We start from the raw sequence: 70770 nt of genomic DNA, 5'->3' as shown, positions 1-70770 counted from the left end.
AGTGTGATTTCTTTGATGTAAATGAAAGTTACAGATGTGACTGAAGCTCTTCCCACATTCCATGTCTTTATGTGGGCTCTCCCCTGTGTGATTTGTTTTATATGAACTAAGCTGACTGCTATGACTGAGGCATTTTCTACAATCTGTTTATATGATTTCATCCTACGCGAGTTATTTGATAACCAATATTAAGGGTATTAGTTAGGCTAATGCTCTGTCCACATTCTCTGCATTTATAGTTTTTCTCCATGTGAGTTCTTTCACACAATAGCTTGGGCTCAGTTCCCTCGAAGATGCATGCAAGACTCCGGAGCCCCCCTCCACAGTGTTCTGCCTCCGCTGTGCATCTACAGCAATAATTTCCAGCCCCTTTTTGTTCTGGTTGTGATGGAACCCCACACATGAAGGTGCAATTGTGCACACCAGGGAGGAGTGGAGTTGTGTGTACGAGGGGTAGATTCCTGCCCAGTCTGGCTGAAAATCAGAGGGAACATTGTTTTAACTGAATTTCTCTCCACACTGCAGGCTTTTAAAAATGTTCTCCCCTCTAAGAGGTTTTCCACATAAAACAAAATTAATATTCATAGCTACGCTCTTTGCATCTTCCATGCATTGAATAAGTTTTATCTGTGAGTAGGCTCTGCTAATCTTTGTTCAAATCAGTTACATATGTCTACTGATGGGAGTTGTTCACCTTCCTTTTTTTTGTCTTTTTCTTAACAGTCCAGAGTTCAAAAACACATGTTAAGCTGCAGATGTATTTCTCTTCTCTTTTGGCTGGCTTCCCTTCTTCCTTTTTCCTGCTTTGCATGTGGTTCTTTTGAGTGACGGAAGAAGTGGATCTGCAAAATTCTGATTCCTGTTTCTTACCTGATGGAGGGAACAAAAAAAAAAAAGAAAGGAAGGAATCCAAGGGTCTACGACTGAGAAAGGGACAGGGCTTTTTCTGTTGCTGGATGTGCTTGCATAATGGCTTCCTCTTGTGTTTCCCTGCATCAGGACCTAGAAGAAGGTGGGCAATGACGAGTGCATGGGAGGAGCAGCAGATTTGCAAAGATTAACCCACCCCTCCCCAGGGGTCTTTCCATGCAATCCGAATTTGAAATCCCCCCTCCCAATTTGTGTTTATACGAGCACCTTGCAAGGCTGGCCCCATCTTTTCTGGGTCTCCTCCTTGGGGATCACCAGGGGTAGACATGGTGGGTGTAAAAAAAAAAGAACAAGTACCTTGACTTACCTCACTACCATTTCCCCTCCTTCTCCAGCTGAAGTCTGAAGGAGTCCTAAGAAACCCCCCAACTTCAAAACCCTCCCCTTTGGGCAAAGCTTTATTAGATTTCTACCCCGCCCATCTAGACCAAAGGTCTACGAGTTCACAATACATTCTTTCAGCTGAGCAGCCAATATAGCAATTAGCAATTTTGTACATTCCACATCCCGGCTGGGCTTTGGTACAAGCACCACTTAAGCGGCGTATCGTGATGTTTATTTGCTTATTTGTTTTACTTGCATAGCACTTTTCTCACGATGAAGTGCCCCAAAGGGGTTCACAAGTGATTTAAAAAGTTGGACAAAAACACATTGGTTGAAATACAGCAGTAGGTTGCAACTAGAAGCAGCCCAATGAATCAAGCAAATTTGCATTTGTATGATGGGTTTACTCTAGTTACAACTTATTACTGGGCTCAGCTAAAAAATAGTTAAAAACATGCAAAAGCTTTAAAAAAAACTTAAGGGTACGTACATCACTCACAAGAAACTCATTCTTGCCCAATGAAGTTATTAGGTCTTCTTTTAAAAAGACGAGTCTTTAACTATTGCTGACAGAAAAAAGAAAAATTGGGGAAGCTGTTTTTCTTACGTCGTACTGTGTATTTTGCCACAAGAGAAGTCTCTGAAGCATTTACATGGGAAGCCCTGCACAGCACTTTTAAAATTTGTGATGGTGTCGTAAACTTTCTCCGACAAAATAGGCTCACTTAGTATTTGGCTATGATTCTGAGACAACTAGATTCTGAACTTAACCAGCTGGGCTAAGCCAAATAGAAAATCTGGTATACAGTATCTAGAGCAGAAATTACATAGCATCGACCCATTTTAAGAAAACAGTTTATTCCAAGAAGTGTGGGTTGGTAGCTATGGAAGTACAGGCAACTTGCCCTGGCAGGGATTCATGGTCAAAGTATGACCCTCAAGCAATGTCCTCAGAGGACTTATAAGATTTACACCAATCCTTGGTAGTTTGAGCCTCTGGGGATCCCTTACAGCTGACATATATTTCTTAATAAATAAACGTGGAGTAGAATAGTTAAGGTGTTTCTCTTCTACATGCATGGAGCTTCGAAGCAGCTTGCCATTATCAAAAACCCCACTTACATATTTAATGGCTGCCTTCCTCAACATCTCATCAGCGGAGGAACAAAAATCCCTTCTTCAGTGCAAATGAAGTAAATCATGTTCAAAATCAGAAGCTGGAATATTCAGACACGGGAGATTTGTATTCACCTTTAATACGGTCAAAGACCAACATTCAGATATACAAATAAAACAAACTACAAAATACTACATTGTCCTGGAAGAAATTCTGAAAAACAGGCTACTGGAGAAGCTGTGAAGTTTCTTCCTTCCCCCTCCGATTTTGTGTATTTCATGGGTTTTCCAAGAGGGTCCCAACCGTGCTGTTTATTTTCCAAATGGTCCAACTAAAGACAGTCTTTGCTCATCATTGACCAGAAAGCTCCAGAGCTTCGCTTCCTGTCCGCAGGCCTATTGATTTCCTGAGGTTTCCAAAGGGTTAAGCCTTGCGTTCGTTCGTTTAGTCGTGTCCGACTCTTCGTGACCCCATGGACCAGAGTACGCCAGGCCCTCCTATCTTGTACTGCCTCCCGGAGTTGTGTCAAATTCATGTTGGTTGCTTCGCAGACACTGTCCAGCCATCTCATCCTCGGTTGTCCCCTTCTCCTCTTGCCATAACACTTTCCCAACATCAGGGTCTTTTCCAGGGAGTCTTTTCTTCTCATTAGATGGCCAAAGTACTGGAGCCTCAGCTTCAGGATCTGTCCTTCCAGTGAGCACTCAGGGTTGATTTCCTTTAGAATTGATAGGTTTGTTCTCCTTGCAGTCCAGGGGATTCTCAAGAGTCTCCTCCAGCACCACAATTCAAAGGCATCAATTCTTCGGTGGTCTGCTTTCTTTATGGTCCAGCTCTCACTTCCATACATCACGACAGGAAAAACCATAGCTTTGACTATTCGGACTTTTGTTGGCAAGGTGATGTCTCTGCTTTTTAAGATGCTGTCAAGATTTGTCATTGCTTTCCTCCCAAGAAGCAGGCGTCTTTTAATTTCGTGGCTGCTGTCTCCAACTGCAGTGATCATGGAGCCCAGGAAAATAAAATCTGTCACTGCCTCCATATCTTCCCCTTCTATTTCCCAGGAGGTGATGGGACCAGTGGCCATGATCTTAGTTTTTTTGATGTTGAGTTTCAGACCGTTTTTTGCACTCTCCTCTTTCACCCTCATTGCAAGGTTCTTTAATTCCTCCTCACTCCCTGCCATCAATCCATACTTGCAATCCATACTTTTTGTAGATCTTGATGATGCTTTGGGGGTTAAGTTGTCCTTCCTCCAAATGCCATTCAATTGCTGAAGTTTCCACCTTTGCTCACCCTGGAGATTTTCTGCATGGTTGGGCAGAGTGCTCCACGTTGACTTTTCTTTTAAGACAAAGATAGCGACCAGATCTTTAACACCACTGGATTGCACTCCCGAGGTGTCCATTTCCTATTTTAAATGATAATATACAGATTTACAGAGGAAAACATCAATGTTTTCAGGGACTGGCCAGAAATTAACAAATTAGGTGCCCATCTTCTGAATACAGTGGTACCTCAACTTACGAACTTAATCCATATTGGAATGGTATTTGTACATTGAAAAGTTCGTAAGTCGAGGCAAAGTTTTCCATAGGAATGCATTGTTTTTCGTTCTTATGCCGAGGCACTGTTTGTAAGTAGAGGCATTAGTTCCCATAGGAACTAATGTAAAACCAGTTAATCTGTAGGGGGAGAGGTTTTTTTTATTTTCTTCTTCTTTTGACCTAAGATGAATTTGGGTTAAAAACAAGATCAGGAAAGGGTGTGTGTTTTTTGGTTTGTAAGTCGAGGCTCCATTCGCAAGTCGAAGCAACGTTTTGCGAATGCAGCCGTTCATAACTCAAAATGTTTGTACGTGGAGACGTTCGCAAGTCGAGGTAATACTGTAACTGGTGGGCATGCATTCTGCCTCTACACACCACTTATCTACGGACATTATGTATACTGCAATATAATTTTTCCTGAGTTCTGACAGATATATGGAAAGGCAGCTGACAGAGAGGTAGACAGAGCTTTATAGTCAAATGCTTAGAATAATTTCATAAATGACGGCTGTCACGTTTGATATTTAAGCAAAGCCCTGCTACTGGTGAAGCATTTTCCATACCTTGTGCATTTAAATCATTTATAATAATAATAATTTATTGTCATTGTAAGTATATACACATACAACGAAATTCACATTTCTCCGTTCTATGACTTATCTGATGTGAATATAGACTTGTCCTCTGACCAAAATCCTTTCCACAGGGGCACAATTTACATGGTTTCTCCCCACTGGGGTTCCTGTAATTCCTATTGAAACACTGTCCACATTTCAAACCTATATAGTTTCTCCCTTGTGTGAGTTCTCTGATGTGAATGAAGATGGCTGCTTTGACCAAAGCTCTTTCCACATTCCAGGCACCCATATGGTTTCTCCCCAGTGTGAGTTCTTTGATGTGAACTAAGACTGCCGCTGTGGCTGAAGCTCTTTCCACATTTCATGCACTTATATGGTTTCTCACCAGTGTGAATTCTTAGATGTAAATTACGGGCACTGCTCTGACTGAAGCTCTTTCCACATTCTAAGCATGCATATGGTTTTTCCCCAGTGTGAGTTCTTTGATGTGACCGGAGCCCACTGTTGCAACTGAAGCTCTTTCCACATTCCATGCATTGATATGGTTTCTCCCCAGTATGAGTTCTTTGATGAGAACTAAGGTGGCTACTTTGGCTGAAGGTCTTTCCACATTGCATGCATTCATATGGTTTCTCCCCAGTGTGAATTCTTTGATGTGAATTAAGGCTGCCATTGCAACTGAAGCTTTTTCCACATTCCACACATTTATATGGTCTCTCCCCGGTATGAGTTCTTTGATGTAAACTAAGGGCACTGCTCTGACTGAAGTTCTTTCCACATTCTAAGCATGTATACGGTTTCTCCCCCGTGTGAATTTTTTGATGAGAACTAAGGCTTCTTTTTTGACTGAAGCACTTTCCACATTCCATGCATCTATATGGCTTCTCCCTGGTGTGGATTGTTTGATGTGAACTCAGGCTGCCACTCTGACTGAAGCTCTTTCCACATTCTAAGCATGTATATGGTTTCTCACCTGTATGGGTTCTTACGTGTTCTGTAAGAGTACAGCTTGCAGTGAACTTCTTTCCACACTCCATGCATTCATATGGTTTCACTCCAAAATGTCTTCTTTCATGTAAAAGGCGATTGCCGCTTCTGCCGAAGCTCCGTCCGCATTCCTTGCACGTATATGGTTTCTCTCCACTGTGGGTTCTTCCATGTGAGGTGAGCTCATACCTGCGACTGAAGCTCTTTCCACATTCCATACATGGATACGGTTTCTCCCCCGTGTGGCTTCTTTGGTGTACAATAAGCGCTGAACTGTTATAGAAGCTCTTCCCACATTCTATGCATTTATAGGGCCTCTCTCCAGTGTGAGTTTTTTGGTGTTCTGTAAGTACACTGCGAAAAGTGAAACTTTTCCCACACTCTGTGCAGTTATAGGGTTTCTCTCCAGTATGTGTTCTTTTATGCGACGTGAGATTACTCTTTCTGCTGAAGCTCTTTCCACATTCCATACACCAATGTGCTGCGTCTCCAGAGTGGGTTCTTGTATCTGTTGCGAGAGTATGGTTTTCACCGAAGCTATTTCCGCATTCCTTATATTTACATGGTTCTTCCCATGCATAGGTTGTTTGATCAGTAGCACAGTCTCCGATTTCAGCAAAGCTGTTTTCACATTTCATGCCTCTACTCTGCTTGTCCCCAGGTGGAGGTGGAGAAAGACCATCACTCGTAACAGAGCTGTGTTCACACTCCATGAATTTTTATGGCTTCACCCTATGTGGGTTCAGAAAGATGTGTTAAAGTCTGATATATGGTTATGTTTTCCTACAGATAGAGGAGTCTATTCCTTTTTTTGTACTTTCTGTCCTTTGTAAAGTTGCTGGCTGGTCACGGCTGCGTGGCCTTCATCGCCCAGGTAAGGAAAAGGCCAAGACCTACAGCTTCAGGAAGGGTTGGGTGGAGGAAGAGAAAGAATATCATCTGTACAATTCTTTCCATTTTGCATGGTCAGTCCCAGTGGCAATGAGTTCCCAAGACCTTCTCAGAAGCAGCTCCACAGGCGTTTCCTGCCTGGCCTCATCCTCTGAGCGGGTGCCTGCAGGAGGAGGCCGGGCAAGGAACCTGGGCCCACCTGTGCAACACTTGTGGGCCTGAATCAGATCCACATCATTCGCTGAGGTTAGGAATAAAGGAAGGGAGGAAGTAAGAGCCTACATCACTAAAGACAAGTCAACTGTTAGGCACTGAATGGGGAAAAAGGTGTGGGAAAGGGAAAGAGAAAAGGAAGAGAGGGTGGTGAGAGAGGTCAGTATTTATTTCTTCTTTTCATTTCACTTTCTGAGGATTCTGCAGCCTCCCCCCCCCCCGCCCCGGAAGGGTTTGGTGGCTCATCAGGTGGTAGTCTGGCTATCTATCTCTCTGTTTACGTGTACTGTACTCTTTGCCAACTGCCTTTGAAGTCCCTGTTAACACCCTCTTCTAGTTTGCTTTTGTTCTCTTTTCCTTGTCTTGCCTTTCCCTTTTTTCCACTGGAAGATGTTCAGCAGGAAAAGCTTTTAGGAAGTATGAGATTTTTGGCTTGATAGCCATTGAATGAGTGATTTAAATCACTGAAGGAGTGGTCGGAAGCAAAACCACTCAGTTTTCTTTCTTAAAATATTTTTTAAAATGTCCCTCAGCCCAGTGGTTATCTCTCTCTCTCTCTCTCTCTCTCTCTCTCGAATTTACAAAAATGAGGATGAGAAACAAAAAACAAAGCACAGAAAGCACTGTGTGTGGTTTTTAAGCCTATGAAAATATTTTTGTAACTAATATTGCACTGTTTCTTAACCAGATATTTACTAAACAAAGATTGTGGGGTTTTTTTGTTACATTCCATAGTCATAAATTGCTTTCAGGGAGAAAAGAATGGTTGGGCTTCCTCCCACCCCAAAGTATAGTACTGGGGAGACATGGACAGTGGCCAATAAGTCAAGAGAGCAATGAGTTGAAAAAGTTTGAAAACTATATATGCTATTAAAACAGACTAAGATCTTTTAAAACCAATTTCAAGACTTTTTTTTAATATAGTAGTCCATTCTCCCATAAAAACCCCTTACTCCTGAGCAGCACTTTACGTATTAAAATCCTCTCTAAAAGGAAGGTCTCTTTCTGCTGGTACAAGAACTGTAGGAAAGGGGTCAGGCAGGTTTCCTGCTGCAGGGAGTTCCGCATGCTTAGGAACAGCTGCAGTAAGGTCCCTCTCACATCTGTACCAATTGCACCTACTTTATTTGGGATTTGGCATTCTTATGTATTCCTGGTTTCAAAGTTAATCTGGGTGGAACCCACCTTTTACTAGAATTCTGAATGTGTAGTTTTTCTGGCCAGTGTTTAAATGTCCTAAAAACTGGGATGGCAAAGCACACATGGCCCTCAAGCTTTTCAAGGTCCTGCAAAGACACATGCTCCAAAATGTGTTGTCTCCTGCTGCTGAAGGCCTTGAGGAGGGGCAGTTTTAAAACAAACCTGCCTCTCCATTTCCAAATTTAAAACGTAACCTCTTCGTGTTTCACTTTCCCCAGGATGTGCTTGCTTGTTTGCAATTTGGGAGAAGAGACACCCTTACTTGCAGAATATGGTCCACAGCGGCCCTAAATACAGCATGATGTGTGTTGCCATTCTCCTGGAACTTTTATTCTTATTTATTTTTTTATCCCCTGCCTTTGTGCCAGCAGGGAGACTCAAGGAAGCTTACAATGGATTTTAAATACAGTGGTGCCTCGCTTAGCGATTGTTTCATTTAACGATGAATTCACATAGCGATGGCTTTTTACGAAAAGTTTACTGCCTCGGTTAGTGATGTTTCCTATGGGGGAATTCCGCTTAGCGATTTCGGGGCCATGATTCGCTTAACGATGCCGTTTAATGGTCCCCGTTTTGCTTAGCGATGTTTGAAAAAGAGTGGGAAAGGTGGCTGTTTGGCAATGCTAATTTGTTGTTTTCCTTCAAAAGCTAACTGCCTGTACCCAGGAGATATAAAACCCCTTGCCCATGTGTCCTGGGTTTACTCTCCCATGTGCAGTTCCAAGGTTGACTTTGTCACTTTGGTCTGTTTTGGGGGTGCATCCTGTGCTGAAGAACCTCTGGAGCTAAAAAAGGTAAGCTTGCATTTCTTATCCTGGGTGGGTGGTGGGTTTTTATTGCTAAAGTTAGATATTTTTTGCAAGGGGGAATTTGGGTCTGGCTGGCTCTGGCTTTGGTTATGGGGGGGTTATTTGGGGGAATTGCAGGGGTTTTTTTGCTGGGGGGTTTTTGTGTTAAAATGTTTTTTCTCTGCCATGTGGGGAATTTGGGTCTGGCTGGCTCTGGCTTTGGTTATGGGGGGTTTTTTAATTGGGGGAATTGCAGGGTTTTTTTTTTGTTGGGGGTTTCTGTGCATTTGTGTGGGATTTTTGTGTTTAAAATGTTTTTTTCTCTGTGCCATGCTGCCTATGGGTGTGGGGGGATGTTTTGGTTTAATGGTGGTAGACTCTCACTAGAATTGCTGTTTCTTGTGGATTTCTCCATGTCTGAACCAGGGATTTGGGTGCCCAACTGAAATCCCATGTTTAAAAGTTTTTTTCTCTGTGCCATGCTGCCTATGGGTGTGGGGGGTGTGGGGGTGTTTTGGTTTAATGGTGGTAGACTCTCACTAGAATTGCTGTTTCTTGTGGATTTCTCCATGTCTGAACCAGGGATGCCAATTTTGAATTTTTTTTTTTCTGTAGGTGGTGTGGTGTGGTGTGCTGTGCTGTGGCCTTTGGTGGCTGTTTGATCGTGAAGTAGGTAAAATTTCTTTTCTTGTGGTTTTTTTCACCTTTGGTTGTGGTGGGGGGTGTAGTTATAGTAAGTCTAATTTTTCTGAATTTTTCTTTGATTAGGCATCCTCTGTGGGTGTGCTGTGGCCTTTGGTGGCTTTTCCAAATGATCTGTTAGATCGAGAGGTAGGTCTGATTTTAGTTTTTTCCCCCTAGGTTGCGGTGTGTGTGTGTGACAAAACTGCCACTTGCTTGTCCAGGACAGTTTTGGCCAGGTGTGGGAAGGTGAGGCAGATTTAAATCACTGTTGTTTTTTTCCTTTAACATAGCTACATTGGACATGGGTCCAAAGAAGACTGCATCTGCCCAAGTTGGCAAATCAACCAGGGAGAAGGTTACCCTGGAGATGAAAAAAGACATCATCCGGAAATACGATGGAGGGAGACGCATTGCGGACATCGCCAGGGAGTACGGCCGCAATGCGTCAACCATTGGCACCATTGTGGCCAACTGTGAAAAGATCCTTGCCACGGATGCCGCGAAGGGTGTCACAAGGATCGCCAGGAACCGTCCAGCTGTCCTGGAGGAGGTGGAGAAGCTCCTGGTCATCTGGATGGAGGAGAAGCAGCGTGGAGGGGACACGGTTACTGAGGCTGTGATCTGTGAGAAGGCCAGGGCCTTGTATGCCAACCTCATGGCACAGCAGCCTGGAACATCAGCTGAGCCTGAGGAGTTCAAGGCCAGCAGAGGCTGGTTTGAACGCTTCAAGGCAAGATCCAGCATCCACAGTGTGGTGAGACACGGAGAGGCAGCGAGCTCAGACACCACTACAGCAGAGGACTTTGCTGTGGAGTTCCTCGAGGTCATAACAATAGAGGGCTACCTTCCAGAGCAGGTCTTCAACTGCGATGAGACTGGCCTGTTTTGGAAGCGGACGCCCAAAAGGACATTGTGGACTTTGGAAGGAACATGGGCCTCGATGTCAATGAGGAGGACATTGCAGAGCTGGTAGAGGGCCATGACCAGGAGCTGACCACACAGGAGCTGGTGGATCTTCAGGCAGAGGCGAGGGAGGAGCAAGAAGAAGAAGAGTCAGAGAAGGAACAGCTGTCCACCAGTGACCTAAAAAAGTTCTTGGGCTGCTGGCAGTTTGTGCAGACTATAGCGCAGCAGTACCACGAGAACACAAATCTGGCACATAACTTATTGAATTCCTATGACGAAAGGATTGTGTCCCCTTTCAGAGGAATTCTGAAAAGGCAGCAGAGGCAGCTGACTATGGACAGGTTCCTCAAAAAGAGACCAAGGCAGGAAGAGGAACCTGCTTCTTCCACCAGTGCTGCTCAGGTGCCTTCTACCTGGAGCATCTCTTCTTCTTCCTCCCCCTCATCATCCCCCTAGGAGACTGCTGCATTGATTTGGGGAACACTGGTCCGGGTGGTTTAGAGGCTTCCACCTCACTTGTTCACGTTAAAGTTGAAATGTTAAAAGTTTACTGTACAGTTATGTTTTTTGCTTCTTCACTTCATGAAGAGTTTCTGTACATGATGCACTTTCAAAAAAGTTTTGTGTAAAATGTTATGCTTCTTCACTGCATGAAGAGTTTCTGTACTGTACATGATGAACTATCAAAATGTTTTGTGTAAAATGTTATGCTTCTTCACTGCATGAAGAGTTTCTGTACATGATGCACTTTCCCAAGTGTGGTGTAAAATGTTATGCGTCTTCACTTCATGAAGAGTTTCTGTACTGAAAGAGTTTTGCAAATGTTCATTCACCTTGATTGCTGAGTCTAAAAATTTGTCCTATGCTGTAAAGTTTATGATGTTAGTGTGCACTTAATAAACCCTTTGTTATCCTAATTTGACTTTCTTCTGACTCTTTTTAATTTGTTGTTGAATTTTAAAGTTGTAAAGTTTTAAATGCTTGGGATCGTTAGTGCAAGTTGTAAAACGTGTGCAGACTTAATTTGGCTTCGTTCTGACTCTTTATTAATTTTTGGTTAATTTCCCCCCCCCCCATTGAAATGCATTGAGCTGTCAAACTCAGGCTCAGTGGATCTCAATGGGGGGTAAAAAAGTTCACCCAAAATTAACGAAGAGTCAGAAACAGTTTTAAATGCTTGGGATCGTTAGTGCAAGTTGTAAAACGTGTGCAGACTAAATTTGGCTTCGTTCTGACTTTGTTAATTTTTGGTTAATTCCCCCCCCCCCATTGAAATGCATTGAAAAGGCTTCAATACATTCCAATGGGAGATACATTGTATCACTTAGCGATGTTTCCTATGGGGATTTTTGCTTAAGGACAGCAATCCGTTCCCATCGGAATGGATTAACCGGTTTTCAATGCATTCCTATGGGAAATGGTGTTTCGCTTAGCGATGGTTTCCCATAGCGATGGGTTTTTTTGGAACGAATTAACATCGCTAAGCGAGGCACCACTGTACACAGGTATTAATATAATGAAAAATACAATGCAATGTTTTTTTAAAAAAACTTTTAGTTATTAGAAAGCAGTAAATTAAACCTCATTGAAACAAATTAAAACCTTATTTTAAAATTGTTAAAAATATCACTTCCCCTTTGGAAAGCCTTACCAGCAACTTCCTTTTTAAAAAATGGATTATTATGTATTACTGCTTTGAATGGATTTTCAGTATTACTTGTGTTTTCTATGTTTGTGTTTTCCATTTATCAGAGTGGCATTTGGTGTTTTTTAATATATCTGTATACTGTACTTATTTTTCTTAGCTTTAATACTGCCCTTTAATGATGCAAGATACCTTTTTCTACCCATTGCTGTATACTCGTTGTTTTCAACTTTAAATACTGTCTTCCAATGTTGTAAGCCACCTTGGGTCCTTTTCAAGGAGAAAAAAACAGGGTAAAATATTTGAAAGAAAGAAAAAGACTGATGAAAAAAAGAAGGTGGGGTGTTGTTGTGGTTTTTTGCCTTCCACAAGGAGGGGGTCAGCCTGGCCTCCTGTGGGAGGGAGTTCCACAGTCTGAGAACAGAGAGTGAACAAGAAATGTTCCTGTGAGGAGGGTGGGACCAAGAAAAAGCCCTCCCCTCCTGAGGGATTAAAGAGTCCCTCATATAGCCGGAACCTAGGTTTTTATGGCTTTTAGGTTAAAAAAGAGCATTTCATTGTGCCCAGGAACAGATGAGCAGCTAGTTCTGGTCAGAAACCCAGATGCAGCATCTTAGACTCAAAGGCAGCCCCATGTAGAGTGCACTGCAGTAATCTGGATGAGATATAATGAAGACATGTGTCGCCGTGGCCAGATCAGCCCTTTTCAAGAATGAGCACAGTTGGTGAACTACTTTTAGCCATGCAAATGGCACCTCCTTCTGGGCATCCTCGCTGAGGGATGACCCCTGGGGATGGCCTAAGGTGTGAACTGGAGACTTCAGTGGGAGCGTAACCCCATCTAGCACAGGCCGAATCCTTGTTCCTTGATTTACCTTTCAACTGAGCAGGAGTTCTTCTGTCTTCGCAGGTTTCAGCTTCTATTGTGTTGACCCTCACACATTCTGTTAGTGACATTAGACCTGGAGTCGGGAAGAAAGAGAAATAGATTTGGGTGTTATCTGCATGCTGGTGACACCCAGAACTGGCCAGTTTCTCCCAGTAGTTCTGCTTATGTTGCCACTGGCAATGGTGCGGCTAAAAAATATTGTAAATAAATAAATAAATAAAATATCCTGGAGGACAGAACAGGGCACAGAGGGACCTCACAGGCCAAATGCCAAGATGTTGTCCTCTAGGACTCCCTTCGGAGTTTATCTCTCGGAAACAAATCAGAGCCTCAAAGTCCTGTTCTATGTAGACAGTCCACAAAGATGCCACGGTGTCTTGAAAGTGTCCGAGACATCCCTGGAGAACCATGAGGAACACATTCACCCTGTCCCATTTTCAGCATAAATCATCCACCCATGGGACCAAAGCCATCTTTGCCCCATAGCCAAGCCGGAGGTCAGCTTGAAAGGGGCTCTAGGTAATCTGCCTCACCTTGGAGCCCCTGAAGCTGAGAAACCACCACATACATCCCAGAATATGGCCCAAGCATAGCACATTGAAGACTGACTGCCTCTTCCCTTGGAAACTAGAGAACCAGTTTGGCTCCACGCCATGGGAAGGGTGGTAGAACAGAAGGGAGGCTCTTTTGCCGTGAAAGAGTTCCAGTCAACTGATCTTTCCTGCTTACCTTGTGGCCACCAGCCTCCATATAAACTGGGGTGGTGTGAGAGGGTGTCGTTTGGCCCTAGTCTGTGGGAAATGACACTCAGGAGCCGCCACGTCCACTGGCCTGGTCATTTCCCCATTGCAGAGGTTAATCAAGGTTTCAGCAGAATCTCCTGCCAAGAGGAGAGGAAAAATCCTTCAGAGCCGTTAAGAAATCATTCAGATCCCTTGTCCTCATAGAGTGGAGCATCTTACTGTAATTCCCCCCCACACACACACACACACTTGCAGAGGTTCTGAGTTTCTGAAACCCACCAGGACATGGTCTGTCTGGGACAACAGAGCTACAGAGATCCACGGTCATTATGGAGGATAATGAGCCCTTCCTGAGGAGGTCATCTCAGCATGAATGATGAAGCACATGCACGGGTCTGTGTGTGTAAATGTAAACATACAAACACCAAGCTACATGGATGGTGAAGTGCATACACCTCTGTGTGTGTGTGTAAATATAAACACACACACACACCAAGCTGTCAGTCCTGAGATTAGCCTAGCTACCTTTAGGAAGGTTGGCTGTTGTGTCTCAGGGGCCCCATCTTCAGATACACACACTCACACATGGCAAACGGCAGGATGCAGCCCCTTGATGAAGGGGACGGAATTGCAACAAACTGTGACTCCCCCCTCCTCAAAAGCTGCTTTTGTGAAACTTGCCCAGCTGGAGAAGCCATAAACACAACCTTGTCAGGGAGCCCCACCTGATCCACGAGAGACCACTTGACAACTATATGACTGATTTGGAGGCAAAAGGGGGCCTGGACAGCATTATTTACTACGTCCCCCATAAGCCATTTGGCCTTCCGTGCTTCTTTTTGTTATTCCAACCCCTTCCCTCATTTTTATCCTCATTCCTAGCCTGAGCTGAAGAATTCTGGAGAACTCAAAAGCTCACACATTCTGGTGGAATTTTATCTGATCTTACGCAAAGCCTTGCTCTCTTTTGAATTTTGAGCGTTGGTTTGTTTCTGTGAGTCAACGTGGCATTTCTCCCCCTACCATCTATTATTTGACTCCTTAAAAACATTTTTACCCCGCCCTTTCCCCCTCAAGTCATGAAAACCACAATATCAAAAGCTAGAAACAGATTCAAATACAGTATTAAAGAAGAATTATTAACATTGTATTCAAAAGGTTAGGTTTTAAAAGCATCAGGACAGAAGGGCCATCAAAATTTGGGCAAGTTCAAACTCCACCCCCACCTGCAAAATAAAAATAATTTCATAAAAGAAAACTAAGGAAAGGAAATTTAATTTAATTACCATTTGGGAGCAAGAAGAACATGGGACATTCAAACTACATAACAAGGCCCAGGAGGGCTCCCAAACGTGCCCGGGTGTGTGTAAAACACACAGATCTGTGTTAAGGACACACTGGCAGGTGGTGCTTCTCTCTCCCACTAAATCTCCTCCCCAAAACACATTTTGCTGCTTTCTCCCATCTTTGCAAACAAACCAAACAATGGGGGGGGGGGGAAGGCTGCAATCCAAGAGCGCGGGGCTCTTTGCCTCTTGCAAGAGCCCTGGGCTCAAGAACGGCACGGCTGTGCCCACTACGCAACACTCTCCACCACCACCACCAGCAAGTTCCCCCCTCCCCAGAGGATTGAAATCTTGGGGTGGGGGGGTTCTGTTGGGGAGAGGAAATGGAAGGGGAGGCATATTTGCATCTGGAGAAGCCCGGATTTCTGGGAGAGAGGATACAATTTCGGGGGGGGGGAGGGACTTCGCCGTTCCTGCTGCCTCTCCCTCAACGTTACCCCTGATTCCCCCATCCTTTATTCCCAGGGAGGTGGGATCAGCCTCCGCCCGCCAGAGGAACACTCCCCCCCCCCCGCCCCGCCGACCCCCTCCCAAGTCCCCCCTGGCAAGGCACACTTCCCCCCCCCCCCCGGCCGCCCCCTTGCCTTTCCCGGCTTCCCTCCATGCCGCCGCAGCCGCATCCTCCTCCTTTTGCAAAGAAAGCGACCCGACCTCGACATGCCGGCGCGAGCGCCTCCCCCTTTTCCCCGGGGCTTTAAAAGGAGGGGAGGGGCTTCCCCAGTCGGCTTTCTTCCCCCACTCCCACCTTCTGGCTGGAGCACTTCCTGCCTCTCTAGCACATTGGGCGGCCGGGGCCCTTACCTGGCAAGCCGGAGGTGGGTGAGTGGGTGGGCGTCCATACTCTCGCTGGTTCCGGGGGCTTTTTCTCTCTCTTCCCCCCCCTCTCCGCTCCGCTTGCACGTATCTCACTTTGCAATGCGGTGGGAGAGGACCCGCGTCCCGAGCCGTTGGGTTGCAGTTGTGCGGGGATGGGGTGCCACCCGCAAAGCTACCTCAAAAAGAATGTGACCCCATTGGAACCGCTTTAAAAAAAATGGAGGGGGAGGGGAGAGAGATATTTTATTTATTTCATTTTATATTTTATTTTATTTATTGCATCTGGCCTCTCTCGCGCGCTCTCTCTCTCTCTCTCTCTGGGCATGAGTAACTGCTTTGCTGAGATGCCACAAATTGTCACCAACACACCTATAGTCCTCAGGTACCAACCAACTGCTGCATACATTCGGTTGTTGTTGTTGTTGTTGTTAAGTTTCAAGTTTCTTTACATATATAAAAATGTGAACCCCGTTGATCTCGGGGGTGTCCACCCCACCCCGCTGGGCACCCAACCACGCCCTTGTTTGGCGTGAATAAACTGTACAGAGGAATAATAAAATACGAATAGGCCGTAACACAAAACGAACATCAAAGTAAAACATTTAAACTTTTAACAGTTAATTTAAAACAAATAAATATATAATAATCAGCTGTAAAATGGGAAATTGGGTTCATAATTGAAAGAGTGTTGGCACTATGCAGCTCTCCTGAGTGGGTAAGACCCCCGACTCGGAGACTTGTGACTTGCCAGCAAGCTGCAGAGTCTGCCCTTCAGCTGCTTCTGTGGACAGGGGAGCATCTCCCCACTCCTCTTTGTTCTCTCCTTTGATTTTTTAAAAAAGTTTTCAGCCAGATGCCACAGCTATAAATACTCAGCTATCCAAACAAGCTGCACCAGAGCACGGACAGAGTTCCGACTCCTGTCCTCTGAAGAGGCCTGTGAGGATTCGCTTTTCTTCGCCTCCCCCGAACCAAATAAACTAGGAGACTCTTTTAAGCCAAACAATTTGTCTTCATTTATTAAAGGGGGTAAGGGTATAGAAGCATCAATCAAGTTCAAACAAAACTTCTCCTGGTCGAACAACGGTTCTCTCAGGGGTGTCCAATCTTCAACGAAAGGGTTACTTGTCCTCGTCGCCCCTAGACCTGTTGGTCTCGGTGAGGTGTCTTCAGGTACGAGGTTGTCTTCTTCCCTCATCAGAAGTGGGGTTGTTTCCTCATGCCCTGTGTATCCTCAGGGTACGTGGTCCTCCCCCTCGGGGTAGCCCCAGGGTCCGGGTAGCCACCCAGTTTCCTCAGCTCCTCCAAAAGCCATTGGCGCTTTTCCTCTCTCTCTCTTTCTACCCGTCTCTTTTCCTCTGCTAACATCCGACGCCACTCACGGGTTTCCCTTTCTCCCCAGTAAGAGAGTCGTATGGACATTTCCCTCCTTCTCTTCTCTTCAGCCTCTTTACGGGTGAGGCGCATCGTCTCCCATTTACCCGTCCAGGGATCTTGGATCGACACCCATTCCCATCCGCCTTCACCTCTGTCCCTCTCCTGACTGACTTCCCCTGCAGCTCCCTCTTCTGGCTCCTTTCTCTCTTTACCCGCCCAAACTGCAGGAGTCTGGGTGGCTACACTTAACCCTTCAGCTCCCGGGTTAGATCCGCAGTATCCACGGCCTGATGGAGCATCCGTGGAGGGAACGGTCGGGGAGCGGTTTGTGTACCCGTTGTTTCCTTAGGGCGAGACGGCACTCCTAACATCACCTCGCGACCCGGGGCTCGGGTATTACAAGGCCGGCCACAGAGACTGGCCAAACATTAAGAAAAACAACCTTCAGAACACGGCCAAAGAGCCCAAAAAACCCACAACAACCATTTTAAGCCGGACTTGAGCAGGAATGGCCTTTAAGTAGAGAAAGGGACTGTTCTGCCAACATACTTCAAATGGGGAAGCGCACTCTGCAAAAGTACATGGGGCTACCTTTCCTTTTCAGAGCCCTCTTTCTTTCTCCCCTGTTCTTCTTCAGATCCTTAAACCTCTTCCCATTGCACCTGAACGAGAAGGATCGCAGGCTAAGACTGTGAAGGAAATGCACATTTTCCAGCCAGCACTCTCCTCCCCCAACTCCTGAAACCCTCCCCATCCCTGCCCATCATCAGCACTGAAAAAGCTAGGAAGTCGGCAGGGGTCAAAGGGCGGCTGTTTACACGTCACCAAAGGCCAGCAGGAAAAGAGGCAGGCCAAATAACAACCGCAGCATTTGTTTCATAAAGGAAGTCACAGCCTTCCCTGAGCAGGGCTGTTGACCAGAGGCTTGAATGCAGAGCCTGAAAAGAAAGAGGACTTTTCTATTTCATTATTGAGATTTCAGTGCTTGCCCTACATATTTTTATAGACAAGACAATGACATCCATTCTTGCTTGTGAAACTGCTGGAGAGCTCAGTGGTTTAATTCCAGAGGTTGGGAGTTCAATTTCTACACTTTGGCTCCTTGACACGGGCTCGACTAGATGATCCTTAAGGGTCCCTTCCAGATTCTGCCCTTCAAAGATTATGACGATGACAATGACACTTTTATTATTATTATTATTATTATTATTATTATTATTATTATTATTATTATTATTATTATTATTATTATTATTATTATTATTATTATTATTATTATTATTATTATTATTATTATTTAAAAATTGAGGGGGGGAAATAAGTGTCCTGGACACTTTAGGTTCTTCTGAGGCAAAATATCTGAAGGATATTCAGAGGGACAAAGTTGCTGTTAAATCATCAGGCTCGCACTGTGTTCGAATCCCTGTGCCGGGATTGTTCGCTGTGATGAACTTCACAGACTGAATGGTCAGGCAGTGTTTATACAGCACTCTAAGGGCTTCGTGTGAGCTAATTATTCAATAGAACGTATTTATACGCAGGGAGGTGTATATTCCCAGGTTGGTGTAATGGACAGAGTGATGGATTAAGGGTTCTGAAGACCAGGGTTCGAATCCCTGCCTGGCTGTAAAAATTAACCGGGGGAGTGGTAAAACCAGTGGTTCTTAACCGTGGGTTGCTCAGGTGTTTTTGAACTGCAACTCCCAGAAACCCCGGCCAGCACAGCTGGTGGTGAAAGCTTCTGGGAGTTGCAGTCCAAAAACACCTGAGTAACCCAAGGTAAAGAACCACTGCTTTACAAATCTCATTTACCTTGGAAGCCCTATTAGGGTTGTTGTCAGTCAGTTTCAACTTGATGGCACAGAACACACAGAAGAGTCCACAATCTTCTAAGTTTGGGAGGATAAAATTTTTATATTTTGTTCTAGACCTGGTGGATCTCAAAGGGTAGGGGAGCCTGACTGGGAAGCCAAGAGGGAAGTGGTTGAATCCTGAGAGACGGATCGTCTGTGAACACCCCGAGCTTGTGTGGCTGATGGGCTCACATGCCAGTCCCTCCTGTGTTGCCCTGAGCAAACTGCCCAGTCCCAGATCGGCACAGAAGGAGTGGCAGGATAATTGGGGCTGGGTGGTAAAGCTCCAGAACTTTGGCCAGGAAGAGGATCACTGAGTGGTTTAGGTCTTCAGCTTCAGAGCCAGAGGTTGGGAGTTCGATTCCCCGCTAGGCCTCCTTGACAGGAACTGGACTCGATGACCTTTAGGGTCCCTGTCTTCATGGACAGAACTCTGTAACCCCCCCCAGGTGCTGGGACAAATCAAGGTGCCCTGTTTTTATTTCATGCATTTCAAAATTGTACACAATATATGGAAGCATTGGCACAACAGGAAAAAGACAAGGCTAACGGAGGACTCCGGGGGCAGAGCGAAAACGAGCATGAAGAACATGAAAAAAGGGTTAACCTTATATGTTTAAGATATATGGGTAATGTGGGAGGGACGTGTCTTGTTTCCCCTCCCCCCCCCCCGGCAGTGAACTTCTTTCTGTCACAAAGCTTTTAAACAGATGGGGAAAACTCCAGCTTCCTTCTTCCTGATAGAGTAGTAGAATATACCAGATGGGCGGGATATAAATTGAACAAATAAATAAATAAAAAATAAATACAGAACAGCAACAAAAATGTCTTTTGCTAAGAACCATCCATTTCCTCCCATGAGGTGAGAACTTCAACTTGCTCATGAGCAAACCAAGAGGTGGTTCTCACTTATACTACCTCTAAAGGAGCTATTGGGGGGGGGGGGCATGGTCATAAACACAATATGAAAAAACTACAGACTGAATTGGGATTGTGTATATCAGGGGTCTTCAACCCCCAGTCCGTGGCCCAGTGCTGGTCTGTGGGCTTCCTTTAAGTGGGCTGTGGACATGGATCTCGCCCCCCCTGCAAGCACAAGGGGGCGTGTCACACTCGCAGGTGGGTGTGTCATTCTTGTGGAGGGTTGTGACGCACTTGTGCTCATGCACGCCCACCCACTCTCAAAAGCTGCCTGGCTTCTAATGTCCGCCCAACCAGAGGTGGGAGCAGCAGCGGTGGCACTTACTTGGCGAGCGCGGGATTCCTCCCCGCCTCATATGGGCTGGGTCCTGCCTGCCCCCCCAAAGCACCCAAGTGTCCAGGAGGGGAGCCCTCTCCCTGCCCAACAGTTTTCTCCCTCAGGGGTTTGGCGCCACTGGGGCTTTTGCTTTTAGGTCTCTCTCTCTCTCTCTCTCTCTTCCCCCCCTTATTCTTTGTGGGTCACCTGAGGCTGCTGCTGCTGTCGCCTTGTTCTCTCTGTGGCTGAGGTGAAGGAGAGGCCCTGCTCGCAACTTGGCAGCGCACTTCTCCTTCCTCCCACCTGGCGCTCCTCCGCTCCCTGCCCAGATGTGCCCTTCCCACCCCAGCCCTTTGCAGCCTGCCGCAGAGAGCTGGCGCCTGTCTGTCCATCCGTCTTGCCGGTTTGTCACTTGTTCCCTCCATCTCTCTTCGTTTCCTTTTCCTTTCCCGGTGCTGCTTGTTTGCCGCCGCTGCCGGGACTGAAGAGCCGCGGCCAACAAGGATCAAACAAAAAGGAAAGGAATCTTGATATCTAGTAGAACAGAACAAAGCCTATTTTATATTTGTTTCTTCCATGCAGGCAGAATAGAACATAAAGTGGTGCCTCGCAAGACGATTGCCTCGTGGGATGATTAATCCGCAAGACGATTGGTTTTTGAGATAGTTGTTGCGCTTCACAAGATGATGGGTTCCTATGGATGATTTTCTCAAGGCGATGATTTTTCCCCATTGGAACGCATTAAATAGATTTCAGTGCATTCCAATGGGGTACCACTTTTCACAAGACGATGTTTTCGCAAGACAGCATTTTTCACGGAACAAATTAACATCATCTTGTGAGGCACCACTGTATTTCAAAATATATTGTTATTGTCACCCGGTAGCTGAAAAGAGCATGTGTAGCACCAAAGACTGAAAGGGAGCAGTTTTGCTTCAGTGTGAGTACAATTCTGTCTTCAGGCCCTGATGTAGTTGTTGTATGTAGGACCTGCCATGTACCATAAAGAGCTCTACCATCCATTGCTCCACCATTCTTTCTATTCCTCAGTATATGACTTCTGAATCACCCATCCCCTTCTGCCTAACCAAATGCAGACTGAAAGAGGGGAAAAAGGAAATTCAATTTTTAAGCCAGGAACATTTTACTCCAACACGTCCAATTGAAGAGACAGTGGTCTTCTCATCTCTTTCCTATTAGAGGCTGGATGTCATTGTGGCCATTCTAGCCATGCATGCAACAACTCTAAACAATTATATTTTGTTGTATCCAGACCAATAATTGATTATTCTTCCCGCACTGCTTCTTCCATTCATTTTACCTTTTACCTGTATGATCAGCGGTAACAATTTGTCACAGATTCCTACAAATGTCATCTCCATGTGCAGCTCTTTGAAACTTCTGTTTAAAATTTATAACGGTTCAGCCTTTGGATCTCTATCCTTCATAAGAGAAAGAAGAGAGCTTTTTTTTCTTATGTCCAAATCGGAATGCCATTAGTTTGATGTTTTCTTGATAAATCAGCAATGCTGATCATGTGAGCCCTGTCTCGGTAATTCACCTCTTGCATGATAAGAGGCAGAATCAGTAGGAAATCAGTACTGTGTCAGGCCTGTGATTATTCTTTTAGATATCCTACATTTGGAGGGGGTGGAGATGGAACTTTGCTAGAGGCGGTCAAGACTGCTTTTGGGATGAACTGTGGAGCTGTTGAAAAAGAATGCAAAGGAGAAAATGTAGAGGAGACATGTAAACTGCCTGGAAAGCATTTGAGAATTCTTGCTGTCAAAATATTCCACTGTGGTCCCTTGTTGACTATTGACACTTTGGAAAAAAAAAAGTCCAAAATAAAAATAAATAAATATACAGTAATACTTTGAATTTCCAAAACAGTGTAGATTTATTCACATGATATTTTAAAATTCATGAAATTAATATTCAATATATTCATGAAGGCTTTCCCAGCCGGCATCTTCAGAGCACAGAGTGCTGTCCTCTGAAGATGCCGGCCACAGGGACTGGCAAAACGTTAGGAAGAACATCCTTCAGAACACGGCCAAAGAGCCCGAAAAACCCACAACAACCACTTAATATTCAATGTTTTCCTCCACCACTGTTATTTAATCTCTGCCCACCCACTCCCGAAATAAAGAGACGGACACATGTGTTGGAGTTAATTAGGGCCACACTTTATTGCTTTTAACCTCCAATCACTCTCATCCTGCAGAGGGGACTGGACATCATGTGGATCCCTGGGGCAGGCTCTAGGGGTATCTCTTACCCCCTCTCCAATCCTAAGCGGGTGAGTCCCAAGCCCCTGGTCAGAGCTGTACCCTGAAGAGCTTGTACCCATCTGGCCACAGACTGGGAAGAAAAACCTCCCTATCTGCCATCCGTCCAATTGTCTAGAACTAAGACATGCAATGGATGGGACTATACCTTATTCACCCCTCACCCCAGCAAGTGAAACACTAGATCCTGGTTGCTGTGATGCTGGCTGCAGTAGGACCCCCATGTGCTTTTTGGGAGCTCACTGAAACTCACCTTTTCTTCCGCAGTTTGGCCTATTTAAACGTGACTCAAACCTAGAATACCCCTCAGAATCCCATGGGTAAACAGTGTGGGATAGGCAAAAATACCTCCGCCCACCTTTTATATGCCAATCAGGTGAGACGGACCCAAAATTCCTATCTGGCCCCGAAACGACCACCTCAGCCACACTGGACCCAGGGTGGGCAGGTTAAGTCAAAAGAAAAGGGGCTGGCTGGGGGCAGATGGATCTTATAAGTGCACCAACATCCAGCCCCAGCACCTGCCTATGTCAGATCAGGAGACATGGGAAAAATAGTTCCAAGCCAGCATATGAATCCACACCTGCAGAGGTATACATTGCCCACCAGCAACAGAAATACAGAGATGGACTCAAGTGTTGGAGTTAACTAGGAACACACTTAACTGATTTTAACCCCTCTGTTGAGGAGTGGGTTGGGGGGTATGTTATAAATGGTGTGAGGGATTGGTTAGGGCTCTCGGGCATGTGGGGCATGGAAGGGATGAGGGTAGTGCATAGTGCTGCTTATATAGTGGAATACTTTTTGTCCATGTGGGGCAGAGGAGTCATCATGTGGCATGGTGTTGGATTGGGAGGGGAGGATCTCCTGTGGGGGAGCCATACAGCTGGGAAGAAGGTGGAGTGTGTATGTATAAGAGGCGAGTTGGGTGGGTCTAGAGGTGATGGTTTTTTTTAAAAAAAGTAATAGTATGTCTGGGTATGTGCATATGAAGAGCAATGGTTGGGGGTTGTGGGTAGGAGGAGAAGAGACAAGTTCTGTCAGTTGCTGGAGGGAGGGAGGTGTGGGGAGGGCATGTGATAGTGGATGAATTCAGATGTAGGGGCTGAGTGGGGTGGTGGTGAAGATTTGGCTAAAGAGTGAGATGGAGACGAAATGTGTGAAGTATATATGGGAGAGAGCAGGCCTAGATAGGACCTTGTGTTCCTCCCAAACATTTACTTACGTACCTCTTCTGCCAACAACCTATTTTGTTGTTTAGTCATTTAGTTGTGTCCGTCTCTTCGTGACCCCATGGACCAGAGCACGCCAAGCCCTCCTGTCTTCCATGGCTTCCCGGAGTTGGGTCAAATTCATGTTGGTAGCTCCCTGGAAAAGACAGTGATGTTGGGAAAGTGTGAAGGCAGGAGGAGAAGGGGACGGCAGAGGACGAGATGGTTGGACAGTGTCATCGAAGTGACCAACATGAATTTGACCCAACTCCGGGAGGCAGTGGAAGACAGGATGGCCTGGCACGCTCTGGTCCATGGGGTCACGAAGAGTCAGGCTTGATTAAACAACTAAACAACAACAAGGAAGGAGATTAACCTAATACAATCTAATGAATGCTAGGGATGCAATACACAGATTAATCATGCAGAGTGGGCAAATGTTTCAGAAATGAAACATTTCTGTTTCATTTCCAACAACTTCACCCACGGCTCCATCAGAAAAGGGGGACCCAGAAAAGGATCCCCACAAATGCTACTCTTTCCCATCTGTGTGGGAAGTCTGTTATCGAAATCCAGCTTACATCTGGCTGCCTCCAACGAACCCATTTAACTCAATTCAAAAACAACAGCAACCTCTCAAAAGTACCACATCAACTGACCTCACCACCTTAAACCTACACTACCCAGGCAACGCCTTAATGAAGTTTCCAGAGTTATAGACAAAACAGAAAGCAATCCTGTCCGTTGATACAGAGTACATCTCTACAAACTATGAACCTGAATGGTTGAGAAAGTCAACGGTTAAGCCCAGATGAAAGGTAAATGTGAGTAATTTTGAAAAGCCAAGGTCTTTCTGTCTCACTCTGCTCCCAATGGCTGTTGAGGCAGGAAAGCAGCAAGTGGGCAAAGACCAACTATCAAGACCTTAGAGCAGTGATGTGACCTCAGAGGTCATGTGACACCTCTCATTGTGTCCTAAGTGATATGTCAATAGTTATTTAAATGTCTCTCACACTCTTAAGCCCAACTAAGGCTGCTTGCAACAGTGAAATAAAAGTCTTGTCCTGTGGGTCATAAATACTTCTGCATGGGCTGCTGTCCGGCTGTTTTGTTTTTATTTTTCTTATAAGCTCATAAATGATAAGTAGTATCTCCAAATGAGCATCCATTAACTATCTTAGTTAATGACGTGGAGCTATTTACCTACTCCTTTTTAGGTCAATAGTCAAGAATAGAATATTAGAAGATGTTGGAGAACTAGTTGCCATTCAAAGTACTACTTAAGTCACAGAACCCTGGTCCAAATTCAGAAAATGTTATCACTAAAATAAATCTTTCTTTCTTCTTTTTTATGTTCTGACTTAGGGCACAATCCTAAATAGCCAGGCTGGTCTTAGGCTGGCTGAATCAGAGTCTCACAATTAAGAGAGAGATACCCGCTAAAGGTACAGTGTGCTATTTCCCCCAAATGCAAGTCCTTTTTGCAGCTGCCATGAAACCCATTGCAACACCAGTTTGTGCAGGCTAAACCTCTCCTAGTGCATCTGGTGCAGTCAGAGTGCCCCCATGACATCTGCCTTTCTCTCATTTAAACGTCCACCCAGCACAGGAGGCAGCCAAAGAAAACTTCTGTTTATTGATCTATAGGATGGCGTCACATTACTCCCTCTTCCCCCTGCCCTAACTCATGATTAGTGGCAAAGCTAGTGACTAGAGCTGTGTAAAGCTCTACTTCAGGCAAGAATTCTTAGGCTGTGCTTTCCAGGGATCCTATAGTCTGTTGCCCATCTGACAAAACTCTACCCAATTCTACACGGTTCAAGGCCTGGCCCTTTCACTGTCCATCTTCCTGCTCTCCTTCCTGGTTCGGTAATGTTGAGTTTGCACTTGGACTCTCTCTTCTGTTTTTACTCATGATTGGGCAGCTTGGGTCCCGTCTACAATACTAAATTTGTGGCTTATGATTGGAGGGCCAGCTTGAATCCCTACCACTGTCAATCCACCTGCCCCTTACCTCCTGGTTCATGATTGGGGGACCAATTTGAATCCCTCCAACCCTTGCATCTTAGCTCATGATTGGTGGGGCCAGCTTGTATCCATCCCAGTCATATCTTGCCCACCCCCTACCTCCTGACTAATGATTAGGGTACCAGCCTATATCCATGCCAGTGTCTTCCCAGCCCCCTCAGCCTCATGAGTAAGTTATACATTCACACAGCTCATGATTGGCATACAATGCTTGTCTAATAAAGAAATTTGACTCAGAGTTGTTGTACATAGCATTCTGTTGAGCACGTATCTCTCCTCAGAAGCACCCTTGTATCTTAGACAATGAGTAGACAGACAGCAGAGAGACGTATACAAAGTGCTTTTGTGTAGCTCCGCTACAGCTGATTCATAGCTGCCTGACCAGACCAGCTGCAGGATTCGGGCAGTTCAGTGGCTGCAGTCACACATGGCTGGGTGCTTCTGGAGCTTCACATGTAGCACAGCTGGCTGTTGATTCCAAATCTGGATCAAGGTGAGTGTACTGGTGAAAACTATCCTTGAGCCTCGTCATGAATTCATTTCGGGATTCCGTCGGTTTTTTAACAATCTCAAATGCTCTGTCAAGGTTTCACAGCCTTTGGCACTCCTAGTTTGAGGCCATGAATTACAGCATTTCTTGCTGCTTTCAGCAGGCAGGCCCCAGCAAGCTTATTAGGATTGGGATCAATAACTCGGGTTATGAGAGCTGCTGCTTCAGGCCAATCAACTGTTCCATTGCCATCGGCTATTTGTTGAACCGTATGAATAGTATATCAGGCGTAGGTCTTAGCAAGAGCCTGCCATTTCTCATCTTCGCTTAGGAGGCTGCTCGGAAGAGTGATGAGTAGTAATATCTGTTGGATCAAGTCCAGGTACTTGATGGAATATAGGCCAGAACTAATTTATTTCCCACTGGGAGCTCCATTAAGGGGAGAATTTTCTCCATAGGTTTAGGTGTAAAGCGATCTGGGGGCACTCCCTGTGTGGTTTGTTTAGATCAAGGGTCACCAACCTCCAGTCCGCGGCCCGGTGCCGGTCTGTGGGCATCCGTCAACTGGGCTGCGGACACGGAGCTCCATCACCGCCCGCATACACAGGGGTGCGTGTCGTGCTTGCAGAGGGGCGTGTCAGGCTCACAGGTGGGCGTGTCACACTTTCACAGCTCCCCATTGCCTGGCGGGCTGGCTGGCGGTGCCTGCTACTGGCCGCTTTGTTTTCTCGGACGGAACATTCGTTCCACCTTGTTGGCAGCGGCTCTTTGGCCCCAGCGATGGCTGCAAACAAGCAGCAGCAAGAAAGGAAAAGGGAAGGAAGAGAGTGGGAGGGAACGAGCGACAGACTGTCAAGACTGATGGACGGGCAGGTGCCAGCTCTTCACAGCAGGCTGCAAATAGAAACCGGGGGGGGGGAGTTGGATAGATCCCCATTCTCTGAACAGATAAAAGATAATTATCTATGAACAGATAAAATGTCTGGACAAAATTTATAGGATGCAAAGTCTTTCTTTTATCTGAGCTCCGTATACTTTTAAGCACCTAACCCAGGGCTTTTTTTTTTTTTAAAAAGAGGATTTTTTCCCCTTCAAATGCTCAAATGCACCGTCAAACTGTCCCTCTCCAAAGAAAACCAAACTCAGATCTTCAGACCCAGGATCTCATAGAGAGCAGTGAGAAAGATCTGCAGACGTTTAATGGAGATGAAGAAGAGGAACATCTGGCCAAACAGATGCTTTAATATGGTTTGGGCACTTTGATTTGAGAATGGAAACATAATATTTCCTCACCCTGATATAAACCGTGTCACATTACACTGCCTTTTGTTTAAAATTCGTAATAAACAGATCCATGTAATCCAGTTTTTCTTTATTTCTCCAACTGCACATACTGTGGTTCGCTCTTTTTTTTCTTTTGCTTTGATGGCCCTAAGAAAGAAACTCGGAAGTGGGGAAGAAAAAAAATCAGGGAAGAGAGAACACGGACAGAAAGAGAGCACAAAGAGAAGGAAAAAAATAGATGAACCACCGAGGTTCAAGAGATGTTCACCCCAGGACTTGGGACTTTCAATACCAGAGAGATGACTTCATGGGTCTCTTCCCGAGACCCACCAGGAAGACAGTTAACACAGGAACCGGTGTTCATGGACTTAAAAGACAGAAAGTGCTAGAAGACTATGGGAGCAAACATTTGACAACCCCTTTCCCGTTTATGAAAATTTTATTAATCCCATAAGTTTGGAAGAGTTGTTAATTGTTAATTCTGATGTTTAGAGTTTCCTGGATGATCCAGACATAAATACTGAATGTTCAGAAGAACCTGAGGAGTCTATTCCCACACAACATACCTAAGACGTCCTCCTTGTCAGTCAAACCCACATACACAGTGACACATCCCTTAAATCAGGGGTCCCCAACCCCTGGTCCGCAGCTCGGTGCTGGTCCGTGAGCTTGTTGGAACACAGTTCGAGGAGATGGATCTCCGCCCCTCCCCTGCCATGGTGGGCATGTCACATTCGTGCAGTGGGCATGTCTCGCTCACAGGGGGTGTCACACTCATGCAGGGGCGTGAGCATGACACACGCATCCCCGCGAGCATGGGGGTGCCCCCGTCCCCTGCACACAGAGCATGGGGGTGCCCCCGCCCCCTGCACACCCCCAACTGGTCCGTGGTCCCAAAAATGTTGGGGACTGCTGCCTTAAATACGTCCTGGATGGATTACTGTAACACACTCTACCTGGGGCTGACCTCGGAAAGTGTTTGGATTCCAGAGGGTCCAAATTGCAGCAACCAGATTGCTGACTGTGGTTGGTCACAGCGATCCCATAACCCTCCTGTGACAGTGTGAGACAGAAGGCGAGAGGGATACCCCACACGCCGGAGAGCCATCCCTCCTCCACAACGAGAGTAAGGAGTCGAGAGCCCAGCCAGCCCCAAAACCCACAGAGAAAGCTCAGCAAGGGAGAGAAATAGAGGAATTGAGTGAAGAGATACAGAAAATAATGATGGAGGAGGTTCAGGAGGAAGAGGCGGGGAAGGAGAGGGTGGATTTTAAAGCAGGAACAGGGGAGGTAAAAAAGGAAGGAAGGGCAGTTGCCGCCAGGCTGGAAGGGTGGACAGGGCAGATGGTAAGAGCCTGGGTCCCTTCAGATTTGCCGGGACCATGGAACACGAGTTGTGGAAATCCGTTCCTGTTCGAAGGTTGGAAACCCCTTCCGGACCTGTTGGCAGAAGGAGAAAAGCCTGAGGTTCATGTTATGGACCCTTGTTTATTGTCAAATGCACCAATAAATCTTTTACCTCTTTTGATGCAACAAAAATGTATTGATTTCTTTGAGCCAAACATGGAGCCAAAAGCTGAACCCTCACAGACAGCAGCTCCACTGGCTGCCGATCAGTTACTAGCCACAATTTAAAGTGTTGCTTATGACCTATAAAGCCGTAAACGGCTTGACTCCAAGCTATCTCAAGAACTATGTCTCCCTTTTATGAGCCTGCTCGGGGGTTAAGATCATCAGGAGAGGCCTTTCTCTCGATCACAACAACTTCATGGGTGTCTTCCTGAGATGTGCATCCGATGGGGACACTAGGAGAGGGCCTTCTCTGTGGCTGCTCCCAGACTTTGGAACTCCCTCCCACTGGAGGCCAGGCTGGCCCCAGCTTGGCTCTCGTTCCGCCAGCAGGCAAAAAACCTTTCCCTTCTGGTAATCTTTCCATTTAGACTTGCTTCCTGAGTAGGGTTTTTTAGTTGTTTGTTGTGCCTTGCTGCTTTTGAGTGTGGTTTTAGTGTTGCTTCTGCCTACCATTTTATTTTAAGCATGATGTTTAAAAAATCCTTTCTAGTATTTGTATACCTACTATTTTTAGGTTTATCTACTGTGTTGTCTTGTTAATTATTTAAGCCGTCTTGGGTTCTTTTTAGGGAGGGAGGGGAAAAGCTATTTTAAACAAACAAACAAATGGAAACACACACACAGAGGCCTCCAAAGGACCACCCATGTGTCTATAGGGAGCAAGAAGCCTTACTGGCTTTCTTTCCTGCAGATTTGGTAAAACGCTGGGGTGAGGGAAACTATTGTTTTTCCAGTTTGGCATTAAAAGATCTGTTAGGTCTTTCCTGCAGTAATGCCTACTAATGTGTTTTGTTTTATTTTCCTTTTTTTCGACGCCTAGAGCTCGCTCTCTTCTGTATATGAAAGACTTGCTTTAAAAAAAGTTAAAAAGTTATGCCAGCGCGTTTGCAAATTTTTTTTTGAAAAGGCAGCCCCGCAGAACAGAATCAAGGGGCGCCTTTTCTTGCCGTTTCGTCCCTCCCTCCTCGGCTTTTGGTTCCTTGTTGTCCCTAGTTTGAATTTTTGGGGGGGCGCTTTGTTTAAACAACGCTCAATGCCCTTGCAGTTCCACGCTGCGAGGGTTAATGCCAGCGAGATCGCCCACAAAGGCGATGCCTAGCAAGACCCGTTTCCCGCTTCCTGCCTCCTTTTCCTCCCTCCCCCCACGTGCACTCGCAAAATTCTTCCCCCGCTCCTCCCTCCTACCTGGGGGGGGGGTCTGAGGTGTTCCGTATGATTTAGCTCGGAAGGAAAGGGGCGAAAAGGCAGAATCCCCTTTCTTGGGGCTCCTGGTGAGTGTGCAAGGGTTTTTTTTTGGGGGGGGCGCAGGGGACCCCAAAACATGGAAGCGCCGGCCCGGCTTGCAGCGAGGGAGGAGCGGGAGAAAGGGAAAAAATATATATATACAATTTTTTCCAGGGTGGGCAGAAGGAGTTCATGCCTCTTATTTATGACATTTCAAAACCAGATGAGGAAAAAAAAAGGAGGGGGGAATGCTGAAATAGCCGAGATGTGAAAGCTGGCTGGGCGAAACTAGAGTTGTTTTTTTTCTAGCAGATCACATACTCCAGAGGAGTCAACAGTTGGGATCGCAAGCGCCCCAAAATGCAAATAAATCAAGTGCAATGCAAAGTTGTGTCATTATAACGATCCTTGCATATATCAGCTCACATTTGCCTTCAAGAAATGAATGCAAAATGATCCCCTTTCTGGTCGATCCTTGACTCCCCATGTCCTCATTTTGGGCTGTCTTGCCCTCTTTCGAACCATGGAGCTAGAAGGGATCCTTGGGGTTCCTCAGGGAGGCATCCTGGGGGAATCGAACTCCCCACCTCCCCTCTGGGACAGCCGGTGATGACCACCTTTCTCCCTTCTTGGAACATCAAAAGTGTTTGTGGGGGGGGGGGGGAGGAAGAGACAGGATGGTGCCATCTGGCATCATCCTGTCTCTCCAGCAAAAAGAGGGGGGGGGGAATGAACTGGTGTCTTTGACACCAGTGGAGGACCCAGAAGAGACCCTCTGCTGGTAAAAAAAGTTTAGTGGAAGCTTGCACGACTTGAAGATCCTTTCTCACTCCTCTTTCCCATTCCCATCGGAGTCCCCAAATGCTGCTTCATCCACCCCTCTTTGGTGAGGAGAGTGTGGGACCCTGTAAAAACCAGGGAGAAGGTTTCCCCTTTCCTTCAATATTAAAGTTTGCAGAAAGGGTCACCGCTTCCCTAGACTCCCTGGGCACCAAGGTGTCCCCTTCCTTTATTTCTATCTGAAAACATTTTAAATTGCACCCCAGCCTCTGGAACTCCCCGCCACTGGAGGCCAGGCTGGCCCTATTCATTGCTCTCCTTCCGTGACCAGGTAAAGACCTTTCTCTTCAGGCAAGCCTTTCCTCAGTAAAACAGCTCCCCGTGTGTGGTTTCTGGATTTTTAGTACTGCTTATGTTTTCCATTTTTGTATTTTCCATTTTTCAGTGGCTTGTTTGTGTGTGCGCGCACGTGCATGCCTGTGTGTGTGTACTTTTTATTCTTAGCTTTACTATCACCTTTTAATGATGTAAGATGCCTCTTTAACCATTGTTCTTAGCTTTAAATATTATCTCTTAATGATGTTAACCACCATAGTATATTCATTGTTTTCAGTTTCAAATGTTGTCTTCCCATGTTGCAAGCCGGCCTAGGTCCTTTTCGGGGAGAAAGGCGGTGCTAAAAACAATTTAAATAAAAAAAATAAAATCAAGTCTTTAGAACTTCTGGAGAGCTTGGTCGTTTAGATCTCTGGTGCCAGAGGTTGGGAGTTCGATTTTCCCTCACTGGACCTCCTTGGAACAGGCTAGACTCTATGATCCACAGGGTCCCCTTCCAGCTCTGCAGTTCTAAGATTATTATTATAAGAATTAACCTTTTTCTTCTTCTGCAAGGGGAGTAAATACAACTATTCTTTAAGAATATGCCCTCAGAGGACTCTTTTTCCACAGGACCCCCATTGCAGCATTTTTTAAAAGTAATAGTAGTAGTAGTAATAGTAATAGTAGTAGTGATGATGATGATGATGATGATGATGATGATGATAATAATAATAATAATAATAATAATAACAATAATAACAATAACAATAACAATAACAATAACAATAATAACAATAACAATAACAATAACAATAACAATAATAATAATAATAATAATAATAATAATAATAATAATAATAATAATAATAATAATAATAATAATAATAATAATAATTTTGATACTCTCATGTTCTGTGTTCTTTCCGCCCTGCTCAAGGCAACATCCATGGCTTGCGCAGGTTCCCAGGGTTTGCTCTACCCACTCTGCCATGCTGTCTTTCACTTCTTGATCGTGAGTGAGACAGACTGGTAGACTCAATGTGTGGTTACCAACCCATAGGGTAATTTCAGTTCCAAACAAGGCTCATCTGACTTGGGCCAGGCTGTGTGTCAACAGGATCTCCAAAACACACAGAGCTGTGCTTCTAAACTTACACTCCAACCCCGAGATAAAGTAGGTGGTTGGTCACCATGTGCTTTACAGTGGCCCTCGACTTACAGAATTAATCTGTATTGGAATGATGGCTGCAGGTCAAAGAGTCTGTAGGTTGAGGCTCCATTGACCTACAATGCATTGAAAACCGATTAATCCGTAACCGGCCGTTTTTGTTTTGGTAGGTCGATTCTTCGGCTGCAAGTCGAACCTAAATTTTGTGGCCAAAGAAGTCTGTAATTCGAAAAGTCTGCAAGTGGAGCCGTCTGTAAGTCGAGGGTCCACTGTATGTGGCGGGCAGGGGGGTTCAAGTTTGATTTCATGCAAAATCTCAATTCGTTGAGCAGATCTTTCTGTTAGGGGAAAAGTTCTATTTTATTGAAAGCAGCAATTAAAAAAAGATTAAAAATGAATTTAAAAGGTAACATTCACGGCAAGATTTAAAAAAAAAAAGAAACCACACAAGAAGTCAATACAGCTAAATCAACTTTCTAATATTTACATAATAGAGGACAGCATAGCCTCTGAGCATGAGCTAAGTTGAGTTCTAGGTAGCAGAGCACAACGGCAGCAGGCTAGAGGGTAGTTAAGGACTCCCAAGGAATTCCTGGAGCCCCTTCGTAGTTTCAGAGTTCACCTCCAAAGTGGTTCTCCAGAGTCCACCAAACAGGCTCCAGTCTCTTGAAACTTTTCTAGATTATTTTTCCAGCCTCATTGCAGCTAAAGATGGTTCTCTTATATGGGATGATGACAGAGCTAGCAAAGCGAAGCTGGTTCGGGCGCTTGTTTCTCGGGAGATAAACCAGCAGGCGCTTTGCTCTTAGTAGCTGAGACAGATTCCAAAAGAAATTGCTAAAAAGCAAAGTGCACCGCTTAGGTGCCACCCCATAGTGGTAGACCACTCTCTGGGTGGTTTACAACTGAGTCATGCAGGCTACACATTGCCCACCCCCCACCCCAAGCAAGGTGAGTACTCAGTTTACCAACCTCGGTAGGAGGGAGGGCGGATTCAATCTCAAGCCAGCTACTTGAGCCCAGGATCGATTTCGGGTCCTGAGCAGAGCCTTCACTGCAGTACTGCAGTTTAACTTCCACACCACGATCATGTTCTCCATGGCTTTTCTCAGCCTTATTCAAGAGGCACTCATATTTCTCTGACTTCATAGTTTCTTCAAATGAGTGACATGGTCTCCTTTTTTCCCTGCTTCCAAACAGCCCTGTGAGGTAGGTTAGGCCAGAAGACCACGGGAGACCCAAGGTCTTAGCTGGACAGAGATGAGAACCCAAATTTTCAGACTCGACGCCCGACATTCTTGACAATGACGCCACCCTGGCTCTCTTTCTCCCCCGAAGGACTCGATCACAACTTCCACTAAAGAGGACTTTGCTTGGAATTTTGAAATAGAGAAACCCGTTTCAAGCTGGTTGCCCCAGGTCTTCCTTGCAAGAAGACCAGGCGTGTCGCAGGAATCCTAAATGCTTCTGCTAAGCACTTCTAAGCCCCCGCTCAGCCACTTTCAACTTGGAGGGGTGTATTAGATGCAGATAAGCGGTGCGGTCTCGGATAGATGTCACCTTTTTGCTACCCCATTCCTGCTGCTCTTACCTGAAGAAGGGGGGGGGGAACTCAGGTAACGGCCGAGAGTAAATCCATTTCCCGTGTCATCGTGGAGCCTCTGCTGAGCACCGATCGAAGATGGTGGAGAAAGGCTTGGCGAGTCCCCAAGCGAAAAGAGGCGCTCCCAGCGGCCCCGAGGCTGGCCATCTTTGGGCCTTCCGGGAGGAAAGGGAGCCGAAGACCCTTGGCGTGGACGCCAGCGTCTCAGAGGAACACCGCCAGCTCTTCAGGCGGTTCTCCTACCAGGAGGCCACGAGCCCCCGGGAGGCTTGTGCCCGACTCCACGATCTTTGCCGCCGGTGGCTGAAGCCGGAGAGGCGCACCAAGGCGGAGATGATGGATTTGGTGGTCCTGGAGCAGTTCCTGGCCGTCCTTCCACCGGAGATGGAGAGCTGGGTGCGAGAGTGTGGGGCGGAGACCACATCCCAGGCGGTGGCCCTGGCCGAGGGCTTCCTCTTGAGCCAGGCGGCAGAGAAAAAGCAGGTGGGTGCCTTTCATCTTGAGGATGCCAAAGGTCTGTCCTTAAGACCTAACTTTTAGCTTCCTGTCACAATGTGGCTTTAGGTTTAAGGAAGATCTTCCCGGTAACATTTATGGGAGGGGTGGATCACCCTACAAGTAGAGCCACAGGCACTATCCTGCTTTCCCACAGCTAAATGCGACTCATTTTCCGCATTGAGCTAACCTTTGATTTTTTTTCCCTCTCCTGCCAGGAATAGAGATTTGAAACAGGCCAGAGATCTCGGGGGATTTTGGATCGGAACACTTCCCTCTTTCCTTACTTACCCATTTATTTACTTTTTCAGCATTCCTGCCCAGATCCAGGGCTTGCCCACAGGCCAAATGGTTGGCTCGATGGTGAAAAAAAATAGTCATGCTGGTACCAGGCAAACCTGCCTAGGGAGGCAATCCCAGAGATATGGGGCTGGCCCTACTCTTTTAGAAACCCAGAATGCCCTTCTCTGCTGAAGAGAGACTGGTCGGAAAAATCTTACAGAAGGAGCAGGTGGTGTGGGAAGAGAGAGGCTTTGCTAGGTGTTTGGTTTCCCAATGGTTTGAATGGTTTACAAAGAAGAAAGGTAAAGGTTCCCCGTGACATTTAGTCCAGTCGTGTCTGACTCTAGGGCGCGGCGCTCACCCCCGTTTCCAAGTCATAGAGCCAGCGTTTTGTCCGTAGACAGTTTCCATGGTCATGTGGTCAGTGCGACTTAGACACGGAACGCCGTGACCTTCCCACCGAGGAGGTACCTATTTATCTACTTGCATTTTTTTACATGCTTTTGAATGGCTAGGTTGGCGAGAAGATGAAGAAGAAGTGCTGGCAGCTTACGTTAGGATTGTATTCGGATTTAAAGAGAAGCAAACTTCTTGCATAGCGATGTCCTTGGTTTGTTACGTTTCTGCCTTTTGCTACTCTCTCCCTGCATGGTGGGTCTGATACTTGTTTCTCTCTCAGCCGGTAGCCCAAGCAGCCACCAAATTCCCCGTAGCAAAGAAGGCCTCGCTGGACACCAAGAAGGCAGCAGTGGCAGCACTGGGGTGGATGATGCAAGACAGCCAAGGAGAAGTCACCTCACAAGGTAAAAAGGGCTCGGCGGAGGCTTCTTCCTGATTGACCTTCTATCCTGATTCTTTTTTTAAAATTAGCTTATTTCTACTACCTGAATAAAGCCTGAAATTCCGGGGAGATGGTCACGTTTTTGGAAAGGAGGTGCTTCTGTCTTAATTTTCTGAAAGTGTGAAAATAGAGTTTCCATTGATAGGAGACCAAAACGTGGACTTGAACACACATCCCTATTGGTTTTGTTCACTTCCAGTTATTTATTAATTTTTTTTAAAAAAAGCCTCAACTCCTTTTTGAAATGTATCTGTTTGAGTTAATGGTGTAATGAGAAGAAAGGTGGACAGAGAGTAGCCTTTGTCTTTTAAGGACCTTCGGTGTCCCCGGAGCCCTCCAGGTCCAATTGAGTGAGAACCGTGTACTTTTCAAAAGGTTGGAAGACCATTTAAAGGTAAGGTAAAGGTTCCCCTTGACAATTTTTTTCTCCAGTCGTGTTCGACTCTAGGGGCGGTGCTCATCCCCGTTTCCAAGCCATAGAGCCAGCGTTTTATCCGAAGACAATCTTCCGTGGTCACATGGCCAGTGCGACTTAGACACGGAACGCTGTTACCTTCCCTATTTATCTACCTGCATTTGCATGCTTTCGAACCGCTAGGTTGGCGGGAGCTGGGATAAGCGACAGGCGCTCACTCCGTCGCGTGGATTCAATCTTACGACTGCTTGGTCTTCTGACCCTGCAGCACAGGCTTCTGCGGTTTAGCCCACAGCGCCACCACGTCCAAACATTTAAAACAGGATTAGTGGCATACTCGGGATACTTGACCAGTCTTCCGGTCTGAATCCCAAGTCTGGGTCTACCAGCCCGAGTCTGACGCCTCAAGTCTGAGTCTCGGGTTGATGGTCCCGCTGCCTGGTTGTGTGTGTGTGGTGGGGAGGATTCCCAGACAGCGGGCCTAGAAGGGCAGCTGGGCCTGCTGGTGGCAGCTGATTGTTGGGAGTTGAAAAACACGACGTAGACAAATGGGTCCAAGTCGCGAGTTGAGTCCGGCCTTCCAAAGAAAACCCCCGAGTCAAAGTCCGAATCACATTGCAACTTAAGTCAGACTCGACAGCAAGTCATGACTTCCGAGTCCCTCTTCCTGCTGCACACTCTACAATCAAAACCAATATTTCTGGGGAACTAAGTTTAGTGACCCCCCCAAATGCTTTTTACTTGGAAAATGTTTACAAACAGTTTCAAAAGAGAACTTGGCACACAATATCAAACCAGTGTATTCTCGAAGGCTTTCACGGCCGGGATCTGATGGTGGTTGTGGGTTTTTTGGGCTCTTTGGCGTGTTCCTAACATTTCGCCAGTCTCTGTGGCCGGCATCTTCAGAGGACAGGAGTCAGAACTCTGTCTGTGCTCTGTTGCACTTTGTTGGATAGCTGAGTATTTATAGCTATGGGATCAGCTTTTGTCCTTTTCAGGAGATTGGGTGATTATGGTGATCAGCGTGTTTTTTGTTATGGGTGTATTGTTGTGATAAGGGGGAAAGATGATCTGTCACTGTGATTGATCGGTGTTGTTAGCTGGTCTTTTGTGTTCAGTGATCACTGGTCCTTGTAGTTGGATAGAGTTTCTTGACCTTTTGCCCTGCAATCACCAGTGCATTAAATTCAGACAAGGTGCACAGTTGCTAATGGCTTTGTGTCTTCTTGTGGTCTTTCTCTCACAGGTGGCAGAAGGAAGCAGACTGTCTGTCTTCAGACTTCTTCTATTCCTGGTGGAGCCAAAATGTCGGTCCTGACACCTGCTCAGGTAGGTGGAAGATTCAGTCGGGAGATGGCGTGGGAGGCAACCTGGGGGCTTCACCCCTCTGCTCACCTTGCTAGGTGGAAGCCACTTTTCCTCCTCCTTTGGGTTTCCCATTTTTTCTCTCGACACTACGAGGAGAAATCCTTTCCTTTTCCTTCCAGGATCTGGTGATATTTCAGGATGTGGCTGTGGGCTTTGCAGAAGAAGAGTGGGCTCTGATGGACCTAAACCAAAAAGCTTTGCACAAGGATGTGATGGAGGACATCTCCTGGATGCTGGGCTCGCTTGGTAAATCTTCCTTTTTCTGTGGTTGAATAGATCTTCTTTTGAAAAGTTTTTTTGAACATTGAGCCATTTACAGTGGGGTCTCGACTTACGAACTTAATCCATATTGGAAGGCAGTTCTCAGGTCGAAAAGTTCTTAAGTCGAATCTGCATTTCCCATAGGAATGCATTGAAACCATTTAATCCGTATCTGCTCTTTTCGTCCATAGAAACTAATGGGAAGCTGCTATTCCGCCTTCTGCCATTAGAGGGGGATATATTTTTTCCCTTTTAACCTAAGATGACTTAGCTTTTAAAAAAAGGGGGGGAAAAGAGTTCGTAACTCGAATCTAAGTCCGTAAGTCGAGTCCATATATTCCTATGAGAGTAGTTCGTAAGTCGAAACGTTCGTATGTCGAGCCGTTCGTAAGTCGAGACCCCACTGTAGTTGTATCTCCGACATTTCACATCCTGCTTTTTTCTGGCCTGGTCCGAATCCTTTTTGGGATTAAAACACTGATGTAGTATTTCCCGACTGAACTAAAATCTGAGACGAGACCATTTCCAGACATAACCTAGCCATAAAATGATCGAATCCTCATTTAACTAGCAGCAACAAGACACCTGTATCTCAACTGGCCTCAGCAACAGGAAGAGATCTTTGAATCAGAGAACTGCAGAAAGTCATTGAGTGCAACCCAGTTGTTGTTGTTTAGTTGTGTCCGACCCTTCATGGCCCCATGGACCAGAGCACGCCAGGCTTTCCTGGTTTCCAGTGCCTCCCAGAGTTTGGTCAAATTCATGTTGGTAGTTTTGATGACACTGTCCAACCATCTCATCCTCTGACGTCCCCTTCTCCTCTTGCCTTCACACTTTCCCAACATCAGGGTCTTTTCCAGGGAGTCTTCTCATGAGATGGCCAAAGTATTGGAGCCTCAGCTTCAGGATCTGTCCTTCCAGTGAGCACATAGAGTTCATTTCCTTTAGAATGGATAGGTTTGTTCTCCTTGCAGTCCAGGGGACTCTCAAGATTCTCCTCCAGCACCCCAATTCAAAAGCATCCATTCTTCGGCAGTCAGCCTTCTTTATGGTCCAGCTCTCACTTCCACACATTGCTACTGGAAAAACCATACCTTTGACTATACAGACCTTTGTCAGCAAGGTGAAATCTGTGCTTTTTAAGACGCTGTCTAGGTTTGTCATTGCTTTACTCCCAAGAAGCTGTCGCCATCACTCTTGCAGGCAGCCTGGTTGAGCTTAAGAGTGTGAGAGACATTTAAATAACTATTGACATAGCGCTGAGGACATAATGAGAGGTGTCACCTGACCTCTGAGGTCATATGATTGCTGGAGCAACACTGCTCTAAGGTCTTGATAGTTGGTCTTTGCCCACTTGCTACTTTCCTGCCTCGATAGCCATTGGGAGCAGAGTGAGTTAGAGAGTCCTTGGCTTTTCAAAATTACTTACATTTACCTTTCATCTGGGCTTAACCGTGGACTTTCTCAGCCATTCAGGTTCATAGTTTGTAGACATGTACTCTGTATCAATGGACAGGATTGCTTCCTGTTTTGTCTATAACTCTGGAAACTTCATTAAGGCGTTGCCTGGGTAGTGTAGGTTTAAGGTGGTGAGGTCTGGCAGGGCACTTTTGAGAGGTTGCCGTTCTTTTTGAATGGAGTTAAATGGGTTTGTTAGGGGGCAGCCAGATGTAAGCTGGATTTCGATAACAGAGTTCCCACACAGATGGGAAAGAGTAGCATTTGTGGGGATCCTTTTCTGGGTGCCCCCTTTCTGATGGAGCCGTGGGTGTCATCGTTGGAAACGAAACAGAAATGTTTCATTTCTGAAACATTTGCCCACTCTGCATGATTAATCTGTGTACTTCATCCCTAGCATTTCTTAGATTGTATTCGGTTCATCTCCTTCCTTAGTAACCATAATTAGAAAAAAAGTTTTTGTTTCTGTTGTTCAGAAATGAACAACAGACCTCTTTACATATTTTTTCCGAGTCTGAAGGCTTTCGGAGCTTCGAAAGCTGCACTCACTGTCTCCTGTCCCCGGTGCCCTCTGCCTCCTGTGGACAGGAGACAAGACGGCAGTGGGAGTGGCTTTAAATTTCCTGCCCTTTCCCCCTGCCTTTCGTAGGTCGAAGTTCCGGCCACAAGTCGAACTAAAAATTTGCAGCCGGAGCTTTTCGTACCTCAAAATTTCCGTAAGTAGGGACCTTCGTAAGTCAAGGGTCCACTGTATTTCCTATTTAAAAATGGAAATGCCATTGAGAAAAGAAGTCTTGCTTCTGGCTTGCCTTTTCCTGGTGCTGAATAATGTTACCCTAATATCCATGTTTCAGTAAGGGCATAGTTCCTCTGCTGTGTTCTTTTGCTTTTATATATTCTTCTTCCTCTCCCCCTTCCCCTCCGCCTTCTTGACTGAATCCTTATCTCTGTCAGTCTTCAGACACACCCCATCCGTCCTTTTCCCTCATTTTTGCTCATGCCCGGTATCTGTTTTCTGTCTCCTGTAGCAATGTTTACAATAGAGCCTAACACCAAACATAGGCCATAAATCACTGCATGAGAGATGTAACCACACACCCAAGACTCTTAGGAGCCCATGAATATTTATTTGAGAAAATTCATCCAGTACAGTGGTGCCTCGCTTGACGACGTTAATTCGTTCCAGCGAAATCGCTGTAAAGTGAAAATGTCATCAAGTGAAATAAAAAAGCCAATTGAAATGCATTGAAAACAGTTCAATGCATTCCAATGGGCTGAATACCTGCTCGTCCAGCGCAGATCCTCCATACGGTGGCCATTTTCTGTGCCTGCAAAGCAAGGAATCCGTCCTAGAAAATAGCGGGGGGCCATTTTGAGCAGCCGGCAGCCATTTTGAAAACCCGATAATCAGCTGTTTTGATCGTCGTAATGTGAATTGGTTCCCGAAGCAGGGACCTGATCCTTGCAAAGCGAAAAAAAAACATTTTGCGATCGCAAAAACATAGTCGTTAAGTGGATTTGTTATACGGGGTAATCATTAAGCGGAGCATGACTGTATTTCACTCCCCCCATGTCTGACTAAGTGGATATGATCCACGAAAGCTCACATTAAATTAGAATAGTCTTTAAGGTGCAACATGTTTTAGTTTCTCTTTCTTTGGTTTTGTTTCTTTGCCTGATATGCCTGCCCAGATTAATGTGGCTACCTCTTCTCAAACGGCAATCAGTAACCTGTGTTACTGTGCAGACATAATGTCTTACCCTGTTTCCCCTAAAATAAGACCTAACCTGAAAATAAGCCCTAGTATGATTTTTCAGGATGCTTCTAATATAAACCCCACCCCGAAAATAAGCCCCAGTTAAGTGAAACTCACCATTGTGCAGGAACTAGATGACATGACTGTATTTGAATAAATGTAGATGGTTGTACATAAAAAAAATAAAACAGCCCCTGAATTTACTGTGATTTTGGAGCAAAAATTAATGTAAGACCCGGTCTTATTTTCGGGAAAACATGTTAACACATAAGTTACAGATTATTCACCCTTACTGATCGTGCCTTCGTTTAGATGTTGTGTATCTCTCAAGCCTGGGGTGGCATGAAATTACAGTTCTTTGTCCATTCTGTTGATTTCTCCTACTCACCCGTGCAACGCTTACCATTCACTCTGGTCATGTTCGCCTCCTCCTCAGTCCGCCTCTCAATTGAGAGCTTGTAGGTCTTCCCAGATTTTCCATGCTTCATTAAAGAGGTGGTGTGTGAGGCCTTCCATCCCCATCCTAGGTAGATCTGGCCGCCTTAGGGTCTTCTGCCAATAACTCCAGGTTGCTAGCACAGGTTTTCTTTATTTACCCAGGTGCTTCCGACAGGGGCTCCCTGTCGTCACCTTCCCACACCAGGGAGCTGAGTCCCCCGGACACAGTCAGTTCTATCCTGGTCTCAGTTCTCATTACGTGTTTACGGTCTTTGCCGGAACCAGTTCTGGGGCTCTCAGCCCATCGCCCTGTTCTGCTGTGTCCCCGCTCCCCAAAGAAACAGCATCGTTGACGTCTTCTCTATCTCCTGCAGGCAACACGGTGGCATCGGAAGCCAACCCCAGATCATCTCCTCTTTTGGGCAGAGTGGGAACTTTCAGCCGCCCCTGTTTACCCAACTCCAGACGTACCAAAAATATTCTAAACGGACCAGGTAAGAAGACTGTGACCAAGGAGGGTTTTTTTTTCTTGGTGTGAACCCGGCAAAAATAATTCTAAATGATTAAAGGAAAGGCTCTCACCTACCCAGGGTGTATGCTGGGGGGCGATTTCTGAGCTTCAGTGAACCTACTCTCGATAAATTCGCTGTGCTCAGATGCTGTCTGTGAGTTCCCCTTTCAGGGGAAAGTGATATTCGTGGGAGAAGAGGAGGGTCCTGGTCATTTCACATCCAGGGTCTCTGCAGTGGCCAGATGGGAAAGCAGATCAAGAAGGACCGGTTAGGTTTATGTCTTTCTGGGGGGGGGGGCGGTTCCCCATAGCCTCCCAGTGGCCTCCCACTGTCACCAGCACAATGGATCAGATAGGCTTCAGGCGTCTTATACTCTGAACAGATCTAGGCCAAGATGTTTTGCTACCTGATGAGACAGCACCCCCTTCCTATCTTGCATTCTGGAGCTGGGCAGACTGGAGATGGCCCAGCCTTCCTTTCTGCAGCTCAGGGAAGCAGGTTCGTTGGGAGTGTTCACCCTTAGCCAGCCTCGAATGCCCAATGGGGCAGCTTTTATCATGGAGAGACAAACAATAGAGCCATTTTCCCCCTTGGAAGAATTTCCCAAAACAGACATCTAATTTTTTTCACAATAATTCCCCAAGAATGGGGGAGAGTTCAACAGGAATCTCCTTCTGTATGGAGGATCTGGGGAGTATTTTCCTCTCCCAGTGAAGAGGCTGCCTGGCTGCCTTATTTCATCTTTTTCATGCACCTCAAAAGACCTTCATTTCCAAGGGGCCCCAATCTATTTGTTCCCTCCAGGGATCAGGAGAGGAGGAACTGCAGAAATCCCATCTCTGGACCAGATTGATCCAGCAATCTGAACATGATTTTATGGGTGTCTTATCCATATTGATGCCTGCACAGGATCTTGGTGCAAATACCAGGATTCTCCCCAGAAAAGCTGAGAAACCTAGAGGCAGAGCAAGTTCCATCCTTAAAGGTATCCTTTCACTTGTAGAATTCCCCAAAGTATTTGTCTTCTTTTTTTTCTAAAGCAGATGATGAAAAAGATGACAAGAACTCTCCCAATACATCTATGGTGCCCTTCGAAAGAACTGATCATGAGGCAGGGAAACAGATAGTTGAAAATTGGAGCGGACAGACATGGTACAAAGGTAACCCACCAAAGAAGGGAAAGACGAAATCTTCAGCTGATTCTTCTAAACTCCTGGCCTTCCGGGAAAACCAGGAAGGAAAAAGTAGAAGCTGTTCTGTCTCGGAGAAAATATTCAAGTATAACTGGGTCTTAGATAGAAATAGCAGAGTCCACACCCAAGAGGAACCAAAGAATTTCATGGACCGTGATCATAGCTTCACTGTGAACAGCAGTCTGGTTTCATATGAAAGGATAGAGACAGGCAAGAAACCATATGAATGCCTGGAGTGTGGAAAGGGTTTCACAGTGAAGCGTAATCTTACTCTGCACCAAAGGACGCACACAGGGGAGAAACCATACAAGTGCACAGAATGTGGGAAGAGCTTCAGTCGAAGTGGTACCCTTTCTGTTCACCGGAGAACTCACACAGGGGAGAAACCGTATAAATGCCTGGAATGTGGGAAGAGCTTCAGTGAAAGTAGTAATCTTTCGGTGCACAGAAGAACTCACACAGGGGAGAAACCCTACGAATGCATGGAATGTGGGAAGAGCTTCATTGACAGCAGTAGCCTAAGTTCACATCAGAGAACTCACACTGGGGAGAAACCATGTCAATGCATGGAATGCGGGAAGAGGTTCAGGCAGATAGGTAGCCTAAGTTCGCATAAGAGGACTCACACAGGGGAGAAACCCTATAAATGCATGGAATGCGGGAAGAACTTCAGTCAGAGATCTAACCTGCGTTCTCATCTAAGACTACACACGGGGGAGAAACCATACAAGTGCATGCAATGTGGGAAGAGCTTTAGTAGAAATGATCATCTTTCTTTGCACGAGAAAACCCACTTACGGCAACACCAAGCAAGTGATATGGTACACACCAATAGCATGGTATTTTTCCCCATCAGCCATCATCTATTACCTGATGTGGGAGCTCCATCTGCTGAATGACAATTGGCCCTGATGCTTCTACACCACTGCCTTCCGCAGAATGCATTCTGCATAAAATGCAGAAAGAACTTCTATCAAAGTCATAATCTTTCTATGCATAAAAAGTGAACATGAGGGGGAACTGTATAATATTCAAGGAACGTCAGGCAAAACGCAAATTTTTCTGTTCATGCAATATTACGCACAAGAATAAATCATATGAATACATGAAATGTAGAAAGAGCTTCGCTGTGAACAATGCTTTTACCGTACACGAAATAACCCCCACTGGGAAGAAGTCATATAAATGCATGGAATGTGAGAAGAGCTTCAGTCAAAAGATTCACACATGGAAAAGATATGTAGAATAAGGAAACAGCCTGCTAAGGAATAATGGTTGTTCTGTACACCAAACAACGCACATAAATGTATTGACCATAGAAAGTGTTAACTGCTATGCTCTTTAGCATAGTAAATCACAGTTAGAGTAGTTAAGAGTTAGGCTCATTTGAATCAATTAAATTTACAGATGGGTTGGCTAACCCACTGGTTCTTAACCTTTGTTACTCAGATGTTTTTGGACTGCAACTCCCAGAAGTCCTCACCATCAGCTTTGCTGGCTGAGATTTCTGGGAGTTGCAGTTCAAAAACACCTGAGTAACAAAGGTTAAGAACCACTGGGCTAACCAAATCCCCATTGATTCAATGGGCCTAATCTGGGACGATTTACTATGCTAAGGACCAGCAATTTGGCCGTGATTTTTTTCTTTTGAGCCAGTGATGCCATGTGGCCCCCCAGAATTTGTCTGTCTCTTCCCTAAAAAGAGCTGGATGGAGGGTAAAACAGGCTGAAGGAGGCCTGCTGGGTGGCGGGACAGGGAGAGAAAGAAGATGGAGGGGAAAACAGAATTAAAAAATGTGAATGACAATGAGTACGGGGCAGGAAAGTGTCCCTGATGGTTTCTTCTCCACCTGTTGAACTCCTGTCACAAAGCTTTTAAAAGTGCAAAACACGTGCACACGCATGCTCACACACCCTGCCTTCTTCCTGTGATGGGAGCAAAAGGTGGGTCCTGTAACTAGCTTCTGCCAGAGTTGCTCGTTCCAGCCAGGCCGGGCGGCTGAGGGGCCCAATCCCAAGGGAGGTCCAAAAGGAAAGAACGAGGAACCGGGCCAGCTTGCCTGTGGAGATCCGCCTGGCTCCCTCTCTGAGTGTCTTCAGAAGCAAACTCAAGACCCAGCTATTGGGGCAGGCTTTTCCTCCTGCTGTATCTAAAATTCACATCTTACCATCTTGGATTTATAGCGCATGTTTATTGGTTTAACTGTTTTTAAATTTGTAATGCTGCCCAGAGTAGACTTTTGGTCTAGATGGGCGGGGTAGAAATCCAATAAAATAAACAAGTAAGTAACTTATAACCGCCTAGAGTGCTCGTTCTGAGCAGATAGGCGGGGTATAAATAAATAAATAAATAAATAAATAAATAAATAAATAAATAAATAAATAAATAAATAAATAAATAAATAAATACCCAGGTGGAGAATGTGATGGGACTAGGATTCAGGAGGCCCGAGTTCAAATCCTCATTCAGCTGTGGAAAACTGACTGGGGGGGGCATGAAATTGGTAAAACCGCTCCTTAAATCTCTAACACCTTGAAAGCCCCTCTTCGGATCACTGTAAGTCAGTTCAGATTTTGACAGGACAGAACAACGTAATGGAAGACAGGCAAAGACAGGCAAAGAGATGAAAAACAAAACAAAAAACAGCAACACAAATGAGAGAAAAATGTCAAATTGCTCGAGAGCCAATTCCTCTGAGGGAACATCAGTAAGTGCTCACATTAAAATATAACAGCGTTTAAGATGCTGCATGTTGTTGTCTCTGGGTTCAGGGATTTGCCTCAGTGGCTGGAGGAAAGGGAGGAAGGCGGGGAGCATCCCCTTTGTTGAGCCCACTGCCTGCCTCCCTTCCGGCCAGACGTCTGTCAGCCTCTCCTTTGGCTCAGAGCATCCACATAGATCTTTGCAAGTCCTCCTCACCGCTTTCTAGTGTTGACGGTTGCAGCCACGCTTCTCCATGACCTTTCCTCTGTCCAGTCCCTTCAACAGCAGGACAGGAGGTGGTGAAATGGCCACGGAGCTGCCCTGCCCTTGCAGAGAGGCGGAAAGAAAGAATCGGATAGAATCATGATGATGGGAGGGGCCCGTGAGACCATCAAGTCTACCCCCTGCTCGAGGCAGAAATACAAATCAAAGGATATCTGCCAGATGATGGTCTAAGTTTCTCAAGAATGCCTCCAGGGTTGGAGCGCTCAGCACCTCTGAAGGTCACTGGTTCTGTCGTCGTACTGCTCTTACAGTTAGGAAGTTTTTCCTGATATTCAGCTGAAATCAGGCTCCCTGTAAATTGACACCATGGTTACGTGTCCTGCACTCTAGTATGATTGAGAACAGGTCCTGCTCCTCCTCTGGAGGACAGCCTTTGCAGTCTTTGAAAAGTGCTTTCTGGTCTCCCCTTAGTCTTACTTCTCAAGGCAAAACATGTCCAGTCCTTTCAGGATTGCAAGCCTGCATGGATAACAGTGAATCCACGACTGATTTTTTTTTTGGTGGGGGAATGAGCCCACAAGAAGAGGATGGAGTGTGTGTGTGTGGGGGTGAGAATCTTATTTTATTGTAGGAAAGTGTCCTGGAAGACATATGTGATCCTAACCCTCATATCTTAACAACCATTTGATTCACTTTTGAGAGTAACTCGCCTGGGCTCAACTCAGCTTCTATCATAATATCAAAATGCATAACTTTTGTCGATGCCTGGAAGCACCTTCTGATCCTCTCACATCCTCCCAAAAGCCACCTGACCCGAAAGTCCGAGGCTCCCCCTCCCTTGCCACGGCCTTTAGAAAGCGATTCCTGCATCTCTGTCTCACACTTGGGGAGGATGCTGGGCGAGGAGGAGGAGAGGCTGGGGCTGCGAAGGGGAATCAGAGGGACTTCATGCAAGGGGTCCTTGGGAGAGGCTCCTGCCGGGACCCTCTTGAATGGAAAAGAAATTCTTGGCACAGATGACATGGGGAAAATTTGAATGTTTGTGTGTGAGGGAGGTAGGGGGGTCTCCATCAGCCCAGCATTTAATGCCTAAAAGAGGTCGCCTGCTTGAGGGCAAGTGGTCAATGGAGGAGATAAATAAGGACAGGCAGGGAGAGGAAGTGACTCTTTGAGGGGCGTCTTCTGGACCCTTTAGAAAAGAAAGTGAGGAGGAAGGGGAAATTAGACATCTTTGTGTCTTGCTACTGCCCAGGGAGAGCTTGAAAGGGGGAAAATCACCAAGTCCTCTCCACTCTTTTCAAAGCTTCCTAAGGTCAGTGTGAACAGTCGGGGTCGGGGCCAGAAGAGAGAGTTGTGGTTTTGGACCAAAACTCTCCCGATTCTCTCATGCACTTTGAGGAGTGGCCGTCCAAAAACACTTTATTTCTCCATCTCTATGGGAACGTTTCGCTTGAGGGTGTGCTTTTTATCCAGCTTGTTTTTATTAGTAAGTAGAATACAAAGGAAATCAAGCCTGAGTGCTCACTGGGAAGACAGATCCTGAAGCTGAGGCTCCAATTCTTTGGCCATCTCATGAGAAGACTCCCTGGAAAAGACCCTAATGTTGGGAAAGTGTGAAGGCAAGAGGAGAAGGGGACGACAGAGGATGAGATGGTTGGACAGTGTCATAGAAGCAACAAACATGAATTTGACACAACTCTGGGAGGCAGTGGAAGATAGGAGGGCCTGGCGTGCTCTGGTCCTTGGGGTCACGAAGAGTGAGACACGACTAAATGACTAAAAACCAACAAAGAATACAAGAAGGCAAAGTTGGTGTGAGCCACTTGGATGTATTTTTAAACATTAATGTAAAAACAGGAAAATATTTTGGGCACTTTATTATGGATCGTGGTACCTGCACTCAACAAACTGAGTCTTGCAAAGTCACAGCTGTGGATTCCCTTCTGAAGTCAGTCTGTCTTGTGTTAGGCCTTCCTCTCTTCATGCTGTCATCAACCTGCTCCAGTCAATCTTGTCCTGTCACGATGTGTCTAAAGCACAATAGCTTCTTTTTTCATTTGTTTTTACTTATAGAGGCACTTCAGAATTTATTCTGTTTAATTAGCCTCATAGAACCAAGAGAATGATATAAAATTGGCTCCCAGTGTATTGGGGGGTGCTTAAGATGATACCTCGTTTCGTTTAGTCGTTCAGTCATGTCCGACTCTTCGTGACCCCATGGACCAGAGCACACGAGGCCCCCCTGTCTTCCACTGCCTCCCAGAGTTGTGTCAAATTCATGTTGGTTGCTTCGATGACACTGTCCAATCATCTCATCCTCTGTCGTCCCCTTCTCCTCTTGCCTTCACATTTTCCCAACATCAGGGTCTTTTCCAAGGAGTCTTCTCTTCTCGTGAGATGGCCAAAGTATTGGAGCCTGAGCTTCAGGATCTGTCCTTCCAGTGAACACTCAGGGTTGATTTCCTTTAGAATTGATAGGTTTGTTCTCCTTGCAGTCCAGGGGACTCTCAAGAGCCTCCTCCAGCAACACAGTTCAAAAGCATTAATTCTTCGGCGGTCAGCTTTCTTTATGGTCCAGCTCTCGCTTCCATACGTCACTACAGGAAAAACCATAGCTTTGACTATGCAGACTTTTGTTGGCAAGGTGATGTCTCTGCTTTTTCAGATGCTGTTGAGGTTTGTCATCGCTTTCCTCCCAAGAAGTAGGCGTCTTTTAATTTCGTCCCTAGCTCCATTGCCTTTCAATTTATACATCAATGATATGGTAGCCACGTTAACTGGACTGCAATTTTTCCCTGTAAGAGTACGTGGAAAGTCTCTTTCAATTTTACTCTATGCAGACGATACCTTGCTAATATCCCACACACAAATAGGTCTTAGAAGATTATTAAAACAATTTAGTAATTATTGCAAGGAGAACTCTCTTAATGTTAATTATGAGAAAACCAAAATTATGGTTTTCAGTAGAAGACCTAAGGTACACAAATGGACAATGGATGGGAGAATATTGGAACAGGTAACCCACTTTAAATATTTAGGCGTGTTGTTTTATAGTCAGGTTCCTGGGCATTTCAGATTGACTTTACAAAGCAGAAATTCGTAAAAGCCATGTTTGGCCTACTTAGATTCTGCAGAACTAGAGGAGGACATTTGATGCCTCCCACTCGAGAAATTTATAAAACCAAGTTACTGCCCCAGATTCTGTACGGTGCTGAAATATGGGGAATTGGAAACTTATGCCCATTAGAAGTAACCCAAAACAGATTTGCCCGACTATTGTTGGCAGTACCTCTCTCAACTCCCTCAGCACTAGTTAGATTAGAATTGTCAATAATGTCAATCATGACACTCGTCAACAAATCAATAAACTATTGGCTAAAAATTTTGTTTAACACTCAATCAGAATATTTAACACCATCATATGGGGAAATGAATTCTGGAACGTGGAAATCCTCCGTACTGCAACTAGTAGCCAAACTTGGATTTTCAGAAGAGTATGTAAGGCACCTTGGTCTGTCTGCAGCAAAAAGCTTATTAAAGCAGAGATTATTTGAAGTCTGTTACCAATCAGATATAGGGGGCGGGGTAAAAATCCAATAAATAAATAAATACAATATTTTTTCCTGTGAGAGAGATCTGTACAGTATCGCTCCTGTCTTGCCGGCACCCCGTAACTCAAGAGGTAAAATAGACGTTTGTGTTTGTGGATGGGGGGGGGAGAACCCTTATTGAGAATAGGGAGAGAGAGGAAGAAGAAGCCAAAGGGGGGGGGGGCTCCCAAGAGGGAAAGGGGTTTTCTCGCCTCCGTTCAGGGAAAGCAACCAAGCCTTGGGGGGAAGACGTGAGAAAGGACACCAGACCCCCCCCTCTCAGGAAAGCAGCAGCTCTGTGTATGTACGTACACCCACCAACCTAGACTTTATCCTAATTTTTTGTGCCCCGCCACACACTCCTGAATCCTGGCAAAAACATCGCCCCCTTGTGTTTGGAGGCCACCCCACGCCCACTCCGCCTGCAAAAGCTTTCCTCGGAGGACAGAGAGGGGGAAACAGAGAGGGAGGCAAGGGCTAGAGCGTCTCCTCGCCGCCGGAAGAGGAAGCAGGGGGGCCGATCTGGGCCACGTGGTTCCCCGTTCCTTTGTCTGTGTTCAGCAGCCAAGGTGACCGGTCGCCGGTCTGTCCGGGTCCTTTTCTGCCTCTGGAGGATTTGGAAGGCGGTGAGCCCTTTGCGGTGGGAGGGGGGGGTGAAGGGAGGAGGGATGGGGGCGGGGCTTCGTGGAAGGTTTTGCCTTTGGAGGGGGGTGGGGGGGTTCGGGGATGCGTTTTTAGAAACCAGGCCCTTTTCTCGTGCAATCCGGGTGGCCAACGGCTCCCCTTGGCTCCTTTTGCACTGCAGGAACCGCGTAGTTGGCGGTTCGATCCCCCCCTCCCTTGACGTGACGATCCATAGGGTCCCTGTCAGGCCTTCCGTTCCTAGATTATTATATAAAACCCGACAAAGCCTTTTTAAAATTGATTTCCCATTTGGGGTTATTCAAGGAAGAACCGGGTGAGGGTGTGTGTGTGTGTCAAGATTTTACCCTCTAGAAACAACCCCCCCCAATGTCCTCTCTGTGGGTGAACGGTGCTCCTGCTGGGTTTTCCTGCGAGGAGACCCCACCTCTCCCCTGCATCCTGCCTCCACCCATCAGGGAAAAGGAGGAGAGGAGAGAAAGTCCCTGGGGTCTCCCTTGAGTTTCACCTTCTCCTGCTCAAGGTTCAAGGGGCCCCATTGGCAAAAGCTTGGGAAGGTCCCTCAGAGGCTTTCCAAGATTCACCCCACACTCAGATCGCCAACATCCTCCCCAGTCCAGGAGACAAGGTTGGGAGTATGCCCTGCAGCGTGAAGGGGAGTGGGGACCATTTGGGGCAGACCCTGGCTCTTACTTATCAATGCACCCCTTCGAACCTGGAAAACCAGGGGGGGAAGGATATGGGACCAGGTGAGGGGAATAGCATCACGAGAGACCACTACATCTCCTCCCCCAACACCTGGGGATTGCCTCCTGTACCCCAGAGAACAAGGGTGGACAAAGCTGGGTGGGAGGGACACCACCAGCCTCATCCCACCAGGTCTGCAATCCACCAGAAGTCCCAGCCTTACACATTGTGCTGTAAAGGATATGACATTGCCATTCGTGGGAGGGTGCTTGAGGTCCTGGCAGCATTCAAAAAGAGGTCACCATTGCCATGCAGGGATTTGATCCCTTCAAAGGCATCCTGGATTTCAAGCAAATTGGCTGGTTCAGTCCCTGCCCACTCAGCTCACCTTCATCTACAGCCCCCAAATCTGGCTCCCCTCCTTTCCTGGCGTGTGTTAAGAGGGAAGCACGGTCTGTTGTTCTCTGCTTCCCACCATCCGGGCCAGCTTACTTGAATGACCAAATTTGCATCCTGGGGTCTGTGAGAGACCCCTCCTTTCTCTTTCCCTCCTCATTGTTTCTTTGCCTTTCCATTTTCCTTGTTCTGCTTTCCAGAGGGGAGAGAGATAGGTGGAGATGTATCTCCACATGATATGAAAACTACAAAGCCAGACATTATAGGAATTGTCTTTTGTTTGCTTTATCCAAGATGGCTCTGGACTGATCGTTTTTCTTTTCTCCAAGGCAGGGGTTGAAAGTGAGCAGATCTCCGTTCGCGTCTCTCTGGATGAAAAAGGAATAACCCAATTCTAAATCCCTCTTAACATTCCCAAGGTAAGCGATATGTCTTTCTTTATTCGTAGCATACAATCATGGTGTTGGAAAGAAACTTATAAAGTCATACAGCCCAATCGCCAGCTCAATGCGCTCTATGTGGGGCAGAACAGAACACGACCACCAGGGTATTAACCGGGGTGAAAAAATATCCTCACCATTTTCCCTCACTCTGGCATCCTTACACTGGTTGCCCATTCATTTACGCATTGACTTCAAGGGATTAATGGCTACATATAAAGCCCAAAAAGGATCAGGACCTCGATACCTCGGAGAGCACCTGTTCTCACCTAGCTTTGCTTGTGTCACTCGATCTAGCCAGGCTGGGCAGCTGAGAGGCTTGACCCCGAGAGAGGCCCAGAGGGAGAAAACTAGAAACCGGGCCTTCTCGGTGGTGGCCCCTTGCCTCTGGAACATTTTGCCCTCTGAGATTCGCCTGGCTACCTCGCTGAAAGTTTTTAAGAACAAGCTGAAGACTTGGTTCTTCAGGGAAGACTTCTCCCCTTCCATCACTTAGTTCCCTGCGTTTTCCCATCTTGGACTTTGCTTATTTCTCTTTTCTGTTTGGATATTGTCTGCTTTAATTTCTTTTTTTTAATTGCCCAGACTGTAAGCTGCCCAGAGTAGTTTTGTTTGAATCTAGATGGGCGGGGTAAAAGCTGAATAAATAGATAGATAGATAGATAGATAGATAGATAGATAGATAGATAGATAGATAGATAGATAGATAGATAGATAGATAGATAGATAGATAGATAGATAGATAGATAGATAGATAGATAGATGAAATGCAGAAATTAAAGTGTATCAGACAGGTGGGTGTCTAATTTTCCTTCAGCCTCCAGTTCCACTGTTGTCTTGCTCAAATAGGAGTTTTTTCCGGATATTCAATCGAAATCTGGCTCCCTCGGTGCATAAATTTGTGTCCTACACTCTGGTAGGACTAAGAACAGATCCTGCCTCTCTGTCTGATAAACTTTCAAGTATTTGAGGAGTGTTCATTTATTTATTTTATTTATATCCCGCCTATCGAGTCAACTCAGGACCACTCTAGGCAGCTAACAAGAGAAAATAATAAAAGAAAACATATATAAAATGGCATAAATAATAAAAACCTTACAGAGATAGAAAACCAGAGAAGAGGGGAAGGAAAGAAGCGTCAGGAATTATTTGGTGGGAAGGCCTGCCGGAACATCCATGTCTTCAGTTGATTCTTGAAGATACCCAGCGAGGGAGCCATGCGAATCTCAGGAGGTAGATTGTTCCAGAAGCGAGGAGCCACCGCCAAGAAGGCCCGATTTCTTGTCTTCTCCTTCCGGGCCTCCCTCGGCGTTAGGCTCCTCAGTGTTCATATCACCCTTCAGTTTTCAGTGCTTACTGCCCCTCCCTCTGAGCCTGTCAGTGTTGGCTTGCATCCTCTTAAGGGGCAGAACTGGACACGGTGGTCTGTAGGAGGCCTAGCAAGTTCCGAGAAGGAGGGAGCAAGATTTGACATGATTTGGAGATTACGCCCCTGTAAAGATCCTTCCCCCCTTTTTTGCAGCCATTTCCCATAATAACAGAAAGGTTGTCAATTCCCTATCATGAATAGGGAACAACAGGTAGATATTATGCTTTTTCAGTGTTCCCGGTGTTTTTTATGAGGTAAAAGACATTTTCTGCTGGTTCCGCGGCTTTAAGAAAACACAGGTGTCTGTTCAGAAAAGTGAAAGAACTACGCTCTTCAGCCACAGATTCCCTGTTTCTGTTCCTGGGCACAGGATGGAGAATAAAGGGGAGGAGACCAAATGGTTCTATGTACCTTCAGTTGTTTTACATTTTACTTATAAAAGTATTTTAGTACTGATTTCATCCAGTTTGAACTTTGGGAATTGTTGTTCTTGATGAGCCTTGCTGCAGTTTTCTGATACTCGATGGGATATAAATAGTCAAAAGAAATAAAGAAAACCTTAGAGTTTAAAATGAGTTGTGAGAATGGGAAGACAGAAACGATCTGAATCTCACACCTTTGAGCATATAATGAGCAGAAAACGTACTTAGACCAAGTGGACAGGGGTGCAGACTTCAGCCGCAATGTTCAGACACTGCATATAAATACAAAAATGTATTCTGTGCACCTGCGCTTGGATGTTGTGTATGTAGAGATATTGCAATAGCATTAAAAGTACTCCAAAACGTTCATTTGTTCCTATAAACAGTTGACAAAACGAACCATTTCTGGTTTCTATTTTCGATGGTTTTCAGGGCTGGGATCCAATGCTTGTTGTAGGATTTTTGGGCTGCTTGTCCATGTTCAGAACACGGCCAAACAGCCCGAAAAAGCTACACCAGCCATTTCTGGTTGGTCTCTCTATTTTTTCTCTTTCTGCCCAGACTTACTTACTTACTTACTTACTTACTTACTTACTTACTTACTTTATTTATTTATTTATTTATTTATTTATTTATTTATTTATTTATTACATTTCTCTCCCGCCCATCTAGTTATTTCGATTACTCTGGGTGGCATACATCAAACACAACAAAAACAATTAAAATAATATCAACATCCAAAAATAAAATAAATAAGTGTTCAATATGGAAAACAAAAATAAATCAAATAATGGCCAGAGGGAAGGCTTGCCTAAACAGCCATGTTTTTAATTGGCTTTTAAAGACACCCAGCGAAGGGGCCATATGGATCTCTCAAGGTACGTTGTTCCACAACCGAGGAGCCACCGCTGAGAAGGCCCGGTTTCTTGTTTTTTTCTTCTGGGCCTCTGTTGGCATTAGGCCCTTCAGTTGCACCTCCAGACTAGATCGAGTGAAACAGGTAGACTTTGGTGGAAGAAGGCGTTCCGTCAAATAGTGAGGTCCTAAACCGTTTAGAGCTTTATAAGTAATCATTAGGACTTTGAAATTGACGCGGAAGAGTACGGGCAGCCAATGCAATGCAGCCAGAATGGGAGAGATGATGGTGTTTCCTCACCCCACTAATATGTCTGGCCGCTGCATTCTGCACCATTTGAAGGTTCCGCATCAGTCTCAAAGGCAGCTGTGGCATCCACCCTCGTGCCCCTTGCTTGACCTTCAAGCCCCCAGAGCACACAAAGGCAAACAAACTTCACCCTTTTCACTTGCTGCCACCAGGTGGCCTCTAAATCACCATTTACTTCAGAAGGATTCAGGTCCACACTTCAAGTTCTTTTAAATAAAACTTTGGTTTATTGATTACAGAGATTCATAAATATCTTCAGTAGATAATCACATCTAAATTTCCCAAACTACACACTCTATTACTCTATCTCTTTCTCTCTACACACTGACTCTTACATTTCTCTAACTTTCTCTCTCTGACTTAAACTGCTTCTCTGCCTCTTATAGCATCTCTCTTGGCTCCACCTCTCAGCAACATGAATATTCATAAACCATTACATCATACAACAAGAACCATAGAACAAATAAATAGAGAATGCTACAGTAGCCCCACATAGAGCACCTTACAGTGGTCTAATCTCGAGATTACAAGTGAATGCACTAAAGTGGTGAGTGCCCCAACTTCAAGATAGGGACGCAGCTGAGAAATCCACCTAAGGTGGTGTAAGAAAGTCCTTCTCCGGCGGGGGGAGCGCTGGTGGTGAAGGCGGGAAAAAGACAAGGAGGCTCCTCATGATTTTCATTAACATTATTTTTATTACAAACAGTTTGCAACTCGCGTGAATCAAAAGGATCTTGCAACAGGTGATCCGGCAACAGATTATATCTCTTAGGACGAACACTAGGTGGAACATCTGGATCCCCTAAAAGGGAGCCGGCCCAAACTTCTCGCGGTCCGTCATCTGCCTTATGGGCGCGCTCCTCACCACGCACACTGTGCCGCAGCACGGGTGGCGGGCCCAATCGCCCTCCAAAGGCTTCTTCTGAAACTCCGGGCCAGGACGAATCACCCGCCACCCGCCTCCAGGGTAATTCAGGGGGAAAACCGATACCTTCCATTCTAGAGGCTCAATACCTCTGCCTCTAGCCCCTGTGGTTAATGGACCTGGGAGCAGTCCACCTCCTGTCATCAGGTTGGGGAATCCCGGTGTCGCATCAGTCCCTTGGCTTAGTCCGAGAATAGGTTCCGTTTGCACCCCTCGGTGCCTAGGTCTGTCCGGGTTAAGATCAGTCCAAGTTCTAAAATCGTGCGCGCTTTCTCCCCCTTTTATCTCCTCCCACATAATTAAATCTAACTCCTCCCCTCCTCCTTCTACAAGACACACCTCTGCAGCTTTTTCAGTCACTATCTCCGTTTGATCTAACTCTATTAACACCCCTTCCACACATCCTCCTTCCTCTACGTCTTCTTTCCCACCAGAGGACGGCACACTGCCTTCAGCTCCTTCACAGGTGGAAATAGGCAGATCATACCACTGATGCCATCTGGGTTTCCATGGTAAGCGCCGGGTCCAGATGTCTCTCCAAGCTACGAACCCCACTCTTCACAGTGAGAGTTACCGCCGCCCAATGAAAGGGAGTTTCCCAAACTGCTGATGGTGGGTCCACCCACCCTCAGTACCTCCATCTTGCCTGGGTTCAGCCTCAACCCATTTTCCTGCATCCATTGCAGTACAGCCTCCAAGCAGCGCTGAAGGGAGAGAACGGCATCCACTGTAGGTGGAGAAAAGGAGATGTAGAGCTGAGTGTCATCAGCATACTGATGGCAAGATGCTCCACATCCCCTGATGACCTTGCTCAGCAGCCTCCTATAGATATTAGACAGCATTGGGGAGGATATCGAACTCTGCGGAACTCCACAATTGAGGCTCCACAGGGACGAAACCCTCTCCCCAAGCTGTACTCTCAGGGGGCGGTCCTCCAAGAAGGATCGGAGCCAGGCAAACATCAGGCCACCAATTCCCAGCTTGGAGAGCCTCCTCAGGAGGATACCATGTTCGACGGTATCAAAGGCAGCTGAGATCTCGAGGAGGACCAGCAGGGACGTTTTTCCCCTGTCAGCCTCCCTCAATAGGTCATCGTGCGGGGTGACCAATGCCGTTTCTGTACCATGGCGCGGCCTGAAACCCGACTGGAATGGATCCAGGGCATTTGTTTCATCCAAGTGAGCCTGCAGCTGATTGGCCACCATCCTCTCCACCACTTTGCTAATGAAAGAAACATTGGCGACAGGCCTGTAATTGCCAATTTCGTACGTCGCCAAACTAGGTTTCTTTCTGATGGGCCTAATGAGTGTCTCCTTGAGGACAAGGGGAACCCTGCCCTCCAGGAAAGACCCATTGATTATTGCCGTTGCCCATTCTTTTGTTATAAGCCTGGCTGCTTTGATTAGCCAGGCTGTACAAGGGTCAAGGGATGAGGTGGTGGCATGACAGCGATCAAGTACAGTGGGGTCTCTACGTAAGAACGTCCCTACTTAAGAACAATCCAACTTAAGAACAGCTCCATTTGCTAAATTTTGCTTCTACTTGAGAACAGAAATCCAAGATAGGAACAGGAAAAAAAAAAACTTTCCTGCTCTTTTTTTAACCTTAGGTCATCTTAGGTTTTAAAAAAATTCTTCCCCTAGTGGTAGAGTATGTATTAACCAGCTTTGCATTAGTTCCTATGGGAACGAATGCTTCAATGTACGAACACACCTCTACATAACAAAAAAATAGCCAGAATGGATTAATTGGTTTTCAGGCCATTCCTATGGGAAATTTTGCTTCAACTTAAGAACGTTTCAACTTAAGAACACTATTCCAAAACGGATTAAGTTCTTAAGTAGAGGTTTCACTGTAGTTTCTATGGACGGAAAAGAGCAGATACCTGTACGGATTAAATGGCTTTCAATGCATTCCTATGGGAAATGCAGATTCAACATAAGAACTTTTCAACTTGAGAACCACCTTCCAATACGGATTAAGTTCTTAAGTAGAGACCCCACTGTACCTTGTCCACAATCTTTAGTGTCAGTGGCTGAAAATGATCAAATTTCACAGGGCAACATCTCTGCTCAGCCCACTGTATCGAAAAAAGGAGAGAGTTCTCGGCTGATAGTCTCCACTTTGAATTTTAAAAATCTTGCAAATTGGTCTAGGGGGAGGCCCATCACCAGATAGGTTGCGAACTATACGGAAAAGCTCCGCCTACTGATTTGAAGCTTCGCTTATCCAGTCCTCTCCATTTGCATTCTAGCCTTCTTGGCAGTTCAGCCTCTGCCTGGCTACTCCGTGCTCTGTGCTTTGGCTCTCCTGGCCTTCCTGCAGGGACACTCCCCAGGAGGAGAAGTGATCCTTTGCATGGCTTGCTCTTAAATTTGCTGAGGAGGGAAGGGCGAGAGTCAAGGTGCCTCTGATCCCATTCCTCAACTTCTAGCACCAAAGAGACAGTGAAGAAACGGGGAACCTCAGAACTGTGCCTGCCATGCATAAAACCATATTTTTGTGAGTACTCTCAAGATCCTTCTCAGTTCTCCCAGAAAGGAAAAAAGGGAGTGACTTTCTGGGCAGGCAGAACTTCAAAATTCGACATTTCATTGAGTTTTGCCCAGCCCACCTGCCTCTAACATGTCAAAGCCCCCCCCCAAAGAGGAACTTGCATCATATATATGTGCTCTAGTTGGTGGGCAAAGCCTTCATGTTTTAAATGACATGACCAGAAGAATGGCATAGAGGTCACAAGGCGGAATGGTTTTGTTTCCTTTAGCGATGTCAAGCTGGTTAGGCAGTACAACTCCGTGCCTGATTTTTAAGAACGACCAGGAAGAACAGGAGCAGATCCGAGCACATCCCACCTCGATGCTCACCATCATAAAAGCCCTTTCTCACATTGTGATTCTCGTCCTTTTATTTCCTTCCATCACTTTGTGATGTAAGGACGAGTCATGAATGTCAAGGTCTTCTAATAAAACACCATTATTTCTTCGGACACTCCTCGATTCAGAGCATGTTACCATAGTCTCTCGAGACTAAAGGATGCCTATGCTATTTCTTGACGACTTATAAAATTCTCAGGCATCAGGGGTTCCTGTCTCTTGCTTCAATGGCTCGCTCTGGTGTTCCTTTTTCTAAACACAATCCCTGTAAATCTCCCATTACGGTAGACAGGTGTCCTTCGGTGCTTCTGCTGGAAGAGATGGAGTGCCTTTGGAGGTACTCCCAGCCTCTCTCAAACATTCAAACGTCTTCTAGTCAGCCGCGCTGTTCAGATTCCTGACAACCCTCCAGTTCTACTCCATAAACAAGTCGGGTGGAACCCATTCGCTCGCTCTCTCCTTCACTTGGCCATTCGAGTCTGCGAATCGTGCTTTGCCTGTCACATCATCCCAGTTGCTGTTCACATCTCAACAGAGGACAACACCGTAGCAGACCATCTAAGCAGTCTGCATACCCAAGCCCACGAAGGGGCTCTAGATCACCTGGTCCTTCTTCCGCTGTGCCACAAGTGGGGCACCCCCTCCATGGATGTTCTTGCTACTACCATAACCAAGGAATGCGACCATTACTGTTCAAAAGCAAATATTGGCAGAGAATCATTAGAAGACACCTTCGAGCCTCCTGTATCTTTTTCCTCCTTTGGCCAGCCATGATTCAGGACACTGAAGTCACTGGCAGCTGACTTCTTTCCACTCCCGATGCTGCCACATTTACTCCCTCAAGACAATGGCAGCATCTCTTGTCCTTCAGACTCTCCACCTCATAGCATGGAGAATTCACCCTCAATAGCCCTTGTCCTAGTCAGAACGATAAAACTTTCAGCAACTTGTATTATGCAAATGGAATGTTTTCTCCAAGTTTGCAGTCTGCCTGCTACAACCCCTTCTCTGGACGCTCTCTTTCCCTTCCTTCTGCTTCTCTTCAAACAAGCTTTATCCCATTCCACCCTCAAGGTCTCCACTGCGGTTCTCTTGAGTCATCAGCCTCAGGGCTCGGCGGTGGCATCACTTTTCCTCCATCTTCCTCTCAAGAGTCTCCTCAAGGATCTCTGAGGAATTCCCTTTGCACCCCAATATGAACTCCCCCCATACCAGAAGACACTTTTTCCTTTTTTTTTTACTCAGATGTTTTATTCTTAGCTTCATCCTGATTTTCAACAATCACCAACCTGGGGTGGAATGATACCTAAAGAGATCGTCCTTTGAAAAGTCACTGTGGTTATTTTTAGCTGCAAATATTTTTATATGAAATCTCACCATGAAAATTTTCTGCACTAATTTTATTGCCAATATGCAAGTCCAACCATTCCATTAAATATTAGGGTAGAATTATATTTTGAAAACTCTGTTCTTTATGTGTTTTCTTTACTCATTGAAAAGTCTTTTTATGCAAACGTGATGGGGTCGCAGGTTACTGTAGAGGGTGGCCATTCAAAAAAGGTTTGGAAAGGAGGAGGGAGGAGCAACGAACAGCGAGAACAGGGGAATTCTCAGGGCTCTGTGAACCCCTGGGTTTTACTCTGAGTCAGTGGACCCCCCCAGGAAAGGGGGGCAAGTTTTCCACAGGAGAGTGGACTTGCAGCAAAGTACTGCTTGGAAGCCTCCGAGATTCAGACCTGCAATCTTTTTTCGGAAGAGTTTCCTTTCCGCATCGCAACTGAATCATTAAGAAGCCAGGATGAATGGTGTGTAGCTGCCTGGAGGAAGGGGGAGGTATGAAGATTTATGACCTGAATACAAGAACAAAGACTAAAGGAACTGCTATTTCTATGGCAAGTAATAGATCAAATGTATTTTTTTCTTCTTCTTTGAAGCTGATTGTGGAAATAGATCTCAAACGGCAAGAACTTTGGTAACCCCTACAATTTTGGAGCTTTTTTTTCACTGCGTCACAGCTGAGAGAACTGGCAAAAGCGAAACTAATCTGTCTCCCCCCCAACCCCCCTTCCTTCCCAAGAATTTGGCTTTTTATAAATCAGAGAGGCTTGAGAACTTTAAATAACTTTGAATAATTTAATCTATGTGACTCTCCGTGGGGCTATAAATGTGGATTATAAATCAAATAATCATCTTTATGACTAGAGTGCTCTCTGCAGGACTTTCAGTTCAGGCTGACTAAGGAACTATGAAGGGCAAGTAGCTTGTTTTGACTTTTATAGCCACGGTTTGGAGATAAGAGTCCAAGATTTATTTATTGGAATTTTACAATGGAGAAATTTTTTCAAGAATTGCAAGAGGACATCATAAACCATTTTAAGGCGGAAATTTCAGAATTTAAAACAGAAATCAAGGCATTTTTTCGTGACCTAGAAATTAAAATGAAAATGGGAGATGAATCAATGGCTCCTTCTCAAACAGGGGAGAGGTAACAAGTGAGGTAACCACAAGTCTCAGTGGTGAGCCCGGTGCCCTATTATTGGCTCCATAATCTTATATATTATTATTCTTGTTTTTTATTTTATTATATTGTTTTTATTCTATTTTTTATTGTTAGCCACCCAGAGTAGACTTTGGTCTAGATGAGCAGGGTATAAATAAATAAAATAAAAAAATACATAAATAAATTAAATAATACTAAAAGAGAGAATGAAATTGGAATTGTTTTGATTCACAAGCTGAATATGAGCCAATAGTGAGATGTGATTGTGAAAAAGGGACCATGAGAAAGATATCTCGTGATTATATCAATATCCAAATAGGCTCATAATGGAAGATTAGTATTTTAGGTAGCTTGAGCCCAAGGTATTTGGGCACTGTAAGTTAGAATTAACACCCTGAATTGTGCTCGTAAATAGATTAGCAGCATGTGGAGCTGCTTTAAGTTGTATGCTGCCTGTAACCAGCCCCAGCTTCTATCTGGCACCAGCATTTTTTAACCGCTCAAATTTCCAAATAATTCACCAAAGAGAACCTCATATAGCACGAATTACAGTCGTTGAGTCAGGAAGTAACCAAGGAATGAGAGACTATGGCCAGCTCAGACGTCTCCAGAAATGTGTATAGCTTGCACACTAGTTTTAAGTGTGCAAAGGCACTCCTGGCCACCAACAACAACTGGGCATGCAGGCACACAGATGACTCCAGGATTACCACCAAACTTCACACTAGAGTTTTCAGGGATAATGTCACCATATCCACTACAGACTGAATACCTATTCTTTCATGTGTCTTTTGGCTGACCAACAAGACCTATGTCTTGGATGGATTCATTTGTAGTTTATTTGGGCTCATCCAATCCACTGATGGTCAATGTTCAGAGAGTTCAGTGTCATCCTCATAATGGTGCCATCCATCTCCAAACCTCCTCTCCCAGCTAGGCTTCATCTTATGAAAGGATGCTGACAAACTAGAACAGGTTCAGCGAAAGGGAAGAAGGATGATTAGGGAACTGGAAACCAAGCCCTATGAGGAGAGACTGCAAGAACTGGGCATGTTTAGCCTTGAGAAAAGAAGACTGAGGCGAGATCTGATAGCAGCTTTCAAAGAGCTTGAAAGACAGCCTTGAAAGAGGAGGGACAGGATTTGTTCTTAATCATTGCAAAATGCAGGAAACAGAGAAAACCAGGTTTTTATTGAATATTAGGAAAAAAACTCTTAAACATTAGAGCAGTCTGATCACATTAAAGCAGTGATCTCTGAAAGAGATGTGAAAATCAAGACCACCAGATTGTTGATATATGTTGATTGTGATTCCTGGAGAGGGGATATCAATGAACCTATAGAATCATAGAAACTGAAGTTTGAAGGGGCCTACAAGGCCATTAAGTCCAAGTCCCTGTTTAACACTACTATCAAAGTGTATCTGCCAGGCGATTGTGGAAGTTTTTCTAGTACCTCTGTGTTGGAGCACTTACCAACTCCAAAAGTAACTGGTTTTACTGTCGTATTGCTCTAAAGGCCCCTTCCAACTAAATTATTCTATGATTCTGAATAGATGAACCATTTTTGTATGTTTTTAAGTGGTTCAATGCTATATTCGTCTTTTTCTTTATTCAGATAACAGATCAGGACAACCAGAACTCTATATATTCAGCTATTTCGACAAGGACAAGAAACAAGTGTGAAGTGGGAAAAGAACACAGTTAAACACCGAAAAGGAGATAGAAAGACAGAATGGAAGCCAACCAATGACAGGGAAGAGTACATCTCCAATTTCAAAGAGTGCTGATTTTTACAACTCCTGATGATTGGGAAAAACGTCTAGGAAAAGGAAGGAGAAGGTGCATCATGGGCAGAAAGGCATTCAAATGAACTTCAGATATCAATAGACATGGCAGCTTTGACCGAAAGGAAAAACTAAATCAATGAATGGAGCATGGGAAGGCCGTGAATATAAACAATAACTTTTCCGGTGAAAAACCCCTCAGAGGTGTGAAGCAGTATAAATGCTTGCTGTGTAGAAAGATCTTCAGCTAAAGCAGTCAACTTAGTACACATCAAAAACCTCAAACAGGGGAGAAACCATATACGTGCATGGAATGTGGAAAGAGTTTCAGTTGGGACAGTACCCTTAGATCACATCAAAGAAACCAAACAGGGGAGAAACCATATAAATGCATGGAATGCGGAAAGAGTTTCAATCAGACTAGTGACCTTAGGTCACATCAAAGAAGTCACACAGGGGAGAAACCATATAAATGCATAGAATGTGGGAAATGTTTCATTCAGAGCAGTCACCTTAGTTTACATAAAAGAACTCACACGGGAGAAAAACCATATAAATGCATGGAATGTGGAAAGTGTTTCAGTCGTAGTGGTCACCTGAATTCACATCAAAGAACTCACACAGGGGAGAAACCATATAAATGCATGGACTGTGGAAAGAGCTTCAGTTGGAGAAATACCCTTAGGTCACATCAAAAAACTCACACAGGGGAGAAACCATATAAATGCATGGAATGTGGAAAGAGCTTCATTTGGGACAGTACCCTTAGGACACATCAAAGAACCCATACAGGGGAGAAACCATATAAATGCATGGAATGTGGAAAGAGCTTCAGTCAGAGTGGTGACCTTAGGTCACATCAAAGAACTCACACAGGAGAGAAACCATATAAATGCATAGAATGTGGAAAGAGCTTCAGTCAGAATGGTGACCTTAAGTCACATCAAAGAACTCACACAGGAGAGAAACCATATAAATGCATGGAATGTGGAAAGTGTTTCAGTCGTAGTGGTCACCTGAATTCACATCAAAGAACCCATACAGGGGAGAAACCATATAAATGCATGGAATGTGGAAAAAGTTTCAATCAGACTGGTGACCTTAGGTCACATCAAAGAACTCACACAGGAGAGAAACCGTATAAATGCATGGAATGTGGAAAGTGTTTTAGTCATAGTGATCACCTGAAGACACATCAAAGAACTCACACAGGGGAGAAACCATATACATGCATGGAATGTGGAAAGAGTTTCATTAGTAATGATCATTTGAATTCACATCACAGAACCCATACAGGTGAGAAACCATATAAATGCATAAAATGTGGAAAGAGCTTCAGTCAAAGAGGTAACCTTAGTCTGCATCAAAAAACTCACTCAGGGGAGAAACCATATCAGTGCATACAATGTGGAAAGAGCTTCAATCGGAGGGATACACTTAGGTCACATCAAAGAACCCATACAGGGGAGAAACCATATAAATGCATAGAATGTGGAATTAGTTTTAGCCGTAGTGGTCACCTGAATGCACATCAAAGAACTCACACAGGAGAGAAACCATATACATGCATAGAATGTGGGAAAAGCTTCAATCGGAGTGGTCACCTTAGCTTACATAAAAAAACACACTGGGGAGAAGCCATATACATGCTTAGCATGTGGGAAAGGCTTCAATCAGAGCAATACCTTTAGGTCACATGAAAGAACTCACACGGGGGAAACCATACAAACGCATGGAATGTGTAAAAAGCTTTAGTTGGAGTCATTAGGATATATCAAAGAGTACACACTGGGGAGAAGCCATATAAATCTATAGAATGTGGAAACAGCTTTATTCACTGAGATGACTTTAGGTCACATCAAAGAACTCATAGAGGGGAGAAACCATATAAATACATAGAATGTGGAAAGAGCTTCAGACAGTCTTCAGCTTAGGTCACATCAAAGAACTCACACTGGGGAATAATTGTAACTATGGAAATGTGTGGAATGTAAAAAGCTTCAATAGGAACAGTTTTCATTGTTCATATCAAAGATCTCACTGAGGGAAGAAAGCATCTGAATGCACTGTATGAAGAAATCTTTAATTTAACAAACTGCCTTAGTTCAAATCAAAGAACTGACATGGGGGAGAAACTATAGAAATATAGAGAATATGGAAAGAGCTTCAGTGGAAGAAGTAATCATAATTGTCTGAAGAGCCTCGTGGCGCAGTGGTTAAAACGCTGTACTGCAGCTAAAACTGCTCACGACCTGGGGTTCGAATCCCAGGTAGCCGGCTCAAGGTTGACTCAGCCTTCCATCCTTCCGAGGTTGGTAAAATGAGTACCCAGCTTGCTGGGGGGGGCAATGTGTAGCCTGTAATAATTTAAAAATTGTAAACCACCCAGAGAGTGCTTGTAGCGCTATGGGGCGGTATATAAGTCCAATAAATAAATAAATAATTAAATATTCAAAAAATTAACTTAATGTGAGGCAAACTTTTTCATCTAAAACTGAAAGCTTTTTGAAAGATGCTTTAGAGGTGCATTAAAAGTGAAAGCTTTTAGAAAAATTATACCTGTGGATATAATTTACATTGGAACCCCTTGTTTTGGTTGAAAAAAACTTGTTAACAATACATAAGTAGCTCATTCAGTTATGTGCTGGCTTCTACTGGCAAGTATAGGCAACAAAATTCATGTAATGTGAAACAGAGAGAAAAGAGAAAAATTGGAGTGAATTTTGAACTTCTGCTTGTGATGTCTTTTACTTCTAACATTTATTAACAAAGAAATCTCACAAAGTAGATGTGGAAACTTTTGTCAAACCAAGGAGAACAATATATTGTACAGTGGAAGCTTTAACAGATGTTCTGGGGTTAACTGATGAAAGATGAACAATTAGGAAGAGAGAAAAGGTGTCATTTGTTTTATAAGGCATTGCCCTTATAAATAATAATAGTAATTGAGTTTTGAAGAGGGTATAAATCAATATATCCCTTTATGCAAAGCTAGGCATTTGATTATTCAAAGGAGGGGATACTTTGAGTTTTTCCAGCTGTGGTCTCTTTGGGCACTAGGCTGCACTGGGTTGGAGGTGGCCAAACCCTGTGGTCCTCAACATCTGAGCTTCTCAGTGGCTGAGAAAACCCAAGCCTTGGGAAGATTTGGTTTTGCCAACTGTTGCAGAAGAAGGGATAGAAATATTGGATGAGATCTTGCTCATACTGCTATTAGAAAGCAATGGAGAATCAACCACACAGGCTTCATTTTCATGGAGTACAACAGATGATGGAATTGATGCTGGGTGAAAGTCCTGGGAAGAGTGGAAAGATACAGTAACCATATGTCAGTGAAAGACACCAAAGGATTTTACATACAGTTGGATGAGAAGAACATTTTCTGTGTGTTAACAACACACTTAGCTCCAAATAAGGTTTTTTACTTTATATATATTTATTTTAAAAATTTAAATACTTTTGCAGATCTTTCATTGAAAGGGTTTTTGCCTTTTTTCATTGTATTCTTAGGAACTTTGAAGTTTTCTGAAGATGCATTTTGTGTCTTTCTAGATTATGAGCTTTCATATGTTTTAATGTGTTTATATATTTAATTCAATCATGTCTCAAATAACCTGAGTTTAAATACCTGCATCTTTTTACAAGGTGCAAGGATGTGTTTTAAGAAAGCCTACAGTTTTTGCATAACTGCATGACTTTTAGATTTGTAGATCTGTACCTACACTTTTTCCCTCACACATGTAATACTGCCTTTAATATATTTAAGCACTGAATTCAGAAATTATGTCAATAAACAAACTTGTACAGAATTAACATGTTTTGGAATTCCCTGGAATCATTGCAAAAATGAAAAGACTTCTTGTGAGATACCCAGATGAGCTTTGAACACCTTGTCACTGATGGTCTGTCTGAGGGCGATGGTCGGACTGAACCCATCTGGACTGGCATGCTGTTCTTTCCTGAAAAGGAGGGAGAAGCCCATAAAGCTCCAGAAGCAGAACATATGACCCATCAGAGAAGTGACAACTTTGTGGGGAGAACAGGAAGATAGTGAGATGAGAAGAGTCACAGAGAAAATCAGGAAGGTAGAGATAGGTCTGGGTGAAGAATCTGAGGTTCAGACTAGGGGAGAGCCCAGAAAAAAAGGGCCTGGGGTGTCTAAGGTAAACATTCCAGTGAGGGAAGCGGAAGGTCCATCAGAGGAAAGGAAAGATCCATCAGCCAAGGAAACGTTAGGAAAGACAGGAAGAAGACAGGAGGAGGGAAGAGAGATATATCAGGAGGAACAATCAAGAAGGGAGACAGAGGAAGCTGGAGAGGCAGAAGCACGAAAGGAGGAGAGGATATTACCACAAGGCTGGGAGTGGATATGATTGGAGAATCCCCGGACCAAACAGTGGAAGAAATTGATCATACCTCCAGAAGAGGCAGAAAGGTGAAGTAAGACCTGAGAACCCTTCTTATTGGGGGAGAAAGAAGTGAGAGAGTGGAGGAGAAAGATCAGGGAGGAGAGAGGCAAACTAGCTGAAGAGAGAAAGGGAGAGATGGACCAACCCCATGGAGAGGGCTTTTGGCAGGATCCCATCCCGTGGGAGATCACTGGACCCAGAAGAGAAGGGTTGGATCCAGAACACCTCAGAGGTGACCTTTTGCACCTCCTGCCCAAGACATCAGGATTGGAGATAAAGGAATCTGTTATGAGTCACAGAGTGTGTCTGTTGCTGAAACACCAGTGCCCCAGATCTAAAAAGGAGATGGAAACTTCCAAGGGAAGATGGGGTGGTGAGCCTGATACAAATCTGCAAGTTGTGTTGTCACGAAATGAGAAGGCTGATAGTTTAGGTGATCACCAGATAATTGGGAAAGCAATTAGTCTTATAGAGAGAAGTTAAAGAAGCCGGTCACACAGAGATGTCCACCAGTGGAGTCCTACACACACACACACCTCCCCATACACCTCTGGGGCAATGCCCCCAGGAGGACTCCCTTTTATTAACCTTACAGATTGTTGATAGTATACAGATAGTTGGCATAATTCAGATAGGGTACTGGTTACATAATGCCAATTAGGATTGGCCAAAGAAAGGCTTTGAAGTTAGCTCTATCTCTATGAGAAAGAGGAAGAATGGATAGGAGCTCCTCCTCTCAGAAGCAGCTGTGTCATATCCAGGAGAGTATGCTCTACATTGAAGAACAGACAACAGCTTAGCAACCTTGGGCAGGGGCTCCCCACACTTCCTCTTTTTCTTTTTTTATTAATTAAAGGCAGGGGACTCAAACTCAATTTACCTGGAGGCAGAATCTGGGTGAGGCTGGGCTGCATCAGATTTTCCACCAAGCAGAGCAAGAGCCCGAGGAAGCTGCCCAGGAGTTTCCTTAGCCTGGCTGGGGCTCCGAGGAGGAGGAGGGGTGTGCGAGCCCTCGTTGCCATCCACGAACCCCTCCGGCTCCTTCTTCACTACCACCACCACCACCAACAACAGGACAAAGTGGAGAAGGGAGGGAGCACTGGCAACTGCCTAGCGAGGTGGGGAGGAGGGCAATACATTAAAAAAATTTAAAAACCCTCACAGAATTCTCCTTGCCAAAGGAGAATATCCCCCACCAGTACCTGTGAAATTAAACAGAACAGGGCGGGGCCCCCACAGGTGCTCTTGACAGCAGAGGATGCATGGGCACTTTGGGGGGGCAGGCAAGTCGGGGGCCACAAATTATCATCCGGTGGGCTGCAAATGGCCCCCAGGCCACATGTTTGAGACCCCTGATTAAAGGTATACTTTAATATGCTTATGGATTACATATAAGTCCTTTCTATGAAGACCAGAAGGCGGTTCTTTGCAACAAGCAGTAATTACAGAAAAAAAGGTGGAATGCATTGAATAAAACAACAGCAAATTACAAGGCGTGCAAAAATCATAATTGCATATATTAATACAGTGCACAACCATCCAAAGTGGGGCAGCCATGAGCATAAACTCTCCCACCAGGAAGGAAGTATGTCCTGTCATCTGTTACTGACATTGACTATTTACTGAACTCTGACATTGATTTACGCTCTGTACTCTGTGGAACTGCCGTGTATGACAATTGGAACTGGAACAAGGACTACGCTGTGTATATACCTGCACATATCCTGTATATAATACAAGTATTCTGCTATCAAGACTGTTTGGTGCTTGTGTCTTCACATCACTGGGAAGCTCTGCTGGTCATCACATCCTGGGGTAACCCTGGTAATACCGCTAACTCTGTCACTTTGTTCTTAGATAGCACCCTGGAATCCAGTATGATATGGAATGTCCATGGATTTACCAGCATGAAGGTTTTTCAAAGTCAGAAAAAGATTAAAGCGCATGTCAGGAATGCAGTCTGAAAAACGTGATTAGTCTGTGAGCCAGTCTTGGAGATAGGCAAGTAACAACACAAGAACTCCCAATGTGTGGATTGTTTGGTACAATGGCCTCCCTTTGTCACAAGGTCTGCAATCACACTTAAAGTAAACATTTCCAGCAGAAGTGTTAAACAAATCAAGTCAACATGTCATAGCAATGGCCCTGACAGATTTTGGAGCGCACAACAATCCTGTAGGCAGCTGGGGAGTATTTGAGATAAGCAGCTGTACAGAATCACAAAAAGGAATGCAGTTTGCTGGGGTACGTTTTAACGCTGCATTAATCCATGCTTAATTTGCTTTACTTATCTTTCTGACAAATCATGCTATCTGTAAAACTCTTTTCCAACACTACATTTCAAATAAGTGAAACTTTATGTTGTGTATAAAATGTGTATTAAAAGTCTGCACTCCTATACATAGCTGCTTTTCTGAGGATGGTTTACTTTGGAGGAAACAAGTCCTGGATTTCAATGTACTTAATAAGCTTTATAAATGTTGTTGTTTAGCTGTTAATTCATGTCCGACTCTTCGTGACGCCACAGACCAGAGCATGCCAGGCCCTCCTGCCTTCCACTGCCTCCCGGAGTTTGGTCAAATTCATGTTGGTAGCTTCAATGACACTGTCCAACTATCTCGCCCTCTGTTGTCCCATTCTCCTCTTGCCCTCACACTTTCCCAACATCAGGGTCTTTTCAAGGGAGTCTTCTCATGAGATGGCCAAAGTAGTGGAGCTTCAGCTTCAGGATCTGTCCTTCCAGTGAGCACTCAGGGTTGATTTCCTTCAGAATGGATAGGTTTGTTCTCTTTGCAATCCAGGGGACTCTCAAGAGTCTCCTCCAGCATCACAATTCAAAAGCATCAATTTTTTGGAGGTCAGTGCTCTTTATGGTCCAGCTCTCACTTCCACACATCACTACTAGAAAAAACATAGCTTTGACTTTGCAAAGCTTTGTCGGCAAGGTGAGGTCTCTGCTTTTTAAGATGCTGTCTAGGTTTATCATCGCTTTACTGCCACCTCGCTTCCAAAGTGAATGGGACCGTTCACCCACCCACCACCTCCTTCTCCTCCGGAGGGAACGCTTTGCAACCCCTGCTGTTCTTCCCTCCCTCCCTGTGCTCCGTCTTCAGGCTTCATCTCTCCCGAGCATTTTTGGGCTCCCCTTCCCAGCACGGCTCGGCCATTTCTGCACCACCACAGAATCTCAGCCAAACTCTGAAAGACAGGTGAAAAAAGAACTGTGGGCACCTCATGCCTTCCTGGTGCTGTATTCCTTTGGGACTCCATGCATCAAACTTCTGACATGTGTGTGTATGGGGTGTGTGTGATCTGGTTCGTCTCTTCCCCCTTGCGTTGTTGCCGGAGTAAAGAGGGATTGGGACAAATCACCTTCCGCCCCCCCCCCACGCTGGTTGCAAGGATAAATAACCACTGTCCATTCCAGCGGTTTGAGGTTGTCCTTTGCTGTGCCTTCAATTCCTGGATCTAGCAATAGACCTCCCCCTGTGCATAGGTTAGGGAATTCCTTCAGCAGCACGAATACATTATTCTGCTCGGCTTCTCCCTCTGTCTGGACTGCCTGATCTCGCCTTCCT

At 45.3% G+C, this 70770-nt stretch overlaps 2 protein-coding genes across 8 annotated transcripts; one reads left to right on the top strand and one right to left on the bottom strand.

Annotated features, from left to right (window-relative positions):
- Positions 1–2489: 2489 nt before the first annotated feature.
- On the bottom strand, positions 2490–13920 carry LOC110070712 (uncharacterized). Of its 5 annotated transcripts, none has more exons than XM_078387798.1 (3): positions 13722–13920; positions 12686–12772; positions 2490–6382 (listed from the first exon to the last, which is right to left on the bottom strand). In XM_078387798.1, the coding sequence occupies exon 3, from the start codon at positions 6194–6196 to the stop codon at positions 4670–4672; it is 1527 nt and encodes a 508-aa protein (XP_078243924.1). In that variant the 5' UTR covers positions 6197–6382; positions 12686–12772; positions 13722–13920; the 3' UTR covers positions 2490–4669. The 5 variants fall into 5 exon arrangements, with proteins under 5 accessions (XP_078243924.1, XP_078243923.1, XP_078243925.1 ...); XM_078387797.1 differs by lacking the exon at positions 13722–13920 and adding an exon at positions 13429–13669; XM_078387799.1 differs by lacking the exon at positions 13722–13920 and adding an exon at positions 13429–13669 and having other exon boundaries at positions 2490–6215.
- Positions 13921–30080: 16160 nt separating this feature from the next.
- LOC110070383 (uncharacterized) lies at positions 30081–66596 on the top strand. 3 transcript variants are annotated; one of them, XM_078387872.1, is made up of 8 exons: positions 30081–30218; positions 33638–34523; positions 35497–35620; positions 37320–37402; positions 37561–37687; positions 41730–41849; positions 42908–43643; positions 63193–66596. In XM_078387872.1, exons 2-8 carry the CDS (start codon positions 34119–34121, stop codon positions 64472–64474), a joined length of 2877 nt encoding a protein of 958 aa, XP_078243998.1. In that variant the 5' UTR covers positions 30081–30218; positions 33638–34118; the 3' UTR covers positions 64475–66596. The 3 variants fall into 3 exon arrangements, with proteins under 3 accessions (XP_078243998.1, XP_078243996.1, XP_078243997.1); XM_078387870.1 differs by lacking the exons at positions 30081–30218; positions 33638–34523; positions 35497–35620; ... (2 more) ...; positions 41730–41849; positions 42908–43643 and adding exons at positions 50015–50205; positions 51634–51723 and having other exon boundaries at positions 62615–66596; XM_078387871.1 differs by lacking the exons at positions 30081–30218; positions 33638–34523; positions 35497–35620; ... (2 more) ...; positions 41730–41849; positions 42908–43643 and adding exons at positions 50015–50219; positions 51638–51723 and having other exon boundaries at positions 62615–66596.
- Positions 66597–70770: the final 4174 nt, after the last annotated feature.

Source organism: Pogona vitticeps, chromosome 2, assembly GCF_051106095.1.
Source record: "Pogona vitticeps strain Pit_001003342236 chromosome 2, PviZW2.1, whole genome shotgun sequence".
Lineage (NCBI taxonomy): Eukaryota > Metazoa > Chordata > Lepidosauria > Squamata > Agamidae > Pogona > Pogona vitticeps.
This window is presented reverse-complemented; position numbering and strand designations above follow the sequence as displayed.

Bases quoted from the DNA above. Each gene is read 5' to 3' on its own strand.
- LOC110070712 (XM_078387798.1), bottom strand. From the start codon at position 6,196: ATGGAGTGTGAACACAGCTCTGTTACGAGTGATGGTCTTTCTCCACCT.
- LOC110070383 (XM_078387872.1), top strand. From the start codon at position 34,119: ATGGTGGAGAAAGGCTTGGCGAGTCCCCAAGCGAAAAGAGGCGCTCCC. The intron at 35,621-37,319 runs GTAAAAAGGGCT...TTTCTCTCACAG, and splicing joins AGGAGAAGTCACCTCACAAG to GTGGCAGAAGGAAGCAGACT. The intron at 43,644-63,192 runs GTTCAGGCAGAT...ATGCGGAAAGAG, and splicing joins TGCATGGAATGCGGGAAGAG to TTTCAATCAGACTAGTGACC.